We start from the raw sequence: 72,089 nt of genomic DNA, 5'->3' as shown, positions 1-72,089 counted from the left end.
TTGAACAAGTTAGATGAAATGGATCTTTGAGATAAGTCTGAGAGACAGAGTTACTTAGACAAATGACACTGAAGCAGATTAGAAGCTAGTATCACCCATTGGGATTGGCAATGCCTTCAAAGGCTCCTAGTCAAATGATCCAAACCTTTAACATCGTTTCTGATGGTACCCAAGTTCACATTTTATTTTTATTTTTTATCAAATTCTTAGAAAGAGTCATAAGAAAAAAAAAAAGACATTTTATTGTAAATAACTTACAAGTGAAATTAAGAAAACATAAGATTTAGTCTTACAGTTTCTAAATATATGATTTGTTGTTGAGAGAAAACAGTGATTGTTAATTATGGCTTTTACTTCATTTTAGAAAAGCACTAGAAATTCTAAATTTACTTTTCCTCTAGACCACACTTAATGCCTGCCTTGAAGACATTACAGAAATGAAGGTGTGTTCATGGGTCAATAACAGCAAAGTAATTATGGACCAATAACTATGTTCACCCTGAAACTTTTATGCCACCAATCACCAAAAATTGATACCACATTCTTTATTATAATGCTTTATACTTTGCCAGGAAGAAGTATAGCTATAGTTGAGGTGTACCTAAGAAATTAGCAAGAATGGATCTGCGTCTCAGCTCAGCAGAACTATAGCCAATGTTTTGTTTTGTTTTCCTGAATGCTATCTTATTTTTTTTCTTATAGAATTAATCACAGGTCTTCTTATCATTGTGAAAACTCATGTTGTATTACTTTTTATTAATTGTAATTTGGGATACATATAAGTTAATCTTATCAAATAATATTTAAAATTGTCAATCAATTTTACCAATAACAAAGCCAATAATATACTGTTAACAAAGACAAACTGCTTCGAGTTTTCTGTTTTCGTAGTGAGCTTAAAATGCATGACAGGATAGTTTCTCATTCTTTGAAACATTTTCAGTCTCAAACTTTCTGCATACTTTGCCTCCTTTAAAAGTTACAAATATTACAAAGTAAAATCTAGCGTCATATCCAATTCTTCCAAATGACCTCTATCAGCTGTTGAGTCAGACAGATCCACGGACATGTCTACCAAAAAATGATGTGGAGGTTTAGGTGGGATTCACCCTTAGTACAATTCTTAGTGTCAATAGCACAGCACCCCAGCTTGTACAAGTCATTCTCTGTTAGGATTCCTTTCAATTCTCACTGTCTACAATGCTCTTCATGGTCTCAATGTCTGTGCCATAAGGGTAGAAAGCTAACAGTCAGTTTTTGCAACCTGTCTTCTGGAAGCAAAGTGAAAAGAAATGACCAGGGCTATGGCAAAATCTGGTGAATGTCGTGAGCTCTCCTACATCTATTTCCGGTTTTGATTCCAGTCATACCAGTATTTCCATAACAGAGAATGGTGAGCCCTATGATGCTGAAGGGATTCCATCTCTCCATCTCCCAGTTTATCATTGTGGTCCAATTACATAGTCAGCTACATAATTGGCTTGCTTATACAAAGATAAGCAAGAGTCTTTCATTGTCAGAATAAGTATTTTTCACGATCTGTTTGAAGAGCATCATTGCTAACTAGCATGAAGCAGAGGGCAATGATGCCTGTAAATATGAAAATGTGCCTGTAAGAGTAACAGGTATCGCTGGGCAGTGGTGGCACACGCCTTTAATCCCAGCAATTGGGAGGCAGAGGCAGGTGGATTTCTAAGTTTGAGGCCAACCTGGTCTACAGAGTGAGTTCCAGGACAGCCAGGGCTACACAGAGAAACCCTGTCTTTAAAAAAATAAATAAATAAAAGTTACAGGTATTGGGTAATAAGCTCAAGAGGGTTGACATTTCAAACTGCCAAAAATGAAAATATTCTAGTTATTAAACTCTTGGTCTAGAAATACTTCTGTCTGTAAACTTTGACATCCAACCTGGAAATCTATTTGGTCATGGTTAAAACATTATTCTCCTATGATATTCAGATTCTAGTTCTATATACTTCATTATATAACTTTGAATTGATCTGGTGCCATGACTTTTCTACTTTCAAGAACTATGTATCTCTTTTATCCCACCACAACATTTATCTGTAGCTAAGATATTTTCTCTTAATAATTACCTCCCAAATGCTTTTAGTGAACCGACTGTATTTTTCCGAGGTATCTCGTGTACATGGTACTTCTTTCTGCTACAGCCGCCAAGTCTAGAGTGTTTACACTGGTTGATGCTTACACAGCCTGAACTCAGTGCCTCAAACTCCTCTGTGACCAGTTTTGTCTCCAAGCACATAACTCATTCTCTCTAATCTGATGTCTCTGAAGAGCCTCACAGAGACAGTGGTATGGCTGAACCCATCGGATATTGTTAGCAAAGGATGCAAAAACATTATTGGCATCTGGAGATTATTGCAACGTTCTCCTAACCTGTCACAGAAAGCAGTTGCTTGAAAATTAGCCACAAATTGGTACAATGTTATTTCAATCTTATATAAAAATGGTCTTCTGAAAAATCTATAAAACAGGCCTGAGAAGATAGTTCTGGTCTTGTTCTGACTGTGGTAACTAGCTGTGACCAAGAAGAGAAAATGTTGTGTCTTGGGAAATGAACTTGGATCTCTCCATAATGGTTTCAACATTCAAACTTTACTACTTAAGTCAATATACTAATAATTTACTGCTAATTAACCCCACAGAACTAGCATTTTCTAAAGTATGTAATCTGTTAATTTTTAACCAGATAAGGCTTTCTATGCATCCACAGGTGCCTTTGTTTTAACTGTGGATTTATTGATTGCTAACCTCTACAGATATGATGATAGGGCAAGCATTCTTCTAATCGATTTTAATTGTCCTTTGTGTGAAAAACAAAACAAAACAAACAAAAAAACCCAGAAACTTATCCATAAATAACTACATGACAGCATTAAAATCTGTAGCAAAGAGATATAAACTCTAGAGTGAGTCTATTGGGAATCAGCAGATTATACATACCTGGGGCATCTTCTCAACTAGTGCGCAGGAGCACCAGGTAGAGGCAGCTGTGTGTGGAGATGCAGTGTGTTCCTAGAGAAGGTGAACAACCTGAAAGCGCCTGTGAAGGGAACCAGTCACTCTTCTGTACCTCTCTTCTCTTAGAGAAAAAAATGCCTTCCTTGCTTTGTATCATACCCAATATTTAAGGACAATTTGTCACTCAGAGGACTTTAGAGTTATATTCCAACATTCAACCTATAGATAAGAAACATTTCTAACCTTTGGTTTGCTGACATGTGTAGTAACTCTCTAAAATGTCTGGAGATGGGCAAGGAAGATGCAGGGCCTCTGAATAGTAGATGTGAGAACTTGGGTTTGGTCCTCAGGTAACAGAGAGGGTGAAGGGGAGAGGAGGAGCTAGTATTAGCCAAAGTGATAGAAAACCTGATTTTCATCTCGTACTACCAAGCTTTACAACATTGAAAGTGGCCTAGTAACTCTGAGTATTTTAAAGAATGCTTTATCATTTTTTAAAGATGTCAAGAAACTAGCTATAGCTGCCTAAGAATTGAATCTATTGTATTTCCCTCTTGATATTCTACCATGGTGATGTCAGCTCATTTCTAAGATGCCTTCAGAGATCTGAGACATGACATTAAGAATGGAGTAGTAACTAGAGTGTTATCTCAGTGCCTGTCTCATAGTATAGAAATGACAAGCACTGCTGGCTATAGAGAAAATGTTATAAAAATTGTCATTGAATTCTTTAATGGTGTCCAACCACGATGATATTGCTGATCAAAAGTTATGAACAGAAATAAGAGTGACAGCTAGCTAAGTCAAGCTTTTCAATAGAGGAGAAAATAAAGATGGCGACAGGTTGGCTTAGGTGGAGGAAGAAAAGAGTTATCATTTTTAGACTAAATCCACGCATGAAAAATATTTCCTCATTATTCTTATCTGCTTAGTGGATTTTATGCCCTTATAACTAAGTAAAGAAAATTTATGACTACCAAATATTTAGGATACTTAGAAATATTTTACTACATATGAATCTGATATTCTTAATAAAGTATTACTTTAAATTTTCCAGCAGTAACATTTAGAGATTCTTTATAGAAATGTCCTCTGCACCAACAGTTTATGGCTGAGATGTTTTGTAATTTCATGATGTTTGTAATTTTCATGAAAATGTGTGATTTTCGTTTGTGATATGAAAGATCATTAATCAAAGAATAAGGAAGAAACAAGGTAAAACAGTCCTAAAATGATGGAACTATTTAAAAGGGTGTCAACTCTTAAGAGAACACCTGTGGTTTAAATGTTCTTTTTCTGCTTCCTTTTCTATCTGAGAGGTCCTAACCATTACAGCTATCACCCCTCGGCTGACATGGTCTTTCAAGATTCTTAGTAGGTCTCTCAGAAGCCAGTTCATCTGGCCTTAACTGAATGGATTCCCTATTTAACCAGAAACTGTTGTCCTCCTGCTAAACACTGTCTGTTAAGGGACTCAGTCATATATGCTTATTGTTTTGTTCCATGTGATTCTTGTTTCCCTATGCTCTTTAATGGAGAATCTGTTGTCGAAAGGAAGATGGCCAGAAATAAGAACTTCAGGACCACGTGGCTTTGCATATACAGAGCTTAACAAGCTTTGAGAAACTCATAAGGTTCAAGTCACCTTCAAAAGAAAGGTACAATGGAAACACTCATAGACTGACACCATTATCATTAACTAAGAATAATAAATTTGCTCCTATCCTGGGTCACGTGCCACGGTAAGATGTATAGTATGGCCATCCACACTAATTGTAGGAGGACAGCTAAATGGACAGTCAGTCACTTTGAGGTCACTGCATTTGACTGGAAATGTATAATGTGTTTTACTGTTGAAAAAAATATGAGCTCTGTTTCAACTAACGTGTCATCTTGTATTTCTTTCAAGGAAACCAATTAGATTCAAATGTAGGATATTACAGGTTGGTTGAAATCCCATGTACAAATAAAATTCTATGTCTGAAAGATTCTTCTGTTTGAACTTAAGAAGAATAAACTACACTTTACTTTATGTGCAGAAATGAGACATTCTGACAATAATGAAGTGCTTCATGGTATCTCAACAGTGTACTTTCTTGTAATATTTTCCATCTTTTTAACCTGAGCATGTTTGTTTTGTCTGCTTTCTATACAGAGCTCAGATTTGTCTAATGATTTAAATGTAACCCAAGACTTTAAGTGTGGGTTACTTAATGTGTTCCTGAAGAGGTTGTGCTTCCTGACAAATGCTGTCAGGTCATTATTTGCTGTATCAAAGTTCCAGTGGCTTCAGAAATCATAGCATCCCATGGTTTTGTGGTATCTGGGTTTGTGTAATGTTGTTGACACCTGTATTTAATGACACCTGCACACCTTTCAAATAAAAACATGTTTTTCTTCAAGTACTCTGTGTATTCAAATCAATTTTGTGTGTGTGCCGATATTGGATGCATAGCAAGTAGAGAGCAAGATACCAGCACGAAGTGTTTACAACATGAAAAATGCAATCCATTTGGAGCAAGGTAAACCTTATTTGTGTTCATCCAAGGGACTATTATTAATCTTACTAAATGTTCTTATTCATTATTTCAAAGCTGAGCTTTTCTATTGAAATGCTCTAATAGTTTTGAAGGAAACATTCACTAAAATGAGAAGGCTGTATGTTGATGTAGTAGTTCTGTAGTCCCTAAGATTGTCCACATTCCTTATCCATAACAAAATGTGCATCATCATGGGCCTTGGTCACAGACCTGGCCAAAGCCTGGCAGTTCAAGACCTATTCTCAGCCACAGTCATCCAGCTTCCTTACCTGCCCATTTGCCCGAGTTTTCTTGTTTCCCAGAGAGGATCTCTTCCCATATGCTGCTTAGATAGGCTTTGCCAAGAAAATGATGAGATTTTAATTTAAAGATCAACAAGGCTCCCTGTGCAAGCGCATAAATCCTCAGCCTTACTCTTCCGACGTGACTGCCCAGTACTGCGGCTGTGTACAGGCAGAATCTTTGCCTTCTGGGCTCCCTCGAAATCAGTAAATACAAATCTCTAACGTCTTAGTTTTCAAATGTTTTATAGAATTACTGTAAAGACATAGTATGCACCATATTGAGAGGGAGAACCGGAGAATCCTGACATTTGTTGTTTGTAATTATAGGACTACTGTGTTTAAACTGTATTTGTGAGATGTATTATTCACAGATCTTTACGCTAAGGGAGAAAGTACTTTTATGTGTTGGGGCTTCTGAAGAAAAGAATTAACTCTAAGAGTATGGGGATTGCTGTTCTGTCAGAAATCCACAAGAGCAGTGCACACTAAGGTTTAGAGGCCAATATGCTGGTGGCGATTTTGCTAAGCCAGTCTGCTTCCAGGAGGGAGTTTGTTATGCTAATTCTATTTTTGCAATCATCATTGCTTTGGACCACTTTCATAAGTCTCTGAAACATGAAGGACTCTTTTTTTTTCCAAGTGTCTGAAGACAAAACAAAGGCAGCAACAGCTGTCAAGTTACAGCAGACCTCCTCAGCGTGTTTGATCTATGAACGAAACTAGACTACACTTGCGCACTCACTGTGGGAAGTGACCCAGACAAAGCATCGAGAGCCCTGGCATTTACCACACTGAACACAGACGTGTACCACCTTAATCCTGCCCAGGAACCTCGGCCCTTTCTCTTCTTTTTACTTCCAAGTAGAGTTTATCATGAGGCTATTGGAGCAGTATAAAACAAGACCACTTAAGGGAGCCATTTAGGCACAGTTTGCACTTCATGACCCCTTCCAGAGAAAAGTGACAGAGCCGGGGGAACATGCAGGCTCCTAAAAAATCCTTAGGTTCTCCAACTCAGAATTCAAAGCAATACTTGCAATTCAAATACAAGAAAGAGCTTTCATGAAAGAAACACAAAAGCATGTAAGTATGAAAGGGTGTGTGTGTGTATGGACTATGATAAAATTTACTGTTTGGTCCCTAGGTTATGACCACACCCATCCTTTCCTTCCTTGGAACAAGTGGGCCCGCCTGAGCACCAGAATGAACTCTTCTCTGGTCTAGCCTGCTCCCTTCACTTTCTCAACTTCCTGTTTCTGCTTAAATATACTTCCAAAGAGAAAAGTGTTTTGATTTGTTTCAAATAATTGCCCTCTATAAATCACCAAGGTATCGTTACCACTAGATCCCTGCATCTAAAAGGTAAAGTCATCTTGACAACTGCTTGTCCCTGTAGACAGCTGCATATTTTCTTCACAGTCTGTCAGACATCTCTGATGTCTTTCCTTTTAATAGTTGTGAGGATGGACCTCGGGCCTCTAGCATGAAAGGCATATGCTTTACCACAGAGCCACACCTCCAACCTGTTAGCTGTTTTTAGGAAAATAGAGGCATTTCCTTTTCTTTCTCTCCTAACTCTCTGACTTCCCTGAGCCTATTACCACATTCTCTTGTTGCTCTGGGATCTAAAACTGGGTCTGGCAACCAGGGGACATTCAACAATATTCCCTGTTACCTGAAAACAGGACTGGATAAAATAGTTATCTATGGCTCATTCTTTTTGCTCCACCTCTTACTCCTCCTCCTCCTTCTCCTTCTTCTCCTCCTCCTCCTCCTCACCCTCTTTCCTCTCCTCCCCTTCTATAATTCTTTTCCATATTTAATGCCTTATTGGAGCAAATATGTATATAATGTATTGTATCATCATGAAAATATTGCACTCTTGATTTTTCTCTGGGCCCATCTTCAATTTCTGTCTCCCTACAGACACAGATTTTTCACTAGGGAATCATACAGTATGTTTTTATTTTATGCAAGAATTTCTTTTACTTGCATAATAATTTGAGATTTTATTAGATGTTTATTGTTTATTGGTGGCTTGGCTCTTTGGTGACGTACAGTCCAGAATGTATGTATATCACATTTTCTTTACTGATCTGCCAGGGGGCATTTGTTTGTTTTGATTTTAGCTTTTATTTTTAGCTTTTGATTTTAACTCTTATGTGATTGGAAAATAACATAAAAATCTACCTGTATACATAAAAAATGCTTCAGTGTCCCTTCATCAAAAAATTAGATTGAATAGCTAGATCATATGGCAAACATATGTTGAAATGCTTAAGAAATTGCCAGTTTTCAAATGTGGTTTTGCCACTTTTCTGGTCTTGTACTGGCTGGTTTTATGTGTCAACTTGACATAAGATGGAGTTATCACAGAAAAAGGAGCTTATGTTGAGAAAATGCCTCCATGAGATCCAGCTGTAAGGCATTTTCTCAATTAGTGATTAAGAGCGGAAAAATCCATTGTGGGTAGTACCATCCCTGGGCTGGTACTCTTGGGTACTATAAGAAAACAAGCTGAGCAAGCCAGGGAAAGCAAGCTAGTAAGTAACAGTCCTCCATGGTCTCTACATCAGCTCCTGCTTCCTGATCTGCTTGACTTCCATTCCTGACTTCCTTTGGTGATGAACAGCAGTATGGAAGTATAAGCTGAATAAACACCTTCCTCCCCAACTTGCTGCTTGGTCATGATGTTTGTGCAGGACTAGAAAGCCTGACTAAGACAGGGACTAAAAGGGACGCATGGATCAGTTCCGTTGCTCCACATCTGGGCAGACTTGGTGATGTTCTCTATTCTAATGGATGTTGGGTGGTTAGCTCCTACTGGTTTTACTTGTAAATGTCTACCAGTTAATCCATTAGGCATCCATGGGCTAGTGAGATGGCCCGGGCATTAAAGACCAGGCTCACAACCAAAGTGTGTTATTAGGGGTGGTCTTTGAGATTAAAATGTCTCTGAATTCCAGTCCACTCTCTGCTTCATGCTAACTGTTCAAGATGCGCTATCAGCTTCTAGCTCCTGCTATCATACTGTCCCCACCACTGTGAACTCTAACCATCATCTGGAACACGTAAGCCAAAACAAAGCCTTTCATCTCTAAGTTACATGGGTTAGGGTGTTTTATCACAATATAAAAGTAACTCATACAACGGCATTGTGGTTTCCTTAGTAGTGCCGTCCAAAGGGCACAGATTTGAATTTTCAGGAACCAAGCAGAATTTTGAGACTTTTGTGGCCCTTATTATTTGTGTGACACTGTAAAACCTCTCCTACTTTGCTATTGCAAAAAAATTCCTCCCAACACTTTGTTTCTGCTTTCCAGTTAACATTTAGACATATTGTCAATTTAAGTAGGATCATTTTATGTAATATGAGGTATTTATCAATATTTTCCCCCAATCAGAAATTTCTAGTGTCTTCAGTAACATTAACATTCTTTGTCCTGTGGGATAGTATTTTATACTTTCGTCAAAATAAAAAAAGTTGATTTAGGTTTCTCTTTTCCATTTATTGATACATTTCTTTCCTTTAACTAACTGTTAATATGAGTTTTGCTTGTGAATTTTATAATTGGTGATCTTTAACTTTATTTATATTAGTAATATTTTACTTTGTCCAGCTTCAAGTATAATTGACAAATTAAAACTATAGATTCAAGGCATAGACCACAATATTTTGATACACATAAGCCACTACAATTATCATTGTCAAGTAAATAAAAAAATATAAAAATATATACCACTTCATGTATACATTTATGATTTAGAAACTTCTCTCATTAGATTTGCTGTCTCAGATATCTGGAAACTCATAGTTTTTGGGTCATTTGAGTTCTCTGTATTAACTATATAAGATATGGAAGAAAAGTCTGACCTTTTCCTTTGTCGCCTGTGTACCTGTACTGGCTAGTTTTGTGTCAACCTGACACAGCTGGAGTTATCACAGAGAAAGGAGTTTGAGTTGAGGAAATGCCTCCATGAGATACAACTGTAAGGCATTTTCTCAATTAGTGATCAAGGGGGAATGGCCCCTTGTGGGTGGGACTATCTCTGGGCTGGTAGTCCTGGGTTCTATAAGAGAGCAGGCTGAGCAAGCCAAGGGAAGCAAGCCAGTAAAGAACATCCCTCCATGGCCTCTGCATCAGCTCCTGCTCCCTGACCTGTTTGAGTTCCAGTCCTGACTTCCTTTGGTGATGAACAGCAGCATGGAAGTGTAACCGAATAAACCCTTTCCTCTCCAACTTGTTTCTTGGTCATGATGTTTGTGCAGGAATAGAAACCCTGAGTAAGACAGTACCTCGCCTTTATTTTCCTGTCACCTTTCCCCCTTCTATCCATATAAGTAGTGCCAGCAGGCATCTTTGCCTGTTTACCCTATTGCTAGAGCTTACTCTTTCCTTATTAAACATATGAGCTGAAAGGCTGTCTTGAGTGCTCTTCCTCACGATAACAAAGTTCTGTCGACTCTGTTTTTCTTTTAAGAATTTTTATCACCAGTGGGTGAATTCTTTCAAGTGTTTTTATTTTTTTAAACATAATCACAAGTTTTTAAAAATAATCAAGTTTTCTGCCTTACTGTACCCCGGAGCTCTTGACTCTAGCTGCATATATATCAAAAGATGGCCTAGTCGGCCATCACTGGGAAGAGAGGCCCATTGGACTTGCAAACTTTATATGCCCCAGTACAGGGGAACACCAGGGCCAAAAAGGGGGAGTGGGTGGGCAGGGGAGTGGGGGTGGGTGGATATGGGGGACTTTTGGTATAGCATTGGAAATGTAAATGAGTTAAATACCTAATAAAAAATGGGAAAAAAAATAAAAAAATAAAAATAATCAAGTTTTCTGCCTTACTGGTGTATGTAGTAGATAGCACCAGGTGATTTTTCTAGTGATAAACTAATCTCACATGTTCCAGATATATTCCAGTGTTCCAGGATACTACCCCAATTAAAACACACCTTAGTTTCTTGGCTTAGGCCCCTTTAACAGACTAACAAGAAAACACGTGCAGATCTATTTAAACTTTACACAATATAGATGCCTTCAAAGGCAGAGGAACCCATGAAAAAACTGGCAAAGCTATGAGTTTTAAGGTAGATTTGATGACAAAGTAGATAGGAACTAACTTCTTTCCTCAGATCTTTCCCTACATCCTTGTATCTCCAAAAAAAGGTAATTCCTTTCTTCTTGGTAGAGGGAGGACACCCCTCAAATGAGGGTGATATAGGGAAAGATTGGATAAATCCTTGATAGTCTTTATTACTTGCTCCAGAGTATAAAGGGCAAAGGTAAGAGCAAGGCCCTGTTTCTGCTATTTTTTTCAAACACCAAGAGTGTCATAGGTGGCATAGTGTATGTTAGAGTTTATTTAACTGTAGACCTTAGAAAAGATATTCAGTACGATTCTTCACAGATTTACCACATCCTTAATAGTTTACATAACACACCTTAGTTTTCTTGGCTTAGGCCCTTATAACAGCAGGCAGACTAACAAGAAAACATGTGCAAATCTATTTAAACTGTACACAATATAGATACATTCAGAGGCAAAGGAACCCATGAATGCAAGGAGGGGAGGGAAGGAAAGAAAGAAAGGGAAAGGAAAAGGTAGGGACTAGGGGAAAAGTAGGAAGGAGGGAGCTCAGCTACTATAATATTGATACAAGATGAGCTGCCTTTTGTTTGGAGTGAGTACTTGAGCATTGCTGAGAGTTTTAGATTTATTTGTAGGCTTGTTAAGAGGTAGGGATTTCAAAGGGATGAAGTATAAAAGAATTGGAAAGTATGAATGTTCCTCTGTATGTTATAAATATTGCCTTTTAGATTAGAGTAGTCATTTAATTTATGATTGGGTGTCTGAAAAAGTAAAAGAGCAAGGCCCCAGGTTCAACTGTCAGTACTAGGAAAATCTGAACTTTGTTGATTTTTCTTTCTTAATCTTAAAGTTAGAGGGCGGGAAAGTCAGAGAAAATTAACAACAAGAACAAAAAGAAAAATTTGAGAAGCTATTTCAGTTTATGTTAATTGACTTTAAAAAAAAATCCCTAAGTTATTGATAAGTCACAGACAATCAAATAAAAATTAACTTGTTCATAAAACTTTCAATTTTAATACGTTATACATCATAATATTAATTTTCTTTCCATATAGAGTAAACAATTGTTCAAATATATAATTTGTGAAGTTACAAATATTATATTACTTTGTAACTATTTATGCATTCATGGAAAAGAGGCAGGTTTTGAAAATAACACTCTTCCTGAGGAGACATGAGTAGATCAAACATCTACTCACCTCAATTAGGAAACCAACCACAGATCACCGTATGGAAACCACCCAAGTTCACCTTGATGAACAAATGAATTTTATTGGAGTTAACAGGAGTATGAGTGAGGGGCTACTTAGAGGAGTGTATATGTCTCACAGACCACTATTACCACAGCCCACCGCAGGCCAGCCCAGCTCATGAAACCAGGAACACACTGTGCAACTTACAGACATCTTGGTAACTTGGAAAGTAGGGCTATCAGGCATTCAGACCATCTGAGTCCATTCTGAGTGGCTTGGGTGGTCTCTGTCTCTATTTCCTTAGCAGATACCACTTGCATATCAACACACTGTGTTCCCCATTGTGATCTTTCATTGTTTAGTAATGTTTGCTTCTGAAAAAATAATAAAACCAAAAGCCATATAGAAAGTGAGCCACACACAAGAAGTAAGTGACAGAGCTATAAAGTCACACTTGAACTTGAAGAATTTGAATGTTTTTGACCTCAGAAACATCTCATTGTTTTGGTTTTTTGTTTGTTTTCGGGAAATCTAAAGATATTTCTCAAGCAAGCCATACATCACAAGTGGCTTTCTCACCTGTAAAATGTCAAACTGTGTTTCACATTAAATCTTAGAATACCAGAACCAACGCAAGATACAACAGTGTCTTTAGAATAAATTATTCTAGTGGAAATCATGGAGATCATTAAGTTGGTTGAATAAGATAATCTAAAAGTCCCAAATTTCTTGTAACCCAATGTTCAAAAGTGTAAAAGGAGCCTAGGTTAGCACCAGTGAAAGATGGGTTATCTTGCTGAATGCCCAAACCAGAAAAATCAGGTCTCAATCTCCTTACAAATGTGTCCAAGATGTACTACAAAGAAATTCTTCAGTATGGCATAAAGTCATAATTAGAGAGTATAAAGTAAGCAGATTCTTGGCAGATATATTTGTCCACATTGAACTTTCAGGATGTTGTAGTCTAACAGAAGAAAGACCTACTCCTCTCAGGAAATACTGTTGTTATCAGCAAGCTATCTTCCTGACCACCTTCCATGGGCTAATGCTTACAGCCAACCATCAAGAAAATTGGTTGTCTCTTTACTGCAGTAAGAAGAAAGACATCAGCATAGCTGAGCACTATCTTCTTATATCATCAACTGAATAAGCAGAATGAATTATCCATAGTCAAGTCAAAAGGTTCAAATCTATGTCTACTGTAGGGATGGGGCCAGTATCTTCATTCCTTTCATCTCTTTTCTCTTACAGAAACAGGGATAATAGTTTGGACCTGTTTTGAAAGAAAGAATAAAAGAATTAATACTAGGTGCTTAGAACTGTCCTGGCATAGGATAATTATGTCCTAAATATATTTGTATATTAAAATCTAGTAAACATGATTGGGGAGAGGGCCCAGCAGTTAAAAGAACATGTTGTTGTTGTTGTTTTTCAAAGAAATGGAATTCAACTCCCAGCACGCGCATAGTGGTTTACAACCATCTGTAACTTCATTTCCCGGGGCTCTGATGACCTCTTCTGAACTCCACTAGCACCAGGAATGCACATGGTACACATACATACATGAAGGCAAAACATTCCTACACAGAAAATAAAATGAATAAATCTAAAAGTCATTTTAAAAATCTAGCAAACTATAGGCATGTTAGCAAAACACCATAAAAATGAGTTATGAAACAGTTCCAAGATTGTAGTGCCTGGATGGATTTATGAAAACACCATGTTCTTTCCCTTGTACATGCCTTTAAACACTTAAAAAGCAAGGTATTTCACATGGCACTTGGATAGATTGGAAGCATCTTTCTTGAGAGGATAACCAAAAGCCTAAGGGGAAATTCCCTTCTATGTGACTGTACCTGCTAGTTTTGTGTCAGCTTGACACAAGCTAGAGTCATCAGAGAGGAGGAAGCCTCAATTCAGAGAATGTCTCCATAAGATCTGTTTCCTTAATTAGTGATGAGTGGGAGAGAGCACAGTACACTGTGGGTGGGGCAATCCCTGAGCTGGGGGCCCTGTAGTTAATAAGAAAGCAGGCTGAGCAAATCATGGCGAGCAGGTCAATGAGCAGCACCCCTCCATAGTGTCTGCACCAGCTCATGTTTCCAGGTTCCAGCCCTGTCTGAATTCTAGTCGTGACTTCCTGCAGTGATGGACTATGATCTGGAAGTGTAAGCCAAATAAACACTCTCCTCCCCAACTCACTTTGGTCATGGCATTTCATCTCAGTGATAATCACCCAAACTAAGAGAATGACCCAGTGCCTCTGTCTCTGTCTCTCTGTCTCTCTGTGTATCAGTCTCTCTCTGTGTGTCTCTATCTCTCTCTCTGTCTCTCTCTGTCTCTGTCTCTGTCTCTCTCTCTCTGTCTCTCTCTCTCTCTCTCTTTCTGTTTATTCAACAGAGGCATGGCCCGCTCTCCTGAGTGTCAGCACTCCTGAGGTTCATTCTTACCCATGGCACTCACAAGCCTCACCTTAAATAGAAGCATCTATCAGAATCTGAAGACACTTTCACAAAAACACCTGACCAAACATTCCAGCTCATGAACTGTGATTGCTCCTTGCTTAGATAGCAGCCATTGCTCCACTGAACTATACTGTTTACATCATGATGGCAATACGTGGTAATAGCACTGTGTTCTACCCTTCTACATAGTCATCTTAGATAGCATTAATATCAAGGAGAAAATCAGTAACGAAGGAAAGTGGGCCACTTACAGCCATGTGTTTATGTGGGTGGTTTTCCTCTGGCAGTCTAGAACATCTGAAAAGCAGTAGCCATTCTAAAGTGGTTTCCAGGCGACCAGGCAGCCACCATTCTCTGTCTCAGAGGGCAGTGTTTGGTGTCAAATGAGCCCTGAAGATTCTCTGAGTTCCTCTTCATACCAACTGGTAGAGATCTATCAATTCTCTTAACCACATGGAAGGACATGAGACTGTGGCATGGTAAGATATTTATTACCTAAATGTCGAATTAAATTACATCATTCACCCATATACATATTTACATACTTCCCTTTATTTATACATATACAAACCACTATCAAAGGTCAAATCTACAACCTTAAAAGAGTCCCATTTGTAAAATATTTGACGATACAGATTCAAATTTCATTTTTTTAGGTTTAAAGCAGAATTCATCTTCCATGTGGGAAAGGTCCTCGTTCCTTGGCTTTTTAAGTTATTTTGGGGGAAAAAGTTTCTTCTCTCTTGTAGACATTTGTTGAATTGCTTGTAATATTACCTTCCTGTGATGTTATTGATGTATACTAAGTTACATTTAGATAAATACTGGCGTGATGTCATTTCAACTCTGGAGCTGAAACTGCATTTTCAGGAATAACTAAAATCTATATAAGTCCTTCTCTATCAGAGCTGCATCCAGCCAGTTCATTTTCGTAGCCGAATTAACATCAAATATGGAGAAGCACCTTCAGTCTTCAACTCGCTGTAGGAAAAAAAAAACCATAAATTATCAAAGTGGAACAAGGTAGAACCTAGTAAGACAATAACTCTACCATCGTTATCTAGGGTTAGGCCTAGATGAGGTAGGCTTCAACTACCACCATACTGCAAAATCTTATCTTAGAGACAGCCATTAATGTATCTGTCCTGATGAATCCCCCTTGGGATATAGTAGAATCAGACAGCATTTATTATCAACAATTGTATCTAGCTTGAACTGGGCAGGTGTGAAGCTGTGTAGGAGAAGGTTGAGAGTTGGAGCCTTTCAACTCTGTGGAAATATGCAAGCGTCCACATTAATGACACTGTTGGTCTTCCTGTGGGGTTGCCCTTCAGCTCCTTCAATCCTTCCACTAACTCTTCCATAGGGATCCCCAGCCTCAGTCCAGTGGTTGGCTGTGAGTAGCTGCATCTGTTCGTAAAGCAGCTCCCCAACTCTATTTTGAAAATGAAGGACAGACTTTATATCCTTAACATTTGAACTTTTATGTTTACAAAAGAAACAAAAAAAAATGTCTAGTTTTGCTGGGCGTGGTGGTGCATGCCTTTAATCTCAGCACTTGGGAGGCAGAGGCAGGTGAATTTCTGAGTTCGAGGCCAGCCTGGTCTACAGAGTGAGTTCAAGGATAGCCAGGACTACACAGAGAAACTCTGTTTTGAAAACAAAACAAAAATGTCTAGTTTCAATATTTCCATTAGGAAGTTCCTCTTAATTGACTTTTTCCAAGTCATAGAAAGAAAAAAGAAGACGTCATTAACAGTGTCATCTTGAGCTGTTAATTACATGTAGCTAAAAGACAGCACCAATGAAACTGTCTTTCCAGGGTATCTCTCTTTACCAGTCAGATTTTGCAACATTCCATGCAAAATCATGGTAAATCGATACATCACTGTTAATAGGTACACCCAGCACTTCCTCCTCCACCCCACTCTGGCTGGATTTCCCCCGGAGTCAAAGCCGCTTGACTTTGACACGATGCTCATCAAGGTCTAGAAAACAGTTATGCAAGGCAGGAACAAAACTGACCAGCCTCCCTTCTCTGGGAAAGCTGGCTTTCTCTTTCAGTGCCTCTAGGGCTTAATTCTTTCTTCTTTTTAGGAGTTGCAATGCCAGTGACCAACAAGTTGAAAATTCCGCACCTGGAAATCTGAGAGGACTTGATTCAAAATGGCTTCATCTCTACTCTCTAATTATGTACAGCCTTAGCAAACTGAATCATTGTTGCTAAGAGTTTTAAAGAGAGAGAGATGAATCTGTCTGAATTCCTAGACTAATGTTAATCATAGCGAGTCTGATTTTCCACCTCAGCCCTGTGCCCGAGAGTCTCAGAAAATGAGATCCTTTTCCTGTAGGGACCAGAGGGTGGAATTCAAAAGCAGCTAGAACAGGAAGTTTTTAATCACTTTTTAAATGATTCGTGTAATTACAAGCTATGCTTTCTCTTAAATGAACATTTCCTAAAGCTTATGGAAATGAGACTGAAGTCCAGATTCAAATTCTACTTCAGCCAACAACAATAAATACCAGACACAAAGCAATCTGTCTGGTTTGAAGTAGCGTTTTGATTGCTTTCCTTTGGTCATTATCACTGCTTGGAATCATCCATTGGTAGCTGGTAGTTTTTGAAGTTTTATGTCCTAGCAGTACAGAAAATAAAAAGAAACAGAACGACCTGGTCCTTTCCTGGGAATACTTACAATCCATTTGGCTGAGAGCTAATGAAAACTCTAGAAACGGCTAACAACTCATGATTAAAACATCCATTAATGGCACAAAGAAGAGAACAGCTGAGGAGGAAGGAGAATAGAGAAAGTTCTGAAGTTAAGTTTGAGCTTGGCTTAAGGCAGAGAAGGGGGAGAAGATATGCATTTATTTATTCAGTATCAATTTATCCAGCCTCAAGTACTCAGTAGTGGATAATAACAGGCAATGCTGAACAGTATTTGGGTGATAGATGGTGTGGTGGTTAATCTTCATCATCAACCTGGTGGGTTTAGAAGAACTGAGGAGACACACCTCTGAGGAGGTCTTTAAGGGAGTGTGTGGCTAGAATTTAAGGTGGAAGATGGGACTAAAAAGGGAGAAACTGTTACCTTGTGGAGACGGCCTTAGATACCAAGGTCCTAGGTGTTTCAGTCCAATGTGCCACCCTGGTTTTGAGTTCTTTATTCTAAAATTGGAAACCATAAGGACAGAGATCAGACAGCAAATCCACAAATTGCCTCAGTCCACAAAGCTCATGCTCTGCTGTCCCTCCCCCCCCCCCCCCAGCCTCCTGCCTACAGATAGAGGATACTTGCTATAATTATTCCATTAAAACCAAGGCAAACAATATGTTAATGCACCCTGAAAATTACACAATGTTCCAAGGGGTTAAAATATAGTACTCTGAAATTCAACCATTGAACTATTTGAGCTTATAAAGATTCCTTTTCATAGGCAAATGAAAATAATCTCAGTGGTACACATGATATTGGTTAGATAATTTTCCTTCTGATGCAAGCTCTTGATTAAAAACCCTATAAAAATAGAGGCACAATATCTTCGTAATAGTTCATGGTGTCTGCATGTTCAACTTTCTTGATGTCTATACTCCTGGTAAAGCTATCAGTGTTGCTTTTCTTACATAAGTTACTATAAGAAACAGAAACATATGGTCAACGGTACATATTGATTCCGAGAAGCCATAGCTTTAAGAAAGCGGACATCAAAAGGCAAAGTTTTGAGGAACAGACATCAATTTTGATAGAAGTTAGAAAATTAATGAATGCCTAGGATATGAGACCTTTGTCAGGTATTTTATATACATTATTCCCCTTCATATGATTGACTTGGCTCTAGACAATGTATTATTTATTAAACGATTCTTTATAATATATAATATAGATTATATAAAGTTAATACACATGTTAATACACATTTTTTTAACAGAATAAGACTAAATAAACTCAAGTTGACAAAGTAGCTGCTTTGGGTAAACCCCAGGTAGTGCATGCAGCCCTCACACCCAGCTGTGGCCTGTCGGCAGGCTATTTAACACAACAGCGCATTTTCTTTTCCCTGTAAGACATTATTTTTCACTGCGACCACCAAATTTAGCTCAGCCTCCTCATTTTCCAAGTAAATAAGCAATGATTGCAAAAGGTACAGATATTTAAGAGTATCTAAAGGGAGTCCAGGTATAATAAAAATGTAACTGAAAAAAAAATCAACAGTCAACTGAACTAGCCATTGAGCCTCATACCCAACCCACCCCAGTAATACAGTATCTGTCACATGTACATCACTAATCCTATACCAGGGGGTGTGAAGAAGCCAATGACAGCATCGGAAATTTCTCTTTCAATTTGTAGGATGCATATTATCATTGAAGTGATAAAATAAATCAAAAACAACTTAAGAGATGTCATAAAGCAATTAGTAACTGATGATTACAGAAAAGATGTAAACTAAACCAGAGTGAATGGAATAATTTATGGTGTTTTCATACACATAGAGACTGAACCTGGACCTTGAAGGCAAAGGGGAATTGGTGAAGTAGAACAGGGAAAAACCACATGGCTGTTGTTCCTACCGTGCAAGCCCAGGGTCAACAATATCACCTGGGAACTTGTGAGCTCTACATAGTCTCCATCCCTGAGGACACGTAGAATCAGAACCCAAGTGTCTACAGATGAGTATAATAAAAAAAACAGCTAGCCCATTAAGGGTGGGTCGATTTTGAGAAGTAGTGAGTTAAGGTCCAGCTATGTATCAGAAGATGGCCTAGTCGGCCATCAGTGGGAAGAGAGGCCCATTGGTCTTGCAAACTTTATATGCCTCAGTACAGGGGAACGCCAGGGCCAAGAAGTGGGAGTGGGTGGGTAGGGGAATGGGGGGGGAGGGTATGAGGGACTTTTGGGATAGCATTGGGAATGTTAATGAAGAAAATACCTAATAATAATAATAATAATAATAATAATAATAATAATAATGGGCTAACTAGAATTTAAAAAAAGCATTTTGAGGAGAGCTTTAAGATGGATGAAGGGGACAGCGTCACTAGACACTATTTCATTGCCGTATCTCAAGTGTTAAGCATGTACATCTCATCTTGAAAATATACTTCCGCTATGACAAAATGATAATGAACATGACCTTCCTACTAGGAGACCCATGTAATGTATGCACACATGAATGCAGGCTCATACCATAGGTCAAGTATGAGACTGAGAAAAGTGATAGTTTTCAGTATCTCACACACAACTAAGCAGTTGAAAACACAGTCGTACACTGACAGCCTTCATTGGAATAAAAATGTACTCTGATTAGACAATTATGTGGAAGCTGTTTGGATATTCCCCCCAAACAAATCCTTACTTACTCAAGTTGGGTCCCAAACACAAGCAAGAGACATGGACTGTCGAGCTTCAACATGAATGCTGAATTCTTCATCCAATCTTAGCCTCCATTCCTAATCTTTTTCTAATTTTTCCCTTAAGACAGCCATGTGCCTAAGTCTTCATTACATCACACACATTACAACCCTACACACCACTGGCCAGACTATGTCTACTGTTATCATGACTCTATCCTATAGCAGTTCATTGGCAACGGTATTCTGGTAAAGCACTTTGGACACTTAATTTTTTACTCACATTTTGTATGAATTATATTTTAAGGGTAACAATGATTTCCTAAAGTAATATAATCTTTAATATTTAGAAGAGGCAGTGATTTCTGAAGACATCATTCCCCATGAGTGGATCATTGGGAGTTAGAAATGCAGGGAATCGAATGGAATGTTGAAACTATAAATTAAGCTGATGAAAGACATGGAGCAGTGGAAAGAAAGACATTTATTTGGCTTGTGTTTAGCACAATTTTTTTCTGATATTTCAAAGAGTTTTAAAAGGCCTAACAGAATATTTTTAAAGTAGAGTTTAGGAGTCAATCTTATCCCCCAGTTAGAGGAAAGGAACAAACATGAAGATGAAATGAAATGAAAACTATGAGGGAATACGTCGATGACTTCAATACTAAGAGTAAAATCAAAAGCACTCAATATAGTAACTTTGATAACGGCAAAGACAAATGCATTATTATGTAACTTTAACATAACTTCATATCTCTTGTTCTTCTTAGATATATTTATTTTTTATTTTATGTCTGTGAGTGCTTTACTTGTATGCACATCTAATGTCTGTGCCAAGCATTCACACCTGGTATTCTCCAAGGGTGGAGGAAGTCATTTGCTTCCCAGGAACTGGAGCTATGGACAGTTGTGAGATACAATGTGGTTACTGAGAATCGGATCCCAGGCTTCTGCTTCTGTAAGAGTAACAAGACCTCTTAACTACTGAATTGTTTTTCCCGTCCTAACTATTCACTTCTAATCAGTAAATGCAAGTGTTTATATGGATGCTACACATATTAATATGCATGTACCTACACATACACTTATCTGACCACCTAAGTAGATACTAGAGTAGTATCTACTACTAGTACTAGTGACCTGCAGTTTGCTGAGTGCTGTGGCTTGGATGAGAACGGCTCCCATAGGCTAATATTTGAGTGTTTGGTTTCTAGTTGACTATTTAGGAAGATGGAATGTGTGGCCTTTTTGGAAGACCTGTGTCACTGGAGATGGATTTAAAGGTTTCAAAAACTCATTCCAGGTCAAGTCTTGCTCTGTCTTCTGCCTGCAATTGAGGATGTAAGCTCTCAAGTACTTTTCTACCATGCATCCTGTCTTCTACCACAATCCCCACCATGATGAACATAGACCAATTATTTAAGCAGCCTCCAATTAAATGCTTTCTCTTTAAAGTTAGTCATGGTGTCTCTTCACAATAGAACAGTAATGAAGACACTGAGTATCTTTTAAAAATTTTCCTATTTTCTCTGAATTTCATTCACCACTTTAAAAATATATGAAAGGAAGGAAGGAAGGAAGGAAGGAAGGAAGGAAGGAAGGAAGGAAGGAAGGAAGGAAGGAAAGAAGGAAGGAAGGGGGGAAAAGACTTTCTCCTGGAGTACCTTTGATAATTAAACATGCGCAAAGTCCTGAGTTCCACCCTAAGCATCTTATAATCTTTAGACAGACAGATGATCTCAACCAACACTCAGGGGGCAGGGTGTGGTGGCAGAAATATCCAAAATTAAAGGTCAGCCTTGGTTGTGTAGTAAGCCCCAGGTCATGTGTGTGTGTGTGTATAGGCACACACCATACTCACACACACACACACACACACACACACACACACACACACACACACACACAATGTTTGTGCTTTTATAGCTTTTATAGCTCCCAGGGAATGATTATAGTGCTGACAAGGAAAAAAATTATCTACTAAAGAAAATAAAAGTTCAGAACATAAAGACCAGGGTTCAGCTATACTCAGAGAATCTAAGAAAACACTGAAGGCTATCATCACTGTGAAGTGTCTGAAGCAGATGGAATCTTACTGTGAAAAGCCAGGAAGGGTTTTACAGGAGAGAAAATGACTGCTTAGGAACAAAACCTTGTCTCTCACAGGAAATTAAAATACACTGTTTCTGCTTTTTTTTTTTTAATTTTGTTTTGATTTTAAAGTCCTTATAATAATATTTAATTTAAAATGGCTGTCCATGATGAACTGTTGAGTCAACACTAACGAAAGTGGAATTTAGTACAATTGTAAAATTATTTTAAGTTTTTAAAAATCATTTTTTGATATAGCTTCCACGTGGCAACCCCTTGATTTTGCAGTTGCAGAGAATCTTCTACTGTGAAGGAAATCCAGCTCACACCACTTGTCCAACCAACTCCCAGGAAAAGCATGTCAGTTTACACTGAGATGGAGGAACGCTGAAAAGCATAACAGTATCAGACTTTGGGATGTAATTAAGCCTGGAGGCAAATCCAGGATCGGTGCGGATGAAGGAGTCACAGATCAGGAAGAAGGATGGGAAAAGGAGCCAAAAAACCTTACCCTCGGGTTAGAGAGTCTACACAAGAGAAGCCTTGACCAAGCCTTAGCCCAAGTATGGTCCTGTCTTGCCAATACAGTGTCTATCCAGGGACAATGCGGATGAACCTTTAACATTTATTTACTGTCTAAATCTAATAAAAACAAGGTAATGTTTATTCAATAATAAATTAGTCATAATGTAATAGTGAAAGTGAGCTATAATTTCTCATGCATAGCATATTCAGATACACTGATAAAGACACGGAAGACTCATGTGTAAACACCAGGGTACATGTACTTACCTAGAGACACAGTCAGAGGCAATATGACACACAAGAACATTCAAAGTCAAATAGGCACAAAACCGTGCATAAGCATATACATAGGTGGTAGTTTATCATTTACACACTGGCACACATCTACACATACATGCCCAGGCATGTACCAACACAGAAATATACAGCGCAGACTCTCTTCTTACCTGGGCTTCAAGCACAGTGACCTTTTCTTTCAAATTTTCAATTTTTGTATCTTGCTCCTTTAAAGTATTTTTTAGTCCTTCCATCTAGAAATTGGGAAGAACAATTTGAAAAACCCTGTCAGACCATGGGGGGATAGTTAACATAAGTCAAGAATTTCCGTGGTCAAATGATGTTCCTCAAACAGAAAGACACAATCCCACAGCATGAGCAGACCCAGCAGGCCACTTTAAGATAGCAAGCCAAATTGCCACCCAGGGAGGAAATGATCAGAGGTACTACTCTCCCTTCTCATTTATAGGAGAAAGATGCCTACAGAAAAAGCCAGCAGGTTCAGAGATGGAGGAAGGCTGAAGCAGGTAGCAGGTATCTCACACTGTGGGAGAACTTGCTGAGGAAAAGGGTTCCGCTCTGAAATAGCTGGATTCACTGTTTATGGGGATGTGAGTATGAAACTGTCAAGTCTTGTCAGACCTGAAAGCCTAGCTACCCAGAGAGCTGAAGCAGGAAGATTCCAAACCATGGCTAGCCTGGACTGCAAAGCAATTCCTAGACTACTGTGGTCAATTAAAGAAGACTGTATCTCAAGAATACAAGTAAAATGGGGCTGTGGCTATGGCTCGGTGCTGGAGCACTTAGCTAGCATACTCAAGGCATAGTCAATCAAAATTACTGAAAAAATAAAAATAAAAATAAAAATCACACACACACTCCAAAAAGTCTGATTGCTTAAGAAAGGTTTGAATCCCCTACAGTCCTCCATATAATAGTGAACAACATCTGACTCAGAACACGTCTGCTTGTACAACTAAGACATCTAAAAAGCAGTTAAGACCACTTTCTCAAACTCTCTTCCTATAGAAGCTGAAAGGAGTTGACATTCTAGACAAGAGGAGCCCGGAGCCAGGTTGCCTGAGAAATCAAAAGGGTACATCAGTGAGAAGGCAAGCCATGGAGCCTAGCGTGCCAAGCGGTCCAGCTTTGGTCTTTTGCACTGTAAACCTTCGATCTATCTGAGAAATGTGCTTGTTGGTCTGACCTCCTGGATGATGCTGCGAAGGTTCTGGTGCTGGGAGTGGATCACGAACTGCAAATGGGAGATCTGCTCCTGGAGGATGGAAATCTCCGTTTGAAGATCCTGGCAACTGGAAATGCACACAAAGGTGGGGGGTGAAGGATTATTTTTGCTACCCCAGCCCTCCCCTACTTCTGTTGAGCCTTGTGTGGCTAAGATCCCAGGGATCCACATACCACACACACACACACACACACACACACACACACACACACAAACATGGAAAAGGTCTGTTCTCTGTTTGCCTATGACCATGAGTGAGATAAGTATTGAGGTCACAAACTGCTTCTGGATGAGGAAAGAGACCATTGGCTAAAAGTGCTTGCCATGTAAGTTTGAGGACCTGAGTTTGGAGTCCCTGGACCAGTGTACAACTGAATGTAGTAGTTAGCCTCTGTTTCTGTAACCGGGTCCTTTAACGGGTCCAGTCCATAGCAGAAATGCAAACCCTGGTCTTTGTCTTAGAAAGAGGCAGCGGGAATTAACCAATTACATATACATCAATGTGTTTTTCCTTTCCATGTTCATGGCAAGGAGTTGGGAGTGAAAATAGGCTGGATATGGATTCTCCGTAGAAACATTTATACTCGTCTGATTGGAACAGAGCAGACTGTAAACTCTCAGCCAGCTCATCGTTCCTGAAGTTCATGTTCAAGGGACGGCTACCGATGCATTGGTTCACATCAACATCAGATTTGAGTTCTCTCTGGGATTCAGCAAGCAAGTTTGTTACCAGGGCAAAGGAACCTTGATAGGACACTTCATGATCACACCAAGGACCATGGACTCTTGGATCTTCAGACAGTCCGAACTGAAAATGAAAGAAGCCCCAAACTAGACAGTCTGCAATTCTTGGGATTCGGGAAGGCTGGGGACAGGCAAACAGGTCAGCTGACATCTCAGGGGGATGGATACACAGACTCTGGAGAGGGAGAACTGTTGAAGAGATTTGGAGGGTGGGAGGGTGTAGAGCCTCAACAGAGAACATTCTAAACTCAGTGCAGGGTATGAGGAAGTTGCAGGCTGCAGAAGGCTATGGAAGTTGACGCTAAAACATAAAAGATCCTCCAGTGAAGGCAAAATAGAGAAGAAAAAGAGAGACAGTGGTGTGCTTAGTGGTCTGATTTGCATCTCCGAAAAGTAAAGAGCAAGGACTCTGGGTGCTCTATTGAGACATAGGGCTTTAACTGCACGTGTGCAGGTTAGGGGTTTGTAAACTCGACCCAAGCTGAAGTGATTTGTGCAGAATGAGGCAAACCTGAGAAAGTGTATCCATCAGACTGGCCCGTGGGCAAGCCTGGAGGCGGTTTTCTCGATTAATAAAAATCTAAGCAGGTTGTCCTGAGTTCCAGGAGAAAGCAGGCTGGGTAAGTCATGAAAACCAAGCCAGTAAGCAGCTCGTCTGCATGGCGTCTCCTTCATTGCCATACTGGGGAATAAGAAAACTAGAATCTGAGGTCATTAGACGTTTTCAGAGATGAAAGAAAGGGTAACCAAAGCCCTCTGTGGCAACATGCAAGGCTCTGCTCTTTCTGGGAACACTGAAAGCAAATTGAAACAACCCCTTCTGAGGAGCTGGGCACTTGGGAGCTCAGAGGCTCTCCTTGAGAAGTACATGCAAACATGGCTGTGCTGTAAGTAAGCTGCAAAGTGCTTTACCTGAGATGACAGCAACAACAGGAAGTCAATTTCAGTGTTAAGAAAATCTAAGAGCCCACACGTGGGACTAGCCAAGGTCCTCTGGGTACATGTTATCATTGTGTAGCCTGGTCTTCTTGCGAGACTCCTGACAGGAGAAGCAGGGGCTGTCTCTGATTCTTTTGCTGTTGGAACCCTTTTCCTCCTACGGGGTTGCCTTGTCCAGCCTTAAACCGAGAGGATGTGCCTAGTCTTACAGAAACTTGATATGTCATGTTTAGTTGATATCCATGGGAGACTTGCCCTTTTCTGATGAGAAACAGAAGGGTGGATAGGGACAGGCAGAAGGAAGGTTGCGTGGAGGGGGTGGTGTGGACTGCAAGGAAGGAGAGAAGAGAAACCGCTGTTGGGATGTAAAATAATAATGATGATAATAATAATAATTAATAACTTTTGTCTTTTCCTTATGTCTGTCTAACCACAGACTAAGAGAAATTTCTTATTTGTGGCTCATTAAGCAAGCTTTGATTGCTTCAGTTTCAGAGTCCAATTTATACTGATTTCCCTTTTGCTGTCACCTAGCAAAGTGAGCAATGAGCCTTAACACAACTTAGAAACAGTAAAAAGGGGCTGGAAAGCTGGCTCCACGGCTAAGAGCACTGACTGCCTCTCCTGAAGGTCCTGAGTTCAAATCCTACAACCACATGGGGGCTCACAACCACCCTGTAATGAGATTTGATGCCCTCTTCCGGCACATCTGAAGACATCTACAGTGTACTTATGAATAATAATAAATAAATCTTTAAAAGAAAAGAAACAGTAAGAAGGAACAAAAGCGTTCGTGATGTCTACAGCCTGAGAACTGAGTAAGACTGGATGTTCAGTTACCTTTCTAGAAACAAAGCACTCATTTCCACCCCAGGAAACTTCTAAAACTTCCTCAGAAATATTTTGAGAATTTCATACAGATTGCTCGCACTCAGCAGAACTAATAGAAAAAAAAATAAGTTTGCTTAAAAGAAACAAAGTCTTTTTAAAAATATTAAAGAAAATCATCAAATTCAGACTACCTGGACTCTTATAGGAAGGAACGTTGCATAAGCCCAGAGTTTTACCTGGAAAAGATCTTTACATTTAAGGTCGAAAAGGGTGTGTGTGTGTGAGAGAGAGGGGGAGAGGAGAAGAAGAAGAAGAAGAAGAAGAAGAAGAAGAAGAAGAAGAAGAAGAAGAAGAAGAAGAAGAAGAAGAAGAGGAGGAGGAGGAGGAGGAAGAAGAGGAGGAGGAGGAGGAGGAGGTGGAGGAGGTGGAGGAGGTGGAGGAGGAGGAGGAAGGGTGGAGAAGGGGGAAGGTGGAAGAAGGGGGAAGGGGGAAGAAGAAGGGAAAGAAGGGGAAGGGGAGGGGGAAGAAGAAGAAGAAGAAGAAGAAGAAGAAGAAGAAGAAGAAGAAGAAGAAGAAGAAGAAGAACCAAAGCTCAACGGTGACTATCTGCAAGTGATGGCTAAGCTGCCCTGTCCATATGTCCTTCTTTACCAAGACAGACAGCGGTACATTATCACTCCTCTGCTCTTGGATTCCATGTTTATTCATAGGAAAGAGGAAAATAACAACAGAATACTATGATAGCATATTTCAAATATGTGTGTCCAATTTAAAGCTCAGTCTCTTTCTGGCAATTTGTCATAAGTGGTCAAAAATGCAATTACCATCCAGAAAGAAAGCAGAAGTGTGAAGAAAGATGAGAAAATAGAGATAAAATAAGAAAGGAAGAAGGAAAGGGGGGAAGTAAAAAAAATAAAGGAATAAGGATATCCATGACTGTATAGCAATATAAATAAAGGATAATGAAAATTTGTCCCTTGGAGACTCATAGTAGTGCCTGATAGCCCAGTGATTGAAGTTCTAGAAGGTCAAAGATGTCAACATAGACTGTGTGGTATCTTAGCATCAGAACATAGCATGATTATAGTAAGCTTAGAGTCAAAAGGGAAATGAAAAAAAAAAAAAAGACTCAGGAAATGTGGTACGAATCAGGACCTACCATCACAGAGGACTCCCTAAGAACACCTGAGAAGGACAGCTACTGTGGTGACCTTACTCCCTCCCCGTGAGTAAGGACTGAGACAGATCCGGTTGAAATGCTTGAATTTGGACAAGCCAGCCCAACAAACCCAGGCTGCTTTCCATAGTATTTCTTTTACTTTCTATGGAAATATGAAGGGTGCCAGTCTCTCATAGGTTCACTTGATGACTGGCTAGTGTGACGAGGATAGCCACTCACAGAGACGAACGTTCAGAGGATAAAGATACCTCCAAGCATCATTGAGCAAATGGAGAAGTGAACAAATCACTCGTCAGAAGAATGAACTCTGCAAGTGGCTCTCCAGGAATCTCCTGTCCTCTGGCCCGAGTGTCTGTTAATATTAGGAGTTTGCCGTCCTATCCCCCTGCATTCACCCTATTTCCTCAACTCCCTTTGGGTCAGTAGTTTTCAACGTGTGGGTCACGACCCCTCTGGGGTTCGCATATCAGAGATCCTGCATCTCAGACATTTACATGACGATTCACAACAGTATCAAAATTAGAGTCATGAAGTAGCAAGGAAGTGATTTTATGGTTTGGAGTCACCACAAAACAAGGAACTGTCTTAAAGGGTCATAGCAATAGGAAGGTAGAGAGGCAGAGTTCTAGGCTCATAAATCCATTGTGCCTGCAGCCCAGCCCAGCCACAAACAGGAAAGCTATCAGAAGCTGCTCTTAGACTTTCAAACCTTTTTGGATTTGCAGCGTTGGATTTAAGCTGGAACAGTTTGCTTTCTAAACGCAATTTTTTCTCTAAGAGCGTTTTCTTTTCCTAGGAGAAAAAAAAAAGATGCAGTTTTTGTGTGTGCACGCATTCACACACTGTTTATAATATATGTGTTTTATGATGCTAGAAATATGGCCTGTGCTTCAGAGCTCATCATAGTAACCATGTGCCACCAAGGAGCCTGGTCAGGCAATGTCCTTTGTGTTTCATAAGTAGATCAGTGCTGTGTTGTTAGTATGTTTAACATGGGCAGGGGTCTACATGGGGTTAATCCTAGCACTGTGGAGGTAGAGACAGGAGCATCAGGACCAGCTACCAATACATAGTAAGTTCAAGGTCAGTCTGAGATGCATGAGAGCCTGTCTCAAAATAAACAAAAAATCTCCCCATAACTTATTCATTTAGCTGAAAGAGCGAGCTTGCTCCTTCTCCAGCCCACTGCCAAAGTGGAGCCGTGGTAGTGTAACTTTGCCCACCCACCTTCCCCATGCCACCTGGAGTACAAAGCCTGCCTGGCCTCTCCTGATGTGAATTCCCATACCTCCCCACCTGCCTCTTTGCCACATTAGGAGAATTGTTGCTACCCAAGGACACCACTGCATGCCTTTGATGCTTCCACCTGCTCTCAGAGCATCTGTCCCTGTGTAGTAAAACGGTAAATGTACGCCCAATGAGGGCTGGAGGCCACACATGTCAAAACTACTTCCTAATGAGGATCCGGGAGAAACTATAAGACCGAGAAAAGATGCCGTGATTTATTTATCAAACCAAACTGTTCGCCCCGAGGGAGAAGTGACAAAGTCCATGAAAGGCCCAGTGTGGGTAACCAGAGTTTGAGTTGCCAAGTTGGGGGAACCAGGAATGGCGGCAAGAGGCAAAAATTGGTACTGGCAGCATGGGCAAAGTTTCAGAACATGTGCGATGCTGTTTAAAATCACTGCCCGCCACAGCGTGGAAATGAAGATCCCATAAAGCAATGCTCTCTCACGGAAACCAGAAAGCCCCTGCTACCCACAGGTCTGGTTTTGGAGCTTTGGCCAAGGTTTTAACCTCCCTCGATTTTATCACTGTTAAGAAACTTTAACCAAAACTTGAAAATTAATCTGCATGCCTGCCTTGGGATCCAGGCACACAGAAGCAGAGGTAGTATTGAGTCCATCCTGGCTCACAGTCCCACTATAATAAGGGCTGGAAGCACATTCATTGTGATCTGTCTCACAGAGCTTTCTAGCATAACAAGCAGGACAGATACAGCGTGCTCAGGGTCTTTATGGCAGGAGCCTCCGTGCTGGCAGGGGTTCCCTCCACAGGAATCAGTGGCAGTTTCACAGGTAGCCCCTGTACCCATGAGGACATTGGCACAGGAAGCTCCTTTCCCCTGGGGTATTCACTCAAGTGGCAATTCCTTGGCAGAGGCCAGAGAAGCAAGGGTCTTTTAGATCTTCACAGTCCTTGTCCAAATTATTGGCTATGTCTAAGCAATAATGACTGTCTTGTGGAAAACCCTTGTGCACAGAATTGTTTGGGCAAAAATTTAAGAGATACCTGCTATTGTTTTTATTGCAAAATGAATCCTGGCATCTCAAGTCACTGTAAGACTACATACATCCTCTCCCTCTGATGCCAATCAAGACAGCCCAGTTAGGAGAGCAGGATCCATAGGCAGGCAACAGAGTCAGGGTGTCTTAGTCAGGGTTTCTATTCCTGCACAAACATCATGACCAAGAAGTAAGTTGGGGAGGAAAGGGTTTATTCAGTTTACACCTTCCACATTGCTGTTCATCACCAAAGGAAGTCAGGACTGGAACTCAAGCAGGTCAGGAAGCAGGAGCTGATGCAAAGGCCATGGAGGGATGTTCTTTACTGGCTTGCTTCCCCTGATTTGCTCAGCCTGCTTTCTTATAGAACCCAAGACTACCAGCCCAGGTATGGCACCACCCACAAGGGGCTCTCCCACCCTTGATCACTAATTGAGAAAATGCCCCCACAGCTGGATCTCATGGAGGCACCTCCCCAACTGAAGCTCCTTTCTCTGTGATAACTCCAGCCTGTGCCAAGTTGACACACAAAACCAGCCAGTACACAGGGTAAGACCCTGCTCCAGTGGTTGGGGGGTTGTGCAATGAAGACTATGCTGCACATCTGCTACATGTGCAGGGGCCTAGGTCCAGCCCTTGTATGCTCTTGTTATTTAAGAAGTGAATGAATATGTTTCTGATCCCTGCACAAACGAAGCTGCATGCCTCAATGAGACAGGCAGGTAAATGTATGTCCATCCTCAAGAGTATTTTGGTGTGAACTATGAGTTGGAAATTGATGGGTGTGGATCTCAGCCATGTCTACATGGTGCCACAGGTTAGGATGCTCTTGGGGCTAACTTTTGTGATTGTTCTCATGGATTCCTTGGAGACCACTGTGAACTCAGCTTGGATGAACACTCCAGTCAGTCATGTCTCCATGGAGCTCTATGTGTGGATGAAGGGACAACTACTAGCACGGCTGCACAGGTAGTGGATTCACAGGGACACACTGTGACACTTTGATGCCTCATCCTTTGGTCAAAGTCCTGTCACAATGATACAACATGTGAAGGCACTGCTGATAGCTATATTTGTCACTGCTGCACTGGATACAAAAGTGCCCTGTGTGAGAGGAACATTAATGAATGCAGTAGCAACCCCTGCCGATTTGAGGGGTGGGGGATATGCCAAGTTCTTCTCAGAGGATCAAGAGACACATGGCAGGCTGGCCATCTTCCTTCAACTACTGTGGAGCCTCAGGCTGTGTTTGTATCTGTCAGCCTGGATTCACAGACAGGATAACTGTCCTCTCTGAGAGGCTCCACCAAGCAGCTAACTGAAACAAATGCAGAGACCCACAGCCAAACATTAGGGAGCTTGGGCAGTCTTGTGTAAGAGTTGGGGGAAAGATTGAGGAACCTGGAGGGAATAAAAACTCCACAAGAAGACCATCAACGTCAACTAACCTGTATATTTGGGGGTTCCCAGAGACTGAACCACCAGCCAAAGAGCATACAAGGGCTGGACCTAGCCCTTGACACCCTTACACATATGTACTACATGTACAGCTTGGTCTTTGGGTGGGTGCCCCAACAACTGGAATGGGGTCTTACCCTGATTCTGTTGCCTGCATTGTGGATCCTGTTCCCCTAACTTGTCTTGTTCAGTCTCAATGGAAGATGGTATGCCTAGTGCTGCAGTTACTTAAGGTACCAGGTTGGGTTGGTACCCAGGAGGGACCTCCTCCTCCTTCTCAGAGATGAAGAGGAGGTGGGAGGGAGAGGGGCTTGTGAAGGACAGCTAAGAAGAGGAAGACCGCAACTGAGATGTAAAGTTAATTAATTAATTAATTAATTAATGGAAAAAAGTAATCTACAGCATGAATCTTAATGGCATGCTGGGCCATTGTTCAATAATAATGGGATGTAACCATTCTCTTAGATTTTATTTATTTATTGTGTGTGCACACATGTGCCACAGCACCTGTTTGGCAGTCAGGGGACAGATCATGGCACTGAGTTCTCTTCTTCCACCATACATGTCTTAGGAATCTAATTCCGCTTGACAAATTCCATGTTTCATTATATTGTTTATAAACTAGAACCCGAATTCTTTGAAGTCATGTGCTAATTCTAGACTTTTCTTCTGTTTTGTTTTTGAGACAAGCTCTGTTGCAGTGCAGACTAGCCCTCAACTCACTATGTAGTCAAAACTACCCTTCAACTCATGATACCCTTGCCTAAGTGTGGTCTTACACATCATATTTGATTTATAGATTTTTATTGGGTAGAAAAGATGATCCAAACAGTTGTAGTCTCATTGTTTTAAAGAATATTAATTAAATATACCCAGACTAGCAACACAACATTGAATTCTATCCACCTCTGTGTCCACAACACACATGCATATAAATAACTTATTTAAACAAATTTTATTATACTGGTTCCAAAATTAGAAATGAATTAAATAAAAATGTATTCATTCTCTAATTATATGAGCCATGTTTTGAACTATATGAATATCCCTAAAATGCAGTTAGGATAGAATAAGTGGAGATAAAATGTGTGAGATGAGAAACTTACTCACTTTCCTGACAGATATGTGGATTTCGATATAGAGTAATTTAAAGATACTAATTACTTCCTATCCTGTGTGAGTTGTTATTTTTAATTATGCTAACTTATTTACATTATTTTCTTAGAGCATCTTTCCTCATAGAAGTTACTCTATATTAACCATTTCCATGTTAGCCCTAAGTGTCTTCAAATAATTTCTGAGAAATGTCAGCTATATCATGAGGTTGATGTTGACCCCTGAAACACTGCCACAGACCATATATTATAAACTCATAGGATGCAGAGAAACGTACATCAGAAACATTCCTCCCAGTGGACTTTCTCCTGGTTAATGAATGCTCACCACCAGGGCCAGAGACTGGGTAACTAACAAGAATGTGTTCTGTCCTAGCCAGGGCTCTTGTACATGCAACGGGCTCTTCATGAACTCCTCATGACATAGAATCACACTTGCCTCGCACACACTTGGCAGTACCTCCCTCATACACCTAACACATCACCGTGAGCACCTGGTTTACCTCTGAGAGCTCAGGATTCCCCTTCGGTGTTGATCAGCGTGGACTGACACTGATTTAGGACTTTGTAAATGTTAACATTTACAACCTTGACAACGCAGAATATAGTCTTGTAAAAAAAATAATTGCATTTATTGTATTTATTGTGTATGTACCCGTGTGCCCCTACATGTATGTGGAGGTCAGGGGACAGTGTGTGGGAATGAGTTATCTCCATCCATTATACACATCTTAGGGATCTAACTCAGGGTGACAGGCTTAGAGGCAGACACGTTTATGGGCTAAGCCATCTCAATGGCCACAGAACTTATAATTTATCGCACCTCAGAAAACAGGCTATAAAAGGGAGTGTTACGAAGTGGAAATGGGAGGTTGTGGAATGGTTTCTTGTTTGTTCCGTTCGCATTGGTAGACCAATGTTAAGGAAGTAGGTGGTCTCTGAAGTGCCTTTGAGCCCTTAGATCCTCGTGGAGGCAAATCAATGACACCAGACAACAAATGTGAACCAACAGAATCGCGCGGCTAGCAAAAGGAACATATGTCACGCAAAAAAAAAATGCTCTTACAGGGCGTTTCTGCTCGCTTCTTGCTGTATGTTTGGAATTCATTCTCGCCGCATTCCTGATTAAACTGGGACAGATGGTGGAGGTTTTAAGTAATGTGTTCATTACCAGACCGCACAGCACTAATGGCTATTTGCTGGAGCGAGGCCTTGCTCAAGCGAGTAGCAAATGAATCCTTCCCAGGGGCAGCCACTGCTAGGGCAGCATCTATCAGGCATTGTGAGGCTGTGTGTGGGGCCACTGCTAGGGCAGTGTCCATCAGGTGTTCTGAGCATGTGTGCTTCTCACCTTCACTTCTGCTTCGAAGTTGCATCTGTCCCCAGTAAGACAGAGGCTCAGTATACTCTCTATCATTCCAGTATTCATCCCCCACCCAAAAGACTTGCACAGAACATGTCTTCTCATTATCTCCTGTGCCCAGGAAGGTGACTCCAAGCTTTGCTGTGATGGGATAACATAGAGGCTAAATGTGTTTTAAAAGTCTTGCAATGAACATAGTGGAACATGTGTCCTTTTTACCGGTTGGAACATCTTCTGGATATATGCCCAGGAGAAGTATTGTGGGATCCTCCGGTAGTACTATGTCCAATTTTCTGAGGAGCCGCCAGACACTTTGCCCCTTCTTAGAATTGGAAACAAAACACCCATGGAAGGAGTTACAGAGACAAAGTTTGGAGCTGAGACGAAAGGATGGACCATCTAGAGACTACCATACCCGGGGATCCATCCCATAATCAGCCTCCAAACGCTGACACCATTGCATACACAAGCAAGATTTTGCTGAAAGGACCCAGATATAGCTGTCTCTTGTGAGACTATGCCGGGGCCTAGCAAACACAGAAGTAGATGCTCACAGTTAGCTATTGGATGGATCACAGGGCCCCCAATGGAGGAGCTAGAGAAAGTATCCAAGGAGCTAAACGGGTCTGTAACCCTATAGGTGGAACAACAATATGAACTAACCAGTACCCCCCGGAGCTCGTGCCTCTAGCTGCATATGTATCAGAAGATGGCCTAGTTGGCCATCATTGGAAAGAGAGGCCCATTGGTCTTGCAAACTTTATCTGCTTCAGTACAGGGAAATGCCAGGGCCAAGAAGTGGGAGTGGGTGGATAAGGGAGTGGAGGGGAGGGTATGGGGGACTTTTGGGATAGCATTGGAAATGTAAATGAAGAAAATACTTAATAAGAAAATAATATTTAAAAAAAAAGTCTTGCACATTGCTCCTCTACTCAATCTCCGTTTACCAGAGAGACTCTGACAGTCTCCACTTTAGCGATCAAGAGAAAAACTGGAAGGTTATCCCATGGTGTTAGCCTTTTGTCTAAGCACTGCCCCACAGTTACCTGGCAACAGCCAGGTGTGCCTGACTTACTATAAAAAGGGCTGCTTACCCCCTCTGCTCTCTCTTGCTCTTGTCTTCTTGTTCCTGCTCTGTCCTCTCCCCTTTCCCCACTCTTTCTATTCCCCTCTTCCCTCTCTCTCCGTGTGCTCATGGCCAGCCTCTATTCCTCTACTCTCTGTCTCTCTCTCTCTTTCTCTCTCTCTCTGCTTTTCTCTATCTCTACTCTCCTCTCAACTCCCCTCCCCGCACCCTAAATAAACTCTATTCTACTCTATACTGTCCTGTGGCTGGTCCTTCAGGGGTAAGGGATGCCTTGGTATGGGCTTATGGAGGCACTCCCTCCCACCAAACATATTCCTTCTCTCCATTATCTTTTTATAAACACAACACATGGCCTGGCTGAGCATGGTATTCTGTCTACTTACTGTGTCACAGAGCTCTGAAAGAGAATTACAACTGTGGGTCAGTATCAACCTTCTTGAATACACTGCTCTACCTTAAGTGGGCTTTCCGCTTCTCCAAAGGACCATTAGCAAAATTTATAACAGGAAATCTGGAAAGTTTCTTATGCTCAGCACAATCTAGTTATATACACTGTAGTCCTCATAACAGTGACTATTTCCAGTTTATTCACAAGTATTACTATATCTCCTGTGCCTGACTCTGTGCTGCACAAGTATGTGTAGCACAGGATAGGTGCTCAAATACCTTGAAATAACAGCACTCTGCACAACCAGGGTAGACAAGAGCTTGCATCTAGTACAGAACTCCTGGATTGTCGGAGAGGGAACTGACTGTTCTTCCACCATTCGTTTGATAAGTTGGATGCACTCACAAGTGGCTTTGGGTTAATGGCCACTAACCTGACCCTGGGTTTTAGAAGGTGGTGACCTCAGTTCTAATCTCCCATTTCAGGTTGTGTAATCAGTAGCTTAGTTGGGTAATTCTATTTGCTTTACAGAATTGTCTTTCTACTCTTAATGTAAATATGTACTGGGCTGTCTCTGTCCTTCCAATTATTTACTGCAATATAAGATATTCTAATGCTAACAGGTACTCATACAATACTGCAGCTTTTCCAAGGATTATAAACTTGCCTGCTGGGGCAAGCAAACTGCCAAGGATGATTCAGTGATTCTGGGAACAACAACCGTGGCCCGTGGCATTATAGAGGCATGGGCGAATGCTATCATCATTAGATCATGTTTTTTCTGTGCATATGTCGTATCTCTGATTTCCTCACGAGATCTTCATTAGGACTATACATTTCACAGTCATGGTCTTAACAAATTTTATATTCTTGGAAAATATATCAAAGCTATTTAAACTTCCTTTGTCAGAAACTTACATAGTACAGAAATGTAGCACCCAAGAAGTAAAAGTTCCCTAATGGTGAAAACCTAGGGCAGCTCAAAGGAACAAGGGCTGTGTGTTAGAGAGATGGCTCAGCAGTTAAGAGCACTGACTGGTTCTTCCAGAGGTCCTGAGTTCAATTCCCAGCATCCACATGATGGCTCACAACCATCTGTAATGGGATCTGATGCCCTCTTCTGGTGTGTCTGAAGACAAGAAGACAGCTACAGTGTACTCATGCATAAAATAAATAAATCTTTTCTATAAAAAAAAAAAAGAATAACTTTTAAAAAGGAGCAAAGGCTGAGTAGATTCAGGGCCCACCCAGGAGTACAGTGAGTGGGCTGGTAAATGAGACATAACTCAGTAGAAGCCTAAGACTACATTCTTATCCACTCCCGCTTTGGTTTCTGAGGTGCCCATTTGACTAGCAAATAACCCTTATTTTATCTAAATTTGGAAATTGAAGACACATACTAAGTTAATGAGATTTATATTGGTATTTATAGTGCTAACCACTGGAAGATAGTCCATGAGGCTACCAGGCTTCCTTCCACTGCTCTTCCCTAAATAGACCCTTCCAGAATTCTAATATCCACTGAGTTTTCTCACACATTTGGTGGCCATGGTTTGTTCTAAACCCCGAGAAGTCAGGGCTGCCGAAAGATAATACGTTAGCTCTGATATATTTAAGTGCTGGATTACAGGGGTCCACTTTCCTTTTTCCTAACAGCGTCATTTTGTGATTTAACTCATTATTTTGTCCACAGCCCACCAAGTGCATACAGGGACTCCAAGGAGAAATCAGACAAGCCTAGGTACAAAGCAAGTCATAGAAGATGTCTAAGGAGAGAAGCAGAATTGTGAAGGATACCCTTCCCCAAACTAAAACTGCAAGGGAAACTTTCAACCTGCCATTCCATGCCCCTTTCTAGAACCCCGTGACAATGGCATGCCTTTACTTCTCGGACTTACGTTTTCCATCCTCTGTACACGGTTTTCCAGCCCTACGATTTGCCCATGTTTTTCCTCCAGTTTTTCTGAAAGTAGATTCAGACTTTCGGCGCTTCCCTTTAATGCCTGCTCTTTCTCAAGGTTGTTGACCTGTGGTCAGAAAAACAGTTGCTAGACTTCTGTTTTGACTCTTTATCTAAAACAAAACCCACAACGTCTTGTATATCCAATTAAAAAAGTGTTTTCTTTTCTTATCAGAAAATGTCCTAAAAGTCGGATAATTACCCCCACTGTGTCCCAAGGTTGCTTGTTAGATATGTAGCTGGCACAAAAAGTCAGTCCTGGGAGAGAAGCGTGCCCATTAGGGAGGGGACTTCAGAGGAGCTGGCTTCCACTAAAGTACACATGCTTATCTCTGGGCATATATGAAACAAAGCTCAAAATGACGCAGTCAACCATGAGTATGTATCTGCCCTTGAAAGCACCAGGTGAGCCTTCATGCCAGGTCATTCAGGTTAGAGCTGAGCCCCTAAAGTAAGGGCACATACACCTGTTCCTACAGGTCACACCACTCACAGTGCAGCCCCAGGCTTCATATGGCTGGGTGGGGGCTGTGTTCTCCTGCTCTGCAAGCTTTGGCCAGGGTAGTACCTGAAGGAGATGTTTCCTGCCCTCGTGCTTTTTCTCCAGGTCTCCAGCTTGTGTTTGGTAGTTGTCAAATAATCTCTGAGCCACATTTCTCAAAGCTGCTGCTCCTGCTTCTCTGGAAGCTTCCAGCTAGGGAAAAATAAAAGTAACCCTGCATGTTTGGACATTTCAAAGTGGAAAAGTTAAAAAGAACGAAACGCAGAACCATTTTATGGTCAATTAAAAGCAGTCTCTAATTACAATTTGCATCCTTGCAAATAATGTAATGGGAGAGAAGTTGCTGGTGTTAAGTAAGAGCAAGGTGCCAAATGAAGTAGTCTCTGGTCGGGTACTGAACGCGGGCATCTGACATGGTCAAGCCAAGCCTGAGCGCTCCACACAGCAGGGCTTTGCAAAGGTAGCCAGCACACTGTCAGTACATTTAGGGGTCACCTTCTTAACTACCAGCGTTCACAGCATGCTAACGAACACATGCTCTCTGAGACAGAAGTGGGATGAGACATAGGAGTAATGAAGTTCAACTGTCAGTCTTTCAAGGCTATAAGTTAAGGAAACGATCGGGGCGGCTGCTGAGATTTACATAGCACGGTAATCATGGGGAACTATGAAGCACTCAACAATAGGTTAATTAGACAATCAGCGAGGCATTTGGCAATAGAGGTTGGGCTCGGTATTTGGGTTGTGAGGGTATGTGTGCACCTTTCCCTGTGCATGTATGTTCCCATGTGCACATGTGTGGGTGTGGATGCACAGTTCCCCCCACACACACACACACATAGCGAGATCAGAAGAGCCAACCTTGGAGGTCCTTCCTCAGGTACTATCAGTCAACATTGTCTTTTTTTTTTTTCCCCCTAAAGAGGGAGTTTCTCAGCATATCCTGAAGCTCCCTGGTTCACCTAGGATGTCTAATCAGCAATGCCAGGAATCCTCCTGCCTCCACTTCCCAAACACTGAGATTGCAGGCACATTACTCGATGCTTAGCTGTCTCTGTTGCTGCAAGGGCTGTAACTCAGGCTCTCGTACTTGTAGAGTGAGCACTTAGCTGACTAAGGTATCTCCTTAGCTCTAAGATTTCTTAAAGATACAATGTCTCTTCCAAATGGACTATGGTAGAAAACAAATTAGCCTGCAATCTCTCCCCTCAATAAATGATTAAGTACACACTGTGTTATGGTTTGTATATGCTGGGCCCAGGAAGTGGCACTATTAGAAGGTGTGGCCATGTTGGAATAGGTGTGGTCTTGTTGGAATAATTGTGTCACTGTGGGTGTGGGCTTTGAGACCCTCATCCTGGCTGCCTAGAAACCAGTATTCTGCTAGCAGCCTTCAGATGAAGATGTAGAACTCTCAGCTCCTTCTGTACCATGCCTGCCTGGATGCTGCCATGCTCCCACCTTGACGATAATGAACTGAACCTCTGAACTTGTAAACCAGCCCCAATTAAATGTTGTCCTTATAATAGTTGCCTTAGTCATAGTATCTATTCACAGCAGTAGAACCCTAACTAAGACACAGTGTAATTTTATTTTTTTCGATTCCTACTTTTAATAATGGTTCTTAAATGCTTTAACCTCCCTTTTAGCCCACCACCCTCTAGAGATAGTGGAAAAGAAAGGATATGGGGCAAGGGGACGTTTAAAAATGGCTCTTTGGAGCAAATCCCATCTGTGTTGTCTGGAAATTGGCAGTTCAGTTCACAGGTTAATAGTGGCAGCTTGACCCACTCATATACACTTCAGAGATACGCCAGAAGTCCAGTAGAGTCGGAATAGCAAACATGAATCAGCAGAATGGGACTACCTAGCAGAGACAGCCAGGCCTCGGCCTCATCAAGAGTCAGCAAGAGAGACCAGGACGAACGCCAGGAGAAGTTCTCAGCTGTGCCTCTCTGGGAGGCAATGATCAGCAAAACTACAAGACCAACAAGTGTTACAAAGTTAGTTGTATAAGCAAGACCACCTCAGCCACAGCCACTGTCCATCAAGCCCTATTTATAGCCTCCAAACATCACGTGTCCTCCATGGGTCTTGCCTCACCATGTGCATCTGTCTCAGCTGACATCACTCTGCCAATCAGCCTGAGTCCATGGAAGTGGTAAGAAACTGCAACACACCACCAGAAGTTTTTTGGTGAGTTTCTATCTATAAAGTCCTGAAAAAAAAGCAGCTCAGCTATGCCGTGTAAGGCAGACAATATAAGTGTGTCCTTAGCAAAGAATCCTTCATCACGTGTCCTTTCACGTGCTCGCTTTAGTACAGCATCCTTTCACTTTATATCCACTTCAGGAAGTGTTCCTTCAGGAGTCTGCCTTAGCCTTTCACCTGTGTCTACTTCAGGAAAACACTCCTTCACGTGTTTGCCCCAGCAAAACAGCAGCCAACACAAGTGACTTTCCAAAGAACCCTTAAGTTTCCACTTTAACACCGTGTAGCACCCTTAGCTGTATATATGATATCACACAGGAAGCTTCCAGAACTTGCTGCTTTTTCATAAATGAAACTTTATCTCCATGGACCTTCCCAAGATTTCTTCAGTAGTAAAAGTAGTCTCCAAAAGTAAGATTTAATTTAATTCCAACAATTTTCTCATCTGTTTGAATATTGAGGGTTTCTGTGTGTGAGTGGGTGTGTCCCGGTCTGGATAGACCTATGGATGCTAACTATCTATGAGCTCCTCGTAGTCATACCTTGATTTGCAACACTTCATTCTCTCTGTTCATTTCCAGGAGCTGCTGATCTTTTCTTCTCATGTTTTCCATGAGCAAATCCAGACAGGTGGGGTCTGTGGTGGAGTCTGAGCCATTCTGAATATTTCCAGATCCCTGAAAGGAACAAACACAGAAATCTTCAAGCCAACTCTCCCTTTCTTCTGTGAGCATTGGCAATAATGATAACCATTCCCTACAGAAGCCAGAGAGGACTCAAGCCAGCAAAAAGAACTCTTTGAATCCCAACTTTCAATGGTTAATTCTAGATAAACAAGCTAGCTTCTGAGTCTGCTCAAATTTACACAGTCTTATAAGGACATGCATCCTTTCTGCACTTTATACTTCCTACTGCTTTTAAATAGTTATGCATGTGCATATATATATATGTATTTATGTATGTATATGTGTGTAATATACATATATGTGTGTGTATATATATCTCACATATGAATCATAACCATGAGACTGGATTAATTAAAGTCATACCTATCAGTATATTTTGATTAAACAGAACCGGATAGCACACCCAATGTTAGCAGTGTTTCCTTGCAACCATGTCATATTAAATTTCTGAACCGAGATATCAGAATAGAGCTGCGCCCAGATGTAATCCTGTGCAATCACGCTCCCTGAAGGTACACCTGGAACATAATTCTCATCTAGAATCCTGGACAACATGGAGGGGAAGAGCACACTAGCACACTGCTCAGCCCACCAGTTTCACAGATGTGGAAACTGAGCAACAGAGTTGATGTTTGTGCAATAGATGCAGGAGCTCACGACACAGTGGCCTGATCATCATCTGCACGGTCTGCTTTCACCTTACCTTGTGGCAGATAGAAACATTGTCTTGCAACGCTACATACCCTGTAGTTTTGATAACAACTTCTATTTGTTAAGCACTTATTATGCACCATGTCATCTCTTCAATGTTATATATATGCTTCTTTCGCTGAGTGCTTAAAAATATAAGAAAGTGTTATACTCCTTATAGAAGTGAGGAAATTTAAACTTAAAGTTTCAGAAATCCAAGTGTTCTAGTTTGATTTTTATTGCTGTAAGAAAAAAAAAGCCACCCATCAAAAGCAACTTGGGAGATGAAAGAATTGACCCTGGGCACACTTATCTCCAGGTTCATCGTTGAGGGAAGTCTGTGAAGGGGTCTGGTGAAGGAGCTTGAAGCTATGGAGGGAGGAACACTGCAAGGGGCCTCATTCACACACTCAAGCGTAGCTAGCTTTCTTATACATCCCAGAGCCACCTGGTCATGAAGTGGCTCCACTCGCCATGGTCTGGATCTTACTACATCAAGTAACAGCCAAGCCAATCCCACACAGAGCAAGCTAATCTGGGAAATCCTTCAGTTGACTTTCCTTTCTCAGATGAATCTAGTCTGTGTCAAGTTGACAGTTAAAGCTAACTAGGACACCAAAGTTACACCTATATAAATAACCATGAGACCTGATTTAGTGTCTAAGATTCTTTAACAGCCAAACCTATAATTTTCCCCACTATAATAAATTATCTATAATCCAGAAATAAAAACCAAGCACATAACATGTATACAGTAACTCCTTTTCTTCTGTGGTCCAGACCTCATGTACACCTTCCCTGACCATAGATATATACAAAAGAATAATTGACAGAAACTTGGAGAAAGGTAAATTACTTGCTGTCGTTGATGGTTTTAAAGGTTTAGATCAGTGTTCTCATAGGAGTCATCTGATGGTAAAAGGCTGCAGATTCTGAGTTAGGAGGTCTGGGTGGAGGTCTAGACAGTACAAATCCAATAGCCTCTAGAGATGTTGCTACCAGGCTACTTTATATGGCAGCAAGACCCTACATCACAGCAGCACCATGCCCTCCTAGCAAGAGGTACTTCTAGCAAGGTCAACAAAACACCACTTCAGTGGTTCCAGTGGCCAGTTCTTGGTTTACGTGGCCCAGCGACCACACTGGATGGTTACCCCTTTCATCCAGTCTCAGGGGTTCCATCCTCTACCCCTTTTTCTCCTAATTCTCCATCATCCCTTTCAACCGCTGTGGTGGTTTTCTCCTCTTGCACAGACACGTGCTTTGGGAAGCTCATCACAATGCACTAGGACGATCTATCATTTCTACATACCCTCGCATGCTTTAAAATCTCCTCCCCTGTCAAAAATACTGTATTTTATTATGCACTCTCTAGAGAAAGTCTTGCTATTTCAAAGAAGCAGGACTTGAACTCTTGTCCTCCTGCTAAGAGTGTCAAACCCAGCTCTGGTTTTGGAAAGTTACACCAACCAAAATGTCCTATATATTGTAACCAATCCGACTACAGATTTATAGCCTCAAATTTAAAACAATATGCCTACTGTGCTGGTTTTGAATATGCCTGGTCCAGGGAGTGGCACTATTGAGAGGTGTGGCTTGGTTGGAGGAAGTGTGTCACTTCAGGGATGGGCTTTGAGAACTTCCCCCTGGCTGGCTGCCTGGAAGACAGTTTCTCCTGGTTGCCTTCTGATCAAGATGTAGAACTCTTGGCTGCTTCTTCAGCACCGTGGCTGTCTCTATGCTGCCATGCTTCTGGCCTTGATGATAATGGACTGAACTCCTGAAACTGTAAGCCAGCCCCAATTAGATGTTGTTCTTTAAAAAATGTTGCCTTGGGGGCTAGAGAGATGGCTTGGGCATTAAGAGCACTGACTGCTCTTCCAAAGGTCCTGAGTTCAATACCCAGCAACCACATGGTGGCTCACAACCATCTGATGCCCTCTTCTGGTGTGTCAGAAGACAGATATAGTGTACAAATGTATAATAAATAAATAGGTATTTAAAAAAAAGAATGTTGCCTTGGTCATGGTGTCTCTTCACAGTAATAAAACTCTAAATAAGACAGTAGCATGAACCTTCTAATTCAAATTTGTACCCTCAAATTAGAAGCCTATGCCTACCCACTGATAGAGTTGAAGAAGATAACTCAACATAACCAAAAATGATTTTTTAATTTTATCTTCTCTGCCATACCTCATCAAAATCCCTATTCACCCAGCCTTGAAGTATTTAATGTAAGACAATCTTTAGCACTCGCCATGTTCAAATGGAAACTGAGGATGTCATAGGGTCAGCCTTTATGCAGCATGTACTACTTTCTCATGAGGTAGCTGTGTATGGTTTATAGTCAGAAATACTGATGTGATGCACTTGGTTCTGATGATATTTAATTTGGTAGAATTTGAGTTAACAGAGATTTGTTCCGACTTAAGTACACAAAGATGATATTGGAATAAAAGGGAGGCACTTAAGCTTACTGATCACTCAGTTCATTGTCTGTCCATTGCTGTGTCCCACAGCAGGCTTGCAAGCTTACATCTTTATCTGTGAGAAGTGTCACTACCATGTATTCTCCTTGGTCTAATATCTTACTATATAATGTATAATTATGTTTTGTTTGCAATATTCCACCAAGGCCTGGATATTGGTCCTCCTAATGATATTCCTAATAAACATAGCATACATAGAGGCATTAACATCTTTAGATGTTAGACGTGCATGAAGTATTTTATCACTCAGCTTCAAAGAGTAATACTGGCAGGGCTGACTGAATAGAACTCTATCTGGCTTTATGCTAATTTTCTGAAACAATGAAAGCACTGAATCTGGGTGCATTTATTACCTCTGCATCTAGTTTGTGCCTTGCATTGCCACAGCCTTCTTTTTCCTTAAACATGTGATTTCGGATCTTTTCCAGTGTAGTTCGCATCTGGAAGATTTAAAAAAAAAAAGTTCATTCGTTTCACAAGTTGTTTAATTCCAAATGTATTTTTCTTTCTCTATACTAGCTACAGGGCATCTTTACATATTTATCCTGATGTCAGATTTAAATACTAGCCTCCAACTTAAATTATCCTTAGGCTTATATTGTTTAGATTAATAAAAATAATTGTTTGAGTTTTATATGTCTTTCTTCAGATAAAATATGACAATCTAAGTTAATAGTATTCTTTAAGATACTTTGGTGAGTAGTATTACTTTAAAACTGTGCATTTTGATCAATTTTACCAACAATTTAGTACTAATTTAGTGTTTAGTAATTACTATAAGACAATTACTACTTAGTAATCAGTACAAAATAATTACTATATAGTAATTACTACAAAATGATTACTACATAGTAATTATCACAAAATAATTGCTATTAAGTAATTACTACAGAAAAATCACTAAGTCATGATCATACAAATCCATGCATGAAATGTGAGCTCCAGTCTTGCTGACCTGGGGAATTACTCGACAGTCCAAGCTCATTTAATCAGCTGATCTGAACAAACTACCAATATCAGAATTTCTCTATCTGCTATAACAGGCCGTTTATGTGAGCATCTTTCATTGGTTCTCCTCTTAGTGAATTCTCCCAAGGTACATTTTTAATGAAGTCATTTGCAGAGGAGTCCCTGGCATTAGCTAGCTGGAGCTGTGCAGAGGGACAAGGTAAGGAAAGTGCTGCAATCAGCAGGAGACATAAACATCTAGTTGGGAGCACAGCATCCCATCCAGGAAAGCACCAGGGGAGGTTATCAAGCAGCAGGAAACCCAGCAGAGAATGATGGGGGATGAGCTGAGTGCTGAGAGGTATTCTGAACCCTCCTGGCCATTACTCAGTTTTACTGAGTGGAGAAAATCATTCCACTTCACAAGTATGGAAGCACGGGTTTATACTCTAAAGAAATGAGACCAGCCCTGTTTAAACCTAAGCTCTTGACTGTCCTAAGCCAAGAGAGGTTCATCCCTTTCCATATGTCACATGGGTGTGGAAACAAAGCCCACCAATCCATTCTGGTGCTTATCATAAGACAAGCATGCCACGGGCATGATGACTGGCGCCCTCATACCTGTCTCACATACTCGGTTTCTTCAATAATGTGAGCAGACGAAGAGTCACAGAAGACGTGGCCGTCTTCTGTCTTACCGCTTGAGGGAACTTCTGTGGTCACTGTTACAGTTGTCATGGTGACTTCTGGCTTTAGGAAAACATAAATCAGCTCAGCCAAACAACATAAAGGAGGTTCATCGTAACTGGAGTTTTAGTTTCAAATGTCTAGTCTCTTAGACTACAAAATCTCAAGAGCGGGCCGCTGATGTATTCATTTCCTGTTATAACATACCAGAAATGCTTAATAAATGTCTGTGAAACTAAAAATATAGTAATAGTCAAACTGTGTAGTGTGTATCCTGCAGAAACTCCATAAAAGATGTTTTTTTAAAGGATGTTGTAATGGAAAAAATGCAAGAAACACAAATGCACAGAAATAGGACTGGTAAGTTTATTGCTGCTGTGGAATAATATTTACAGTGTGTGTGTCACTTAAAAGCCATGGTACAGAATGAATACCTAATATCGTACTTTCTTATTTTTAAAAATAAGGTAAAGAATACGATGAAGAGAAATATGTCTCTCAACTTTTACAAAGTAAATTTCAAATCAGCCTGGACTCTAGAGTGAGATCCTGCCTTCACACACACACACACACACACACACACACACACACACACACACACATGCACACACACGCACGCACGCACATGCACACATGCACGCACAGGTTATACTCTCTGGCTATCAAGTCCTCCTGCAGGAAATCTAGGGCTTCTTGGGTAATTCAGGTTGAGGACATGAAGTCTATACAACTAAGTATGGCAGGAGATCAAACACTAAGGAATAAAGTATAACAGGAATAGGACTGAAGAGGAAGAAAAGAAACAAGACCTAGCAAGCACATGTCGTGTCTTTAATACACAAACTGTATTTTACAGTCACCAAATAGGTAATAATGGAAAGTTTTTATGGTGTGTCAGTTAACAAACCCAAAAGGATTGACCGAGTTAGGAAGCACAGCATTTGTAACTGCTTATGAAGGAATGGATCTGACTTAACCCTGAAGCTCCGCTGAGAGCACTGGGTGAAAAGTTTAAAGAGAAACCAAACAGCCTGAGGGGTTTCAGAACTCAGAAGTCGTATAACTAAATCACCGCAGATTGAGTCTCAGGGCTTGAAAGCTGCTCAGTGTTAACAACACTGCTTCTCTCTCTCTCTCTCTCTCTCTCTCTCTCTCTCTCTCTCTCTCTCTTTTTTTTAATTAGGTATTTTCTTCATTTACATTTCCAGTGCTATCACAAAAGTCCCCCATACCTTCCCACCCCACTCCCCTAACCACCCACTCCCACTTCTTGGCCGTGGCGTTCCCCTGTACTGAGGCATATAAAGTTTGCAAGACCAATGGGCCTCTCTTTCCAATGATGGCTGACTAGGCCATCTTTTGATACATATGCAGCTAGAGACACGAGCTCCTGGGGTTAGTTCATATTGTTGTTCCACCTATAGGGTTGCAGACCCCTTTAGCTCCTTGGGTACTTTCTCTAGCTCCTCCATTGGGGGCCCTGTGATCCAACCAATAGCTGACTGTGAACACTGCTCTTCTTAAAGAGGATCTAGATGCAGTTCCCACCATTCACAACAACAGAGCCACCTGTAACTCCAGTCCAGGCAGGGAATCTGATGCCCTTGTCTGGCCTTCCCAGCATCTGTATAGCACGTACACACACACACACACACACACACACACGAAGAACCCTGTATGTTTCTAAGTTTAAGGAAATTAGGACTTCTTTTTAATAAACTGTGTCTGTTGGTGACACTTGCTGAGTGAGATATTCATGCGTAAAGTAACCACTGTCCCTGGTGTGAAGGAAGGCACAGGATAGACAGAGTCGGGATAAAGATGACTTTCGCGTCTTATTCAAGTGTAGCAAACTCAAAGTGGCTTGAATCTCGGACGTTCTCCGTGGGTTAGTGTGTTCGGCTACCTGATACGTAGATGGCGGTGCTCATTCGGAAGTTTACAGGGGCTTTGGGAGATGATATTTTGGCTGGAGGAGATGGGTCACGTGTAGTACTACAGCCAGGCCCTGCTTTTGATCCAACGCTTAGCCACCCAGTCTGGCCTCCCATTGAGGAACTCTACCACAAAGTCCCACCGCAGAGCCACCCTTCCAAAACTATGGGCCAAGGTAAATCTACCCTCTAAGTTGGACCTCAGACACTTCGTCACAGCTGTGAGAAAATTAACCAATAGGAAGCAAGCTACAGTAAAAAATCTGTGTACAGAATTATTAAAACTTTTCTACCGATTTGGAAGTGAAGACTGCCAGAGTGACGACATGGCAACTTACCCAAGATAATAGTAAAAGTAACAAAGGCAGAAAAAAAATGCAAACTCTGGTTTGTTGGTTTGTTTTGGGGGGTTTTGCCCCAAGCTTAAGGGTGTTTCTGCCCCATCCAAACTGTCTTCCTTAGAAAGAAAAAATGCTTAAAATCCAGCAGACTCTTGCTGCTAAAAGACAGGGAATCTTTATATTGGCCCCCAGCACTTTGAAAGAAGATTGCCTCAAGGGAAGACGAAAAGCCTTTCCTTTATCCTTTAATCTTCAACGAAATTGACAGGGCATGCCAAGAATTTTCCATTTTATTGCAAATCCTCTCAGAAGGCAGCCACCGGTCTTTTTGTTTCAGCCGAACTCAATTTGGCAGCATCTACTCCAAGCATGTCTGCTGTGTGGAATGGCAGGGAAGTCCTCCCCTCTCTTGGGCCTCTGAAGTCTTTTCCAGGATTAGGGACTTGCTCCACAACAGCATCTGAATGCTCAAAAAATAAAAATAAAAGCCCCCGAGAGACAATAAGCAATGTGTTCAGAAAAGACACATTTAGCTTGAATCTGAAGGGAACACAAGTTTGTGTTTTGTGCACTTCTTCCTCTGGCTAGTGGTATTGTTTTGGGGGTAACTGTGAGATTTTTAGGCTGTGAGGAAGAGCTGATTGAACTAAGTGAATAGACGACCTATGAAGGTTAGCAATCAGCCTGTTTTCCACTCCCTCTCTGATACCTGCTCTGCTACATTGCCACGCCTCCGCCATGAGTTTCTACAGTTGTACCTTCTGCCACGAGGCATTGAAATCTCTCAGAAATGAGTCAAAAGAGACCCGTCCACCCTTATGTGTCACAGAACACTAAAGCAAGGAGCACGGCGGTTCAACGTGAGGATTTCTTGGAACACAGCAGTAGTCATTTGCTGATGTACAGTCCCTGATACCTTGGCCCTACATTAGCCCAGGTGAGCACTTACCACAGAAGCAGTACACCACGCACCAGACTGAAATATTTGCCATCTCTGCTTCTCCAGAAAAAAATTCTACATCATGGCATGGCAGGGAACAGGGACTGTGGCAGTGGACAGTCAGAGGCCAGCAAACCAATCGCCTGGCTTGGGCTTTCTTTTCTCTACGGCAATTTGCTTCTCCATCACCTCACTGGACAGAGGTGTTTCCGTGTTCCTTTTTCCTATGTGTGCATTTCCTCACTGACTGAAAAAAACGAGTCTTTAGCAAAACGCATCTTGCTTTCTTAGTCTGTCCGAATCTGACAAACACATTGGACCTGTGTCATAGATCTTAAAATATATTTTCTTCTCTGTCTTTTATTCCTAATAACGAAGATATCTTTACCTTAGTCCCTGATAAGTGATCCTCAATTACTTTCTTTCAAAACCACCATTTTTTCCTTCTTACCACTTGTAAAAGTTACATATTTTAGGCTGGATGTATATATCTATAAAATAAGGGGAAATATCCCCCTTAGAAATGTAAAATGGGTTGTTTTTAATGACTGGTTGCAGGAGGCACTCTGTGAACCAACGGATGGCAAGCATCAATGATACCACCACACCCCTTGTTTTATATTCTTAATAACCTCAGAAGACTGGCAATCCATAAGAGGGAGTAAGGTCAGGCCCCTGGAGTTTGAAAGGTTTACGTCCAACAGTACATACATAAAATTAAATTCCGGTTCTCTTTGGTTCAGAAAACTTTTGTGCCTACAGTTCCCAAGTTGAATAAAGAAATCCCAGATGGGGGGATGGGGGTGTGTGTGTGTGAGTGGGGGACAAACAGCAAAGTCCAACCAGCCATATGGCATCAGCATCCTGGGGAAAATCCACGTTAGCCTTTTACTTCAGCCAGAAGTAGATTAGACAGATAAAAATTTCAAAATAAAACACAATCAGTTAATTAAAGTGAGGAAAGGCTTTATTTGTTCTGTGCTAGGATGGATTGAGGCAGCTTACACATGGCATCACTCCAAGAGGAGGTATTTCCTATGTCAGGCCTTGTAAACAAGGCGGCAGGGAGGAGTGCTGGGATACTGTGCTCCTGGGCCCTCCTCAACTTCAGCCAAAGCAAATTCTTTGTCTTACCACACAGCATCTTCCCAAGGACTTCCCGTGAATAAAAAAGAGTTCTTTAACTAAAAAGTTCGAGAGAATTCTCTTAGCTTCATGGCCCCCAGGAGACCCATCACCACCCAGTAGATAGTCAGCATGAGTGGCTCCCTGTCGTTCAGTGCCTCAGTTTCTTTTATGGTAATATTAATTATTGATAATAAAGAGTCAACAGGGGTTTGGGAGTTAATATTTGTCAAGCGCTTAGCACATATAATACATAATACATGATTTGTACATGTTTGTCCAATGAGTAAATAAAATATGAGACAATTATCCATAATGAAAGCTGAAGAGCAGTCTGAGTGCTTTTGTTCTCTTTGGGGGGAAAAAAATCAGGTAATATTTGACAGAGTCTGCCCTCCGGGATGGGCTATAAAGAGAAGTTTGCTTAGAGGGGGCATTTGGAAACCAGTGAATTATGGTAGAGATTCCATATTGCTAAACCATCGGTAGTGTGTCAACATATCCAAAGGATGCTGGCAATAGTTACAGTTCGCACAGCAAAGCGTGTATATTGTGGTGCCTTATTTTCTGTGTGATAAACCAACAAACCACTGGACCGGGATGATGTAATTAAACCCACTTCACGGTTTGGGGACCCGAGAAGAGCTGTCAGAGTACTAAGCTCACAAGGCTTTGATATGGCTCCATCTGTGATCTCCTCTAAATGTACAGACCCCAGTATCTCAGAACATGACTTTCTTTGAACTAATCATGTAGGTAGTGACTTAGGTGAAAATGTCATCACATGGCAGTAGTGTGATCTTCTCTTCCATTGTAGGCATCCTTCTGTGTAAGGGAGGTTTGGAGATAGAGAGAGTCAGAAGAACAAGCAAGGCTGTGTGAGGGAAGAAGTCACACAGAGTGATATTTCTACCAGCACATCGCCAAGCCTTGAAAGGTTTGTGTACACCTAGAATATCAAGCCTCACACTTGTTCTGTGACGTTACACTGCACAATGGTGGCATCCAGTATCTGCCTAGAAGCCTCCGGTGACAGGGTTCACATGAAAATGAAGTACAGCCCACCAAAGGCATGCATGTAACAGAATTCACACTCTGCTTTCAAACACTTCCCTATTAATTCTGTTCCAGCATGTGTTTGCTTACTCTTGTGCACACAAGTACAAATTTGTAGTACGTGTAAGTCCTAAAGAAAATTCCCAGTTATAAAATAGAAGGTATTTCCATGGGCAGAAGATCAAATATTACCGCAAGTACAATAAACTATATATCTATGTATCATAGGCATTACTTGTAATTATACTTACATGCCCCTCCAAGCCTAAGCCTCTTCCCCCACCCCCCCCCCCCACCCCCCAGTATCCTACAGGGCAGGATCCTGCATGCAGCAATAAAACCTGCCGGGCAAGATGAACTCCTTGGTCTAATAGTGGCGTGACTGTTTGGGGGTAATTACCTGCTTTCTGAGGCCTGCTCCATGGGATGGAATTTCAGGCCTTGTGCCATAATCCTGGTCAAAAGCCCACAGCTGGGGTAGTCCTGTGCCCTGGGGTAAAACTTGCTATTATTATCTTTGCTAAATGGCCTTGTTGTCAAAGCGTGCTCTAAATATTATGCTTATATTATAGACCTGAGATGCGCTCAACATGAGACTTCTTTCTGCAGTGATCAGCAGCCCATGGGTGCACACCTGGTCAGTGTTCTGGAAATGAGCTACTGAACCAGGTGATGGGAAGGGTGCTGTGAAGTGGAATCTTCTAGACCTGATATGACTAACACTGGCATTAATTCACAGGAGCCGTTGCTACTTGCAACCAGAGCCAGGGAAACCCTGGTATGGATGGGCTACAGGATGTCCGGGCCACATGTCTTACTGAGGAGCTATTGGCTGTTAACAGCTTCTCAGGGAAAGAGAATTATTCTTTGTTGAGGTCATGGGCCTGATATGTTTCACATGTTCCAGTGAATAGCACTGTATTTATATACATGTGAGCAGACTAGTAGGATTTAATGGTTATTGAGATAAATAAAAGCCATGTTTTGGAGCGATATGTGCAGATCATATTTCATTGTATACATGAGTCAAACTCTCAAAAAAATTTAAAGAATTGCTTTCTGTTTAAGGAGGAGGGACCAGGATATGTTGAACTATACAATATGCCATGAAACCATGCATCCTATACTATTTCTCACATATTCAGTGTTATAAGTAATGTTCGCAAATGAATAGAGGAGGCTCAATAGCACGAACCAATGACAGCTAATTTATTACAGTGCTGGATTCAAACCTATGAATCCACTGTCTCCTCCCATGATCCTGACACCTCTTTCCCACAGTTGTACTGGCTCCCTCTCTCTGTCCAGGTTTACTTCTGGCCTTCTACTACATTCTGAATAAATTTCTAAAGTCTCCTTTTTTCTTCCATATGGTTTAGAAATAAAGCCAGTCATTCAATAGCAGATAGTGACTTTCTGGTGCGAGCTCCCAGGTGAATCACTCAGGAGTCTGAGCACGTTCTTTGGTCCAAAGTAGATGCATCCCATGAATAGGAGTAATGTGACTTCATGGATTTGTGAGATTTGGGTTCACTTGTACAGTCTATGAGGTTTTCTTCCACTTTCTAAGGAGATGGGTGGACTTAGACAATTATGTAAACTCCCAAATCCTTGCTTTTTTCTTGTAAAAGATGCAGATGAAAATGTATACTTCTACATGGGTTTGTGAGGGCTGAAGGAAACAGTGAATAAGGAGACTTATGGAGTACCTAACAATATGAAAAGTAAGTAATCATTAAATAATAATATACATGCTCACAACATTGACATATTACACATGACTGGAATATGGCAATGTTTGCTTTCTGTCAATTCCCTTATCCATTCAACCTATTACTTCTGCTCTCAACTTACCACAGACCCTGGAAACATCAAGAACAATAGATTATGAAACTTCTAAAACTCAGAGTCTAAACTAACCTTTTCTTCCTGTATGATGCTTGTCTCAAGCATTTATTGTAGTGATGGAAAGCTAGCAAAGATACCAAGCCAAAACTATATATGTGTGTGTGTGTGTGTGTGTGTGTGTGTGTGTGTGTGTGTGTGTGTATCATATAGTTTATAATATATATATTTAGGGAAGAAAATATAGCACGAAACAACATGAGCACTAAGCCACAATCATTCATAACATTACTACCCTCTTCTTTTAGAATTTTTTTGGTATTATTCTGGGAAATACTTTGGGAGGAAATAGCTCAGGAATTTACAAAATATTCCTAGCTTTTTACAAAGTATTCCTAGCTTTTTAAATGTTGTAAAGCTTTTCACTGTAACATTGTAAAAACAACATGTAGTTACTTTAGATAACAGTCCAGCAGTGACCTGTACAGTTGAACACAAAGGATCCCATGCAGAAATCCCACTCCCAGTCACTTACCCAACTGAAATTTAAATGTCTGTTCTACAAATTTAGGCACAGATGTTCACAAACCCCATAAGTTCAGATGCCCATTGGCAGGTGAGCGTGACTTGGCAAATCAAAGACATGGCTGGAGATTGTATCCAGAATGTTCTTTAAAAGTCCCTATGGTAAAGGCTTGGTTCTCACGCACTGCAGGGGAATAATGGAGCCTTTAAAATGTGGGGTCTCATAGGCAGTCTTTCAACATTGTAGGTGCGCCCCTGAAGGGAACCATAGGACCCCCAGCACCTTCCTCTCCTCTCTTTTGGTGCTTTCTTGTGCTTCTATCCTGAGGTGGTGGCCCGTGACCATCCTAGCAATGATGGGGCTGAATTATCAGAGACAGAAACCTTCAAAACTGAGGACCAAAGCATTATGACTGCACTGCACACAGATCTGTGCCTCCTTACGTCTGACAGTGCAGGAAGCTGATTATGAGAAGGATCTGGGAAATGGGGGTCAAGTGTCATGGCTTCTGTGACTGCAATCACTTTCCAAAGCTGACACGGAAAAAAAAAAATGACTTGTGATCGTCATTTTACTTTGACCGTGATAATCTCCAGGATCCTAGAGGGCAAAAGGAGAACTAAGATTTTAAAATCCAAGAACCTTTAGTGAGTTATAGGAGCAGAAGCAGCAGTTGACTGGATTTGTTCTCTAGTCAATGATTAGAATCGTTGGCTATGTCGGCCTGGGAGGGAGTTTATTGGAAATGATTGACGTGTGTTCAATCTCCCAGAGTCCATGTAAATCAGAAGTTGGGCATAGCCATATATACTTGTGGGGCCTAAACTGGGAAGGCAGAAACAGGAAGATCCCTGAAGCTGGTCAGTCAGCTTAGCCTGTGGTTTGAGAATAATGAGAATAATACCTCAAAAAGCAAGGTAGATGGTGCAAGTAGAGTGACTTCTGAGGCTGTCTTCTGGTTTCTACAGGCATATAGGTGTCAGGCATATACACTTGTACCTGTAACACACACACACACACACACACACACACACACACAATTGATGACGAGAAAGTATACAGAGCAAAAAAAACTAAAAGAATGCCAGAGCCACAGAGCAGGCTACAGTGCTACTGATAGGTAGACAAGAACATGGAATGAAAAGTTGATACATAGAAAGCCATGGGTAAAACTATCCAGTGTGTTGACCAAGATGAGGCTAGAGCCCTCTAAGAATTTCAAGAAAGTTAACCATTGCTTTCCCCTGGATGCCCATCTGTCACACTGAGCAGAGAAACGGTTAGGTGGTTTCCACTGTCCTTCCTAGCCTTCGAATCCAATCGCCCAGTCTCATCCCCATCTCTGTAGTGAACCCTTGCTATGGCATCTCCTCCCTCTGTCCCCACTCCCAGGGGTCTCCACAGGTCTCGGTGGCACATTTTGCTCCCCTCCCTCCTGTGGATCCTTCAGCTCCCTTCTAGCCCACCCCCATTCCCAAGGGTCAACTCTCAGCAGCTAGAAACACTATCCCAGATCCCCATTGTCCACACCTGGCAGGATCTCAGAAGCATTCCCTATTGGACGACTCACAAGTACACTCTCCTAAGAACAAAAGAGGGCAACTGAAATCAAGGAACAAAGTATACAGCCAACGAGGCCAGTAGACAAAAACAAGACCAGATATCAGCAGCTAGTATTTCAATCATCCCAAACCCAGATGCCTAGACAGCAACCTAAAAACACACATATCAGCCACGATGATAAGTCTCCACTACAGAGAACTGCTCAGAGGACTCCTTGGAAGAGGATGTGGAAAGAATAGAAGAGCCAGAGGGGCAGAGGACACAGAGGAACGAGGCCTTCTAAACAGAGCAGAATGGCACGCATATGACCTCAGAGACGGTGGCTGCATGCACAAGACCTGCCCTCTGCCTCAGATGGGTCCTAGACCTGAGAGAAGTGGACAAGGACCACCATCCATACCCAAAAGCTGTCTCCATTTGATAACTACGTGTAAGTGAAAGATGAGTTTTCTCCAAAGGGATCCTCACTGGAGAACAAACAAACCACTCTCGAGTAAGCCCCATGCCCACCAGTAGACCTGACATCTTTGGGGGGTCCTTTGTCTCATAATGTTTTGTCAAGCCCTTGGGATTTTTGTCTTGTTTTGTTTTTGTTTTTAACCATACAGGTCCTCTGCATGTATATATTACAACTTCTGGTTTTATGCCTTTATGGGATTCCTGTATGCACACAAGTGGATGTGTCCAAGGGCACCCAATGTCACAGCGTAAGTCAAGACAAATAGGGGCGAAGAAAGAAACCAAACCCCTAATTCCTAACAGAGCTATCCCCAGAAGTCATTGCCTGTACAACTCTGGGACATTCTAATCTGATTTCCTAGACTGTTTCATACAGAAAATCCCATTGTTTAGCGGGAACAGGATAATAAATTCTTAGTGTTAATATTGGACGTTGGGCTGGGGACATAACTCAGTATTGTGCTTTCTCCTATCATGTACACAGTAGTGTGCTTGATCCTCAGCACCACAGAAAATCAGACATCATGGTGTATGCCCATACCAACAAACAAAGGAATAAGGAACCTGGGAGATGTCTCAGAGGATGAAACGCTCGCTGCAGACTGTGGGGACCAGAGATCAACCTCCAGCATCCATGGTGATGCTGCGCAAGCAGGACAGACACATGGAAATTCAGTGCACAGGTGGTACGGACAGGGCATCCCTGCAGCTAGCAGTTAGCTGGACTAGCTGATTTATCAAGTTCTGTGTTCAAGTGCAATACTCTGCCTTGATATATGTGAGATGGAGAGTGGCAGGGAGTAATTCCTGTGTCAGTCTCTAGCCTCCACACACATGTGCTCATACATGTAAACACATGCATACACCACAGACAAACACACACATATACAATATATATTATTATATACTATATATATTATTACACACACTATATAATGCATATTATATATTTTACACTATATATGTGTATATGTTGTATGTATGGAGTGTATGCATGTGTGTGTGTGTGTGTGTGTGTGTGTGTGTGTGTGTGTGTAATAATATATTAAAAGCAATCCCATCAAATGGAATAGATGTTGGTTGACCATAAAACAGAGCAAAACACAGATACATGCTACAGCCTGAATGTGCCTCAAAATCTGTATTCTATGTAAAAGAAACCAAATGTTAAGGAACAAACATTGTTTGATTCCATTAGCTTGAAATGTCCAGAAAAGGTAAAGTTGAAGACACATAAGGTGGATGAGAGTCACCTGGGCCTGAAGAGGGGGACAATGAGACTGCAGTCATTTAGGGACAGTGACCTAATCGGACACTGTACTACGGTGACAACCATGCTGTCCAACACGTTTGCAAAGAATTCCTAAATTATACACTTGGATATGTTCTAGAGTAATTTGCTCTCACCCCCAATAAAACTGTTTTCAAGGAAATTGAATAAAAGCAAGAATAACATACCTGATTTGCCCCCTATAGAGAACAGTAATCATTTTGTTTTTCTAATTTAAAGGATGAAAAAAAATTACTGGATAGAATTTTGTTAAATTTCAATTTTGTATTCCTATTCCCCTCCAGAATCACTGATATCCAAAGCAACACATTTAATTTTCAGTTATTTTTCATGAAACTGATGCTTCAGTTTTAGTTTAATTCTTCTATGCTAGTAATATTAAACCTAGAATTCAAAAACCCTAAGCTTTCCCCCAATCTACACAAACTAGAACAACACTCCCCAAGTTAATGTGGAATTCCTCTCTAAGTTGTTGATTTGGTTATAAATAAGAGAAACTTCTATCAGAAAGATCTATTGAAATGTTTCAGTCAATAAGTGATCATCTAAATTGGATGTTCCTGTCTCAGTTCAAAATTACTTGGACCTACGACTTTATTATTCTTCTTCTTATTATTATTATTATTATTATTATTTTTTTTTTTTTTTTTTTTTTTTTTTAGTTTTTCGAGACAGGGTTTCTCTGTGTAGCCCTGGCTGTCCTGGAACTCACTTTGTAGACCAGGCTGGACTCGAACTCAGAAATCCTCCTGCCTCTGCCTCCCAAGTGCTGGGATTAAAGGCAAGCGCCACCACTGCCCGGCGAACCTACGACTTTAAACACATCTTGGTTCTCTTCAAATTCCCTTTTCTTATTGGCGATTATCTGAAGTAAACATTTTAAGGCTAGATTTAACTTACATTATTTACCATTTTGGCAAAAAGTGTGGATTGCAACCCAAGTCCACTGTTGAAACACATTTCAAACAGCCAAGCTAACACATGCTATCATGTGGTTTCATCCAGGTTGTAGTCCCTCTTAGTCGTGAACGGTGCCTGTCTTTTTTTCAGTCTCTTTTCAGTTAGAACAGAAGAGCAATTTACTTTGAAAAGAACAAATTAAGAATCTCAACAAGCCTGCCTGGGTCTTAGGACATCCAGCCTCTTTCTGTTATTTCTGGGGTTGGGGAATCAAACAGTGCTTTTCCCTGCCTGAAACAAATTCTTTATCTCCTCCCCCTCCCCCACACACCCCCCCCCCCACTGCCCCTGCATGGAGATGGAGAGACAGGGGTGGGGGTGAAGGTGGGGGCTAGCAACAATTGAACAACAGCATCAATTGTGCACAGGTATCGGACACTCAGGCCTAGCTCAAGTTTCTGGAAAACCACTCTGCATAGAGCTAAATATTTAATAGCATCGGGTAAAATCCAGAGGGTAGATTCCGTTTTTTTACCATTCGTAAACCTCCGTTTTGCCATTCCTAAATATGATATAATTAAGTTAATCTTTCATATAGATCAGAAGGGAGGAGGCAGGGGGCTCGATCCTTCGAATAAAATAATTGTGGCGTGGTGCAGTGACTTCAGTTATGTCCTGGGCTAGAGGCATGCTCTAGGCTCTGAAGTTTACGGTCACTTTTTTTTTTTCCTTCTGAAAGAGGTTCAAAATTCACAGCCACCAGGATCTACTCTAGCACCTGAACTGCTCCTGCGGGTGATATTGCTCCTGCAAAGCTGCCTCCAGCCCTCCACAATCCAGACAGAGTAGGGAAACTGTTGGGCAGGAGGCAAGTCTGTGCGGGCGGCGCTTCTCTCTGTGCTACTAAAACTCGCAGAGGAAGAGCCGAACACCAGATAGACTGCAGCGGGTCACCTTTCCCAGGGCCCCTGAAACAGTCAGACAGACGTCTAGGGATTTCTGACTCAGAGACTAGATAAGAACAGCCTAAATAAACAAGCAGGTGTGTGTGTGCACAGAGGGAGGAGAAAGACAGCTTTTTCTCTTCCTCGAAACTTTTGCACCAGGGAATCCGAGCCCAGAAGAGAGGAGGTTCAACGAAACACCCTCTTCACCTCTCTAAGACTCCCACCCACCCACCCTTCTCTTCCCCAGGAAACTTCCTGGGATGTAAAGCTTCCTTGGGTGACCCGCGCCAAGGTCACCTGGTGTCCCCCACCCCACCCCCCTTGGCAGCGATCCTCAGCTGTCCCAGGCTCGCCTACCTTGGAGGGCGCTCAGAGGAGGCCTCCTCCGCCTGCTCCTGCTCGGGCTCCGGCGATCTGGCAGAGAGCCCAGGATCCGGTCCTTACCTGCTCTGGTTTTGTGACTGAGGGCAGCTAAGTGCTCAGTTAGGCGGGGCGCGCCCAGGCCAGAGTCCAGTGTCCCCGACCTCGGGGAGGAGCCTCTGGCTCTCCACTGCCTGGAAGTTTTAGCCTCTGCAGAAAGACCAGACACCGCCCTAAGGCGCCTGTCCCAGGAGAAAGGATCTAGCTGAGGACAGGCCCTGCTGCTGATGTTCTAGTAGCGTCCTAAGTCCACAGATTCCACAAATTCATTTCTCCTCAGTATGTATGTGTGTATTTAATAAAACATTTTATTTGGGGATTATCTGAAATTTAACAGTAGCAAAACCAGGAGAAAGAGTTCCCTAGACTACTGAGCCAGAGCCCCCAAGGCTCACACTTCCTTAGAAGCGGCTCTGTTGAAACACATGAAATTAACAATCTCCATTTCTATTAGCAAACCCCAAACTCTCTGGAGACGTCACAAGTTTTTGAGCTAATATGCTTTATTTCCCGAATCCCCTCAAAATCCCATTCGAAATACTACCTGGCATTAGTTAGTGTAGGTCACCTCGTCTCTGCTGGTCTGTGACAGTTTTTTTCTGTCCTTCCTTGGTGTGATCAGCTTTAGAAATTTGAGGTTTTGTAGGCATCCCATCTGTCTCTCTGGTGTCTCTCCCATGTAGTTATGCGGATACCAGGAAGAAAACCACAGGGACAAGCCCCTCCCCCACACCTCATCTCATCCTCTGACCTTCAGCAAGATAGCAATCAGACTTCCTTAGCAAGGCTGACCTCAACCCTGATTCCCTGACTAGAATCAAGTGGGCTAGGTTTCTCGGCTGAGTTACTCTTTTTCTCTCCTTGAAAGGTCTCCATCACATTGAAATCACTCCGTTCGTTTTCTTCCAAGTGATAGGCAGGAAGGTTGAAGCCTGCTTCCTGAGGCATGCAGACATTATTATTTGGATTTTTATTTTCTTATCTCTCATTTATCTGTGCATTCAGTTACCTCAGCGTGGACTTGTGTATTTATTTAGATTTCGGTATGAGTCAACTCTACCTTTCATTTTGTAGTTCTAATTGTTACATGGAGAACCGTGTCAGTGACTGTCTGTCCCTTTGGAGTATCCTGAATGTTTATATCTTTGAGGGGGAAAAAAAAAAGACACAAGACTAAACATTTCTTTCACCCTCTCACAGTTAAACTGTTATCAAAGCCCTCAATTTCAAAAGACTTTCCAGAATTTTCCTTTGAACCCAACAATTCCAACATATGGGACAGAAATTGTATTTTCTTGACAAATTAATTTGTGTTGATTTTATGGCTCAATCGGAAAAGTGAAAGCTGTCAGGTTTTTTTTTTCAGAATTTAATATTTTTTTATAAACGTTAAAGAAATAATTATTTCCAATAACCAGGCACCATTATAAAATTAATGAAGACCAGTGGGAGGTACCAGTGAGGTAACTCTGTGTGTAGCTCTTCCCACTTGAAATCAGCCCACAGATCCCACAAAATGACAGGAAAGAAGTGACTGCCAAAAGCTGTATTCTGAGCTGCACAGATATGCTCAGTATATGTTCTCTCTCTCTCTCTCTCTCTCTCTCTCTCTCTCTCTCTCTCACACACACACACACACACACACACACACACACACACACACATACACTATATTAATTAACTAATTCATTCTTTAAAAAATAAAAGTAAATTAGTGGAATTATATATTGCCACGAAAAAGTGAGGAGATTAAAGAAGCAAAAAGGAATATGCTTAAGCAGCTCTTAAGCTCTCAGGGAATTTTGTGTTCCCTGATCCACATGGTTCTGTTAAACTCATATATGTATGCCAAAAAAAATTAAAAAATAAAAAATAAAAAGTCACTGCCCAAAGATAGCTGTGGATGTTTGCTCCGGGAGTAAACACAGAAGTTCAGGTACCACCACCCACTTGGTATTTTGCTTGTGTTTGCTTTTGCCAGTCTGTTCAATAAACAGCACACTTCCTCCCCTGAGCCTGGGTTTCACACAGCCTGTGGTGCCACCTTGCTGACTAGAATCCCTCCACCCCTCTCATTCTGGCCTGACTCCTCCTCAGAGCAGCAACTGCGTTTCTCTATTGACCTAGGACGTGCCAGGGACGCACAGGAGCCACTCACCGAGGTGACTCTTTTCCTATTTTACAACTGATTTTTTTGACTTACATTAAGTGTTACTAGTCTTGCTAATAGAGTAATTACTTATCTTCCCCCATGCCCATTGAGTCTCAGATCACCAATATCTTTTAAAAATGGGATCTCTCTTAATCGGTTAAGTCTTGGGGGCCCTGAAGCTTTGTTAGGAGAACCGGGAGAGAAGGAATCTGTCATTTGAGGACACAGCAAAGGAGGAAGAGGGTCTCACTTTTCACGTCTATGTGTGCTTTGATCTTGAAATTCCCCATCTTTAAATTGAGAGAAATGAACATTGGTTGTTTAGCCAGTTAAATATAAACCTATCAGACTGATTAAGATGGTGTCCTTGAAGAAATCAGCAAAGTCATGCGAATACTACTCTGTGTACTTTTCCAAATCCACGCTTGTCTGGGTGAACAATCTAGAAGCTACCAAGACCAGTCGACCTGGAATATAGGACACATCTACTGAAGGTTAAATAGAAAGGAGGATAATAGGCAGAACACCTCAGAAACAGTTTATGTTCATTTTTTGGTCAATCTATGGAAGAAAAGATGAAAAGTCATTCAGGGAACTGAAACCCTCATCCTTGTTCTAAGTTCACGAGCAAAACTCTTAACAAGTATTTAGAAAAATGTAAGCATGCCAATCTGTATATGCAAGTGTGTCTGAACAGTTAATCCTTTTATACACGACTTCTTTCACATCACAGGTGCAGACACCATGACGTAACTGAGAGTGATATTCAAAATATGTACCTACTGGTTACGCAATCAAAAAACTGCTAACCACAACACTCCATTGGTATGTCAACCACCCGAACACAAGCTCTAGATTTCGGTATTTGCTGCTCACTTAGCTGGAGAGGTGTGCAAGGCCAGGGATGCGTGTCAATGGTAAAATTCCTATTTAGTATGCACAGATCTACATTTGACTCTAAGCATCACAGAAAACAAACATACCATCACTACAATGGTGTCACACATACAAAAACCTGTTATTCTACCAGAAATGACATGTCAAAGCACTCTGATAAATATAGTTGTCTGGACGTAGGAAGTTCTGATATCTATGGGCTGTCTTATGCTGATGAGTTTGGTTTTCACGTTCAGCTTGGCCATAGCTAGAGTACCAGATGTCACTTCCCTCAGCCCTTCGAGCTTTCCCTGTGTTAAAGGGTCCACAAAGCTGATTGACAGATTAAATACCTGTGTTTTGGGAGAGAAGGACTGTCAAATTCCAGAGTCAAATTATCTGGACCTATCTTTATGCCTCTTAGTAATAATCATACCTTGATTTCTTCTGTGTCCCAACATTTATCCTTGTACTACTGGGTAAACCTTTGTAAACTATGCCAACAATGCTGTAGCCTTCACCAAGCCACGGGCTTAGAATGTCCTCAGATAACACCTGAGGCATATAGTCGAGACTTCCCTGATCTGCCATAACCTGCCTATCTGATGTTCTTACAGATATATTTTAAATATTTTGGGTTTTTTTTGGAGGGGGGGAACTAACTATCTGTGTGTATGTGTGTGGTCACATTAAGTGTGGTGCCCTGAGAGGCCAGAGGAAACTTTAGATCCTCTTGAGCTCGAGTTACAGGTTGTGAGCCTTCTTGGGGAATATGCTGGAACCCAACTGAGGTGATCTAGAAGAGCAAAATGTGCTCTTAATAGGTGAACCATCTCTCCAGCCCCATCAGTGTAGTCTAAAACATGTTGGATTACTATAAAAACTTGATAAAACCATGACCACACTGAAATATAGAATTGAGAGTAACCTAGATTTGTTTCTGAGCTAGCATCTGTAGGCATAATGTTTTGGTGCATTGTGTTAAGTTTACCCTTGTGTTATTCAACTGCTCGTTTCTCTGCCCTCAATCTGTTTCAATCTGGACGTGGCTTAGTCAAGAATCTCCTGTCTCAAGTTTAGATATACCATCCTTACCATTTATTCTCTGCCTTGTCAATAAATGATGATCACCCAAGTGGTTTGGCAGAAGAAAGGATAGAATGGAACTTCTGCCAGCCAAGGGAAGAAGAGAGAGAGGAAGAGAAATTCAGATCTCCCATGAGGGTAAAGGTAGTGGGAATGAGAAGAAGGGGTCTGGAGAGAGATCATGGAAACATACTTGCAACCCAAAAAGCCAGAGCAATAATAAAAAGCAAGTATATTTGGAATTATGCCAGGGAGGTAGCTAGATCAGTATAGAGGATTAATAGATTAGACTGCTCAGATATTGAGGTGGAGCTTTAAAATAAATCTTGATTTCTCTGTGTGGTTACTGAAGAATAGCAAAGATAAAGAAATACAACTGTATTTTAATGCTAATATTAATTCACTGTTTACGTTTATATTAAAAATAATTCATTTTACAATGGTCACTCACATTTGGCTGTAGAATGGAAGTGTCTATTATTCCCTTTGAGATGAGAGCTGTGTTATTGAACTGACAGCTGAAATGTCAACTTTAAATACTTTATCCAAAGACTGCCTGGTGTCACTTCAGCAGCTCTTGTATTCTCTAATAAGATGACGTCGAACAGATACTGAAACTCAGCTTTCCTTTGCTTTGGCTTTGGCTTGGGTGTGTCCATGTTAAAATGTGTGGGCAGGTGTGTGTTTGTGAGTGCACATACATACATGGACATGCTTATTAAAAGACATAAAGTTGACATTGTGTGCCTTCCTCTAACTCTTTCTACTTCTTTATTGAGGCAGTCTTTCAGTTGAGCCCAGAGAGCGTAGATCTGCTTCTTGGCTTGCCTTGGGATCCTGTCAGACTCTGAGTGCTGGGATTGCAGGTGGCCACCACACTAGCCTGGCTTTTCAGTGGGTTCTGGGACTTAGGACTCTGGTTCTCATGCTCTTGTGCTGAGCCATCTCCTCGGCATCTCTGGCTTCAGCTTCTGTAAAATCAGCCCAGATTTTCTGGTTGCTCTCACTCTGCTTCGGCTGCTGGATTGTTTCTGTTCTCAATTCTGATCCTGAGAGAGAGGTTCCAATGAAACCTGATTTTTTTTTCTCTTTAGAGATATCAAGCTTTTTGCCCATGTTTCCATTTTAAAGGTACCATGCTACTATTGATCTCACCCCCCAACACACACACACCACACACACACACACACACACACACACACAACAGACATAACACACACCACACACACCACAACCACCATCACCACCACCAAAACCAAAAAAGCAGCCCTCACTTCAAAAAGGCTTAGTGTTTTATCACTGTTAAGAGACACCAAGACCACAGCAACTCTTAGAAAAAGGAAAAATTAGTTTATAGTTTCACAGGTTTAGTCCCCTATTATCATTACAGGAAGCATGGCAGCATGCGGGCAGACATGGTGCTGGAGAAGGAGCTGCGTGTTCTGCATCTGAATTGGCAGACAGATGGTCTTAAGGTGATTGTGAGCCACTGAACCTGTGCTCAGAGCTTCTGAGACTGCAAAGTTTGCCCCCACATTGGCACACCTCCTCCAACAATCCAACAAGGCCACACCTACTCCAACAAGACTACACCTCCTAATAGTGCCACTCCCTATGAGCTAAGCATTCAAACATGTGAGTCTATGGGGCCATTCAAACCACCACAGAGGCCATGAGTTTATTCTGAAACCAAATATCTCCTGGAAAGGCAGAGATAAGTTACCCTAATAGCACATTCCAATGATGTGTTATGAAATAGACAGTCATCAATCATACGCTTTAAAAATACTTTGCTGGGAACATCGGGGTAACTCAAAGAAATCATGCATTATCTCATGACACTCTTATCTTTAGAGTTTGGAAAAACGAGGGATCTATTTGTGCATTCCAAGGGAGTTTTCATATAGTCACAAGGACATTAGGTCATATTCAGAAGTGGGGTTAAGATAATTCACGATAGCTTGTGTCTGGACCTATAATGTTCCAACTTACCACAACTACTTATATTCTAGCCAGTCAACTGGGTAATACGTTTAGTAGATGTAGCTTTTGTTTTTGAGAACTTCAGTTCACATCACAAATTGACTGCTATTGAAATGGGTGTGTATGTTCTCCCCCCCCCGCCCCCACCAAGACTGAGTAACTATGCAGCACTGACTTCTATTGGAGAAAACGTCAACAGGGACAATAATGTGACAGGCCCTTAGAATAGAAACTCCAATAGAAAGCACTATGACTCATGCCTCCAGCACAAGGCAAACAAGGAGAGAGGCCAAGGAGCTTGTCCTCGGGCTGGACAGGAGTCTGTGGCACACCCCACACTCACTTCCTCTCCTTCCTTTACCCAAGGAGAATTCTGTGATGGTTTTACCTCTAAAGAAGAGATAGCCATGACCTATACCAAAAATGTCCTTTGCATGGTCCTGGCTAAAATTTATTGGGGTTTGGGGGGTGAGACAGGGCTTCTCTGTGTAGCCCTGGCTATCCTGGCACTCACTTTGTAGACCAGGCTGGCCTCGAACTCAGAAATCTGCCTGCCTCTGCCTCTGCCTCCCAAGTGCTGGGATTAAAGGCATGCGCCACCACGCAATAATAATAGTTATATTTTGTATGATCCATAAACAAATTATAGTTATTATTATTATCATTACTATTATTGCAGAAAAAAAGTGAGAACTGCCAAACAAGGGCTGTTATCACAAATGTGTATTTGTACTTGAAAGAATGGTTGTCTCCAAAACTTAGTTCAGGTACTTCAAATAACTACTCTTCACCAAAAATGTCAACCTACAGAGGGTAAAGGAGAGGGTCTTTATCTGATGGTAGCTAGGGCCTGTAGGCCTTTGACACAGTTTGGAAGCCCTGTCCCAGGGCTGTCCCTGCTCCAACCATGTTCTCTGAAGTGACATTCCAGGCTGGTTTCCAGAAATTGTACCATCGTATTTAAGGCATCTCTGCATTTGAAAGGGTCTGCTTCTTATTACCACTTATTCTCAATGAAAGTTGGGTCCCTCTGTCACCATTTGGGGGGGGGGATCTGTGTTTTCTGTTTGAAGTAATCAAAATTTAAAATCATACCCCCATCAGTAGTTTGTGCCTTAGCAAATCCTTTTTGTTGTCCCTGCACAAATTCTAGATATCAAACAGAAAACTGTACACCAGCAAAAGGAGAACGATACCCATGTCTCTAGGAAACAGAAGTTGAAGTTTGGGACATGTCTGACACCCTGTGATGCTATCTTGGTTAGTGTTCTGTTGGCTCTGAAGAGGCACCATAACCAAGGGAATGTATATAAGAAGACATTTAATTGGAGGTTTACTTACAGTTTCAGATTAGTCCGTTATGATCTTGGTGGGAAGAGTGAGCTGCTGTCAGGCAATGTGCTGAGAGCAAGCGATTCATCCTGCTCCACAGGCAGCAGGCAGAGAGACACTGGGCATGACATAGGTTTTTGAAATCTCAAAGCCTAGTGACCCAGTTCCTCTAACAAGTCCACACCTCCTAATTCTACTAGGTATTTAAATATTTGAGCGCAAGGGGAACATTCTTATTTAAACTACCACAACTGTCATTGCAGACCTCTACTTCAGGAGCTACTAAAAGAATGAATGGCCATTTTTTTTTTCTTGTCACCTATGACATTGCAGTGTCCTGCAACAGAATGCATCAGGCCAGGTGACCCTCTACCATCTACAACACTGAACAAATTCCTAGTCAGAGACAAAAAAGGGAGCTCTGTCTGAGTTAATGCCCTGTGGTCTAAGAGTTCACAGTTGGCAAAAAAAGAGTGACTAAGAACAGCATTTGATCAGCTGTGTTCTGTTGCTAGGAACTGGCCTGGCAGTCCTGCTCAGGCTATGGAGAACACAACCAGAATACTGCAAGAAAAGCCAATGGCTTTCATAGTCATACCTGTGAATCTCTCCAACATAATATTGTGAAACTAGGTCCTCAGAAAAAGAGAACTACTTCCCAATCATGTTAGATTCACTACAGGGCAGCAAGATTGGCATAATTACTAAAAATCAACAACATAATTGTGAGAAGATACTAAAGAAACTATTTGATCATTTCAAAATTGTGAGGAAAGTATTTGTTTAAATTACTCTAGACTTGCATGGTCCTGTCCTCCCTGTCTGTCTCTGTTCCTTAGGAACTAAACAGATTCTCATAGCCTTCCGCTCTCACAATATCCCAGTTGTGTCAGCCACCAATAACTAGGCACCCTAAACCTGGGGACCTGCTGGAAGGTTCTGATACTAAGGTTTAGGTCCCTAAGTGATTCTTGATTTGTCAATAAAGAAGGCCAGGAGCCAATTGCTGGGCAGAAGGTATAGGTGGGACTTCCAGGTCCCAAGAGATAAAGGAGATGCAGGGAAGGAGAGAAGGGGGTTTTCTGCCATGCTTTGGAGGATGCTGCAATCATGGAAGGCCTTGGGGAGAGGTAGGGCCTGCAGCCTTTGCTTCTGGCAGTTGGCCAAAGATGTTTGGCAGGGGCTAATTAGAACAAGCCACTAAATTTGGGGTGGAAGGAGAGACGGAGATAATAAGTTGGTAAGGGCATGCAGTGCCAGGCAGGACAGATTTCTGCCCAGGAATTGTGCCTAGTGGGCAAGGCCTTCCATGATTGCAGCATCCTCCAAAGCATGGCAGAAAACCCCCTTCTCTCCTTCCCTGCATCTCCTTTACCTCTTGGGACCTGGAAGTCCCACCTATACCTTCTGCCCAGCAATTGGCTCCTGGCCTTCTTTATTGACGAATCAAGAAGGCAAGGTATAAAGTAACAGAGCTGTCTGAGTATCTTTTGTCCTAGGATTCAAGGGTCTCAGGAGGAAGCTTGTGGCAAGAAATCCCCTCAGCCCCCCAATAGTGGAGACAGGTACAGAAAGAGAGAGAGAGAGAGAGAGAGAGAGAGAGAGAGAGAGAGGCTGGTTGGGGCTGGCAGCCACTGATCCCAGAGCTAAGCTGGGTGGAACAAAAGAGAGAGGCTGGTAGCACAACAGCCCCCAGGCAAAGGTGGTAAAGCTTTTTGAAACTATGCACAAGAGATGTTGGGTGCTAAGTCTTTGATAAGAAGGCTATAACTTATATAACTACATAGACTGGGTATGGAATAAGGAACTATAGAGGAGGGGAGGGAAGTATCTCCTTAGGAAGGGGAAACAATAGATAGTTATGGTTTGACCTGGGTGTGGGGCCCATAACAGGATTAAACTGAAAGGAGTAAGGTACATGCCTATGTACAGTCACATACACATACACAGCTAAAATAATAAAGTTAAAGCCTATAAAAAAGAAAGAAAGAGAGAGAATGATTTCACCACATCTGTTGTTATAGAGTAATGAGAATTCTTTGCAGTGGAATAAGAAAGGAAAAATGTGTAAAGATAACAAAGAGTAAATCCTGTCTCCATACTTAGAGATTACATGATCGCAGGCGAGGAATGTTCACATTAATATACAAACTGTAGAATTAAAAAGTGGATTCGCCTGTATTGCTGTGCACCTAGATGACACACAAGATTACATTTCTATACAATAACAGTAAGTTATAAAGTATATTTTTTAAAAATTACCATAGCATTAGTAAGCAATAAATACTTATGTATCAAATAACAAGAACAACAAAAACTCTACACATAGGCAACTATTAACATGAACTGTGGCAAAATTAAGAGGCTATAGAGAAAATGTTCATAGAGGAAAGTGCTGATTTGTAACACAGAAGGTGTGCAACCAAGTTACCAGTTGTCCTTCATATTGATGTCTCCACCTTCAAAGAGGTCCTAATTAACATGACATTTTCAAGACGTAGAGCTGATTATAAAATGCATGTACAAATGTGACTATCTCAACAGAGTCGAGACTAACCTGAATAAAAGTGAACCAAATTGGAAGATAATACAAACACTGAAACATCATGAAAAGCTGTAGTAATTATCTTTATACATGACTCAAAAAGATAGACAGTAGTACATACTTCATATGTGGCTCAAAGCATGTCCCGCCATTTACTTCAGAAGGCAGAGGAGGGTCCATGGCGATTGGAAATGGTGTGTTCAACACCAGCACCAGTATCAGTGACTGAGGAGCACAAACTTGAACCTAGTTCTCACAGCATGTATGTAAATGACTCCAGGCAGACCTCAGACCTAAATGTAAAAAGCAAAGCAATAACGATGCTGAGAGTTATCCTAGGAGGGCTTCATCATTTTGCTTTAGGAAACTTGTAAAGCAAGATACCGAAATCACACACTACTATGAGTAAAATGAATAAATCCTGTCCATTAAATTACATGAGGAAGACATCAGAATATAGTTGTGAAGTGGTACTGTGTGCAATGAAATCCTGAACAAGAAGAAGAACAAATACGTTCTTCTGTATACGATAGCATGGATGAATCTCACAAACGTGTACAAGAAGAGAATCCACACTGACGTGTACACCGCAACTGACTTTAGTTATGTGAAGTTCAAACACAAGAAAAACAAACTTGTGGAATCATAAGTCAACATTTTGGATATTTCGCGGCACATAATATATGGAATGAGGCATAAAGCTGTCCTCATAATGAGGTCTGTTTCCCAATGCAGATGTCACTGACCTTGTGAAAACATTTCCCAGAGTACTTAGGGGTTTTGCAAATCCTGTCTATTTGTTATATTTCAACTGAAATGTTTAGTAAGAATAAAAAAATCCGGGTCCTAATTCCTCTGTCACTTGCCTTTCTGATTTTTGTTTGTTTGTTTGGTTGGTTGGTTGGTTGGTTGGTTGCTTGGTTGCTTGGTTGCTTGGTTGCTTGGTTGGTTTTTGGTTTTGGTTTTGGTTTTGGTGCCAGTGAGGAGCACAAACTCCTGAAAAGAGTTTGAACAATCTCACAGCTTCTCCTTCTTTCCCACTGTGAAGGTTTGTATATGCTCAACCCAGGGAGTGGCACTCTTAGAAGGTGTGGCCCTGTTGGAGTAGGTGTGTCACTGTAGATGTGTGCTATAAGACCCTTATCCTAGCTGCTTGGAAGTCAGTCTTCCACTAGCAGCCTTCAGAAGAAGATGTTGAACTCTCAGCTCCTGCACCATGCCTAGAGGCTGCTATGCTCCTGCCTTGATGATAATGGGCTGAACCACTGAACCTGTAAGCCAGCCCCAATTAAATGTTGTCCTTATAAGAGTTGTCTTGGTCATGGTGTCTTTTTGCAGCAGGAAAAACATAACTAAAACACTCACGTAAGCCAGTTTCAATCAGGCTTTTACTGGAACATTAATCCCAACAAGCTGTTGCTGTCCTGGACCCCAGTGATGAAGCATTGCTGAGCCCAGTCGACCTCTCTCAGTATTTACTTCAGTCCCAGTGGTTGGAGCCCTGCCCCCATTCTCTCACCCACTCTATGAATGTACAGGTTTTCTCTGAGCTCCAAGACACCACACTTTCCCATGGCTTTGTTTGCTGGCAATTTCTCACTCTTTCTGGATGATTTCTCAACAAATCCCCAAGTTCTTAAGTTTGGAATGTCTTCTCCACTCTTGGTCCTCTTTGCTCAAACATTTAATCTTATTTCCTTGATGAAATGTAATGTATGCTGTGATAACCCTGGATTATAAACTCCCCACCTGGGGCCTTTTATTTGAGCAGACACAATTTCCAATCACCTGTTTAGCATCACCATTTGAATGTCTAACAGAAATCTCTGTGTTACATATTAGAAACTTAATTCATAAACCTATTTCTCTAGGTATCTTCACTACTCAGTAAATATAACTTCATAATTCCCTTTGTTTGGACTCCAAGTATTTTTATTAGATATTTTCTTTATTTACATGCAAATGTTATCCCCTTTCATAGTTTCCCCTCTGAAAATCCCCTATGCTCTCCCCTCTTCCCCCGTTCCTCAACCCACCCTGCTTCCTGGCCCAGGCATTCTCCTAGAACCTTCACAGACCAAGGGCCTCTCCTCCCATTGATAACCAACTAGACCATCCTCTGCTACATATGCAGTTAGAGCCATGAGTCCCTCCATGTGTTTTCTTTGATTGGTGGTTTAGTCCCAGGGAGCTCTGGGGGTACTGGTTAGTTCATATTGTTGTTCATATTGAAGGGGGCTGCAAACCCCTTCAGCTCCTTGCATTCTTTCTCTAGCTCCTTCATTGGGGACACTGTGCTCCATCTAATGGATGACTGTGAGCATCCATTTCTGTATTAGTCAGGTACTGGCAGAGCCTCTCAGGAGACAGCTATATCAGGCTCCTGTCATTAAGCATTTGTTGGCATCTGCAATAGTGTCTGGGTTTGGTGGTTGTTTATGGGATGGATCCCAGGTGGAACAGAGAAACTGACCAGAAAGGATGGTCATTCCTTTGGTCTCTGCTTTGAACTGTGTCGGTGTAACTCCTTCCATGGAGTTCCCCCTTCTAAGAAGGATCGAAGAATCCACACTTTGGTCTTCCTTCTTCTTGAGTTTCATGTGTTTTGCAAATTGTATCTTGGGTATTCTGAGCTTCTGAGCTAATATCCACTTATCAGTGAGTGCATATCATGTGTGTTCTGGAGGATATCACCCTCAATCAGGATGATATCCTCCAGATCCATCTACTCTCTAAAAATTTCATGAATTCATTATTTTAAATAGCTGAGTAGTACTCCATTGTGTAAATGTACCACATTTTCTATATCCATTCCTCTGTTGAGGGACATCTGGGCTCTTTCCAGCTTCTTGCTATTATAAATAAGGTTTCTATGAACATAGTGGAGCATGTGTCCTTATTACAAGTTGGAGCATCTTCTGGGTATATGCCCAGGAGTGGAATTGCTGGATCTTCCAGTAGAACTATGTCCAATTTCCCGAGGAACAAACTGATTTCCAGAGTAGTTGTACCAGCTTGCAATCCCAGCAGCAATGGAGGAGTGTTCCTCTTTCACCAGCATCTGCTGTCACCTGAGTTTTTGATCTTACCCATTCTGACTGGTGTGAGGTAGAATCTCAGTATTGTTTTGATTTGCATTTCCCTGATAATTA

General features: G+C 41.4%; 2 protein-coding genes and 1 pseudogene across 14 annotated transcripts in view; 2 read left to right on the top strand and 1 right to left on the bottom strand.

The window, feature by feature from the left end:
• The window catches only part of Rab27b (RAB27B, member RAS oncogene family), a 162,503-nt gene extending 157,113 nt beyond the window's left edge, over positions 1 to 5,390 (top strand). For all 5 annotated transcript variants that reach the window (XM_006526364.2, NM_001082553.2, NM_001302799.1 and 2 more), the window contains one exon: positions 1 to 5,390. This exon is cut by the window's left edge and continues 857 nt beyond it. The gene's annotated coding sequence lies outside the window, so the exon portion shown is untranslated.
• Positions 5,391 to 15,032: 9,642 nt separating this feature from the next.
• Ccdc68 (coiled-coil domain containing 68) lies at positions 15,033 to 59,663 on the bottom strand. 9 transcript variants are annotated; one of them, XM_006526070.3, is made up of 13 exons: positions 59,508 to 59,663; positions 58,901 to 59,113; positions 45,551 to 45,675; positions 44,335 to 44,421; positions 40,659 to 40,793; positions 37,972 to 38,097; positions 37,342 to 37,470; positions 28,457 to 28,539; positions 24,784 to 24,861; positions 24,015 to 24,120; positions 22,978 to 23,061; positions 17,655 to 17,731; positions 15,033 to 15,543 (listed from the first exon to the last, which is right to left on the bottom strand). In XM_006526070.3, the coding sequence occupies exons 1-13, from the start codon at positions 59,512 to 59,514 to the stop codon at positions 15,486 to 15,488; spliced, it is 1,308 nt and encodes a 435-aa protein (XP_006526133.1). In that variant the 5' UTR covers positions 59,515 to 59,663; the 3' UTR covers positions 15,033 to 15,485. The 9 variants fall into 9 exon arrangements, with proteins under 9 accessions (XP_006526133.1, XP_011245273.1, XP_011245274.1 ...); XM_011246971.2 differs by lacking the exon at positions 59,508 to 59,663 and adding an exon at positions 54,288 to 54,382 and having other exon boundaries at positions 45,551 to 45,679; positions 58,901 to 58,954; XM_011246972.2 differs by lacking the exon at positions 59,508 to 59,663 and adding an exon at positions 54,288 to 54,382 and having other exon boundaries at positions 58,901 to 58,954.
• Gm18528 (predicted gene, 18528) lies at positions 30,630 to 31,620 on the top strand (annotated as a pseudogene).
• Positions 59,664 to 72,089: the final 12,426 nt, after the last annotated feature.

The sequence above is a fragment of the Mus musculus genome, chromosome 18 (genome assembly GCF_000001635.26).
Source record: "Mus musculus strain C57BL/6J chromosome 18, GRCm38.p6 C57BL/6J".
Classification (NCBI taxonomy): Eukaryota; Metazoa; Chordata; class Mammalia; order Rodentia; family Muridae; genus Mus; species Mus musculus.
Note: the sequence above shows the minus strand (reverse complement) of the source record. Positions and strands in the feature narration are given on the sequence as shown.

Bases quoted from the DNA above. Each gene is read 5' to 3' on its own strand.
- Ccdc68 (XM_006526070.3), bottom strand. The intron at 45,676-58,900 runs GTAGGCGAGCCT...TCCTAAAGCCAG, and splicing joins TCCTCTGAGCGCCCTCCAAG to AAGTCACCATGACAACTGTA. The intron at 24,121-24,783 runs GTAACAAACTTG...GTGCATTTCCAG, and splicing joins ATCAAGGTTCCTTTGCCCTG to TTGCCAGGATCTTCAAACGG.